At 37.0% G+C, this 71,042-nt stretch overlaps 6 protein-coding genes across 11 annotated transcripts; 3 read left to right on the top strand and 3 right to left on the bottom strand.

The window, feature by feature from the left end:
* Window positions 1–11,092: 11,092 nt before the first annotated feature.
* Window positions 11,093–15,882, top strand: LOC110930853 (glycosyltransferase BC10). Its single transcript, XM_022174238.2, has 2 exons — window positions 11,093–12,315; window positions 15,596–15,882. The coding sequence occupies exon 1, from the start codon at window positions 11,208–11,210 to the stop codon at window positions 12,297–12,299; it is 1,092 nt and encodes a 363-aa protein (XP_022029930.1). The 5' UTR covers window positions 11,093–11,207; the 3' UTR covers window positions 12,300–12,315; window positions 15,596–15,882.
* A 1,204-nt stretch (window positions 15,883–17,086) lies between these two features.
* Window positions 17,087–23,727, bottom strand: LOC110930852 (protein IQ-DOMAIN 31). Of its 3 annotated transcripts, none has more exons than XM_022174236.2 (7): window positions 23,559–23,727; window positions 22,007–22,102; window positions 20,887–21,102; window positions 19,566–19,781; window positions 18,712–18,825; window positions 17,745–18,189; window positions 17,087–17,422 (listed from the first exon to the last, which is right to left on the bottom strand). In XM_022174236.2, the coding sequence occupies exons 2-7, from the start codon at window positions 22,079–22,081 to the stop codon at window positions 17,346–17,348; spliced, it is 1,143 nt and encodes a 380-aa protein (XP_022029928.1). In that variant the 5' UTR covers window positions 22,082–22,102; window positions 23,559–23,727; the 3' UTR covers window positions 17,087–17,345. The 3 variants fall into 3 exon arrangements, with proteins under 3 accessions (XP_022029928.1, XP_022029929.1, XP_022029927.1); XM_022174237.2 differs by having other exon boundaries at window positions 23,555–23,724; XM_022174235.2 differs by having other exon boundaries at window positions 23,563–23,724.
* Window positions 23,728–28,472: 4,745 nt separating this feature from the next.
* Window positions 28,473–29,558, top strand: LOC110930851. Its single transcript, XM_022174233.2, has one exon. The coding sequence runs from the start codon at window positions 28,473–28,475 to the stop codon at window positions 29,556–29,558; it is 1,086 nt and encodes a 361-aa protein (XP_022029925.1).
* Window positions 29,559–30,359: 801 nt separating this feature from the next.
* On the bottom strand, window positions 30,360–41,876 carry LOC110930849 (protein SEMI-ROLLED LEAF 2). Of its 3 annotated transcripts, none has more exons than XM_022174230.2 (21): window positions 41,667–41,876; window positions 41,439–41,477; window positions 41,166–41,348; window positions 40,085–40,159; window positions 39,834–39,949; window positions 39,179–39,293; window positions 38,348–38,476; window positions 38,164–38,211; window positions 37,917–38,062; window positions 37,641–37,837; window positions 36,747–37,042; window positions 35,981–36,130; window positions 35,720–35,890; window positions 35,470–35,619; window positions 34,878–34,953; window positions 34,673–34,800; window positions 32,811–33,005; window positions 32,000–32,140; window positions 31,784–31,912; window positions 31,184–31,390; window positions 30,360–30,752 (listed from the first exon to the last, which is right to left on the bottom strand). In XM_022174230.2, the coding sequence occupies exons 3-21, from the start codon at window positions 41,298–41,300 to the stop codon at window positions 30,600–30,602; spliced, it is 2,757 nt and encodes a 918-aa protein (XP_022029922.1). In that variant the 5' UTR covers window positions 41,301–41,348; window positions 41,439–41,477; window positions 41,667–41,876; the 3' UTR covers window positions 30,360–30,599. The 3 variants fall into 3 exon arrangements, with proteins under 3 accessions (XP_022029922.1, XP_022029924.1, XP_022029923.1); XM_022174232.2 differs by having other exon boundaries at window positions 30,411–30,752; window positions 36,747–37,039; window positions 41,667–41,836; XM_022174231.2 differs by lacking the exon at window positions 41,439–41,477 and having other exon boundaries at window positions 30,411–30,752; window positions 41,667–41,836.
* An 8,508-nt stretch (window positions 41,877–50,384) lies between these two features.
* LOC110930848 (eIF-2-alpha kinase GCN2) lies at window positions 50,385–66,059 on the top strand. 2 transcript variants are annotated; one of them, XR_002588105.2, is made up of 29 exons: window positions 50,385–50,673; window positions 51,424–51,492; window positions 51,578–51,637; window positions 51,729–51,834; window positions 52,046–52,144; window positions 52,253–52,594; window positions 52,982–53,110; window positions 53,189–53,275; window positions 53,591–53,677; window positions 53,769–53,883; window positions 53,991–54,108; window positions 54,356–54,410; window positions 55,006–55,172; window positions 55,260–55,444; window positions 56,295–56,440; window positions 56,992–57,241; window positions 58,085–58,367; window positions 60,193–60,286; window positions 60,397–60,477; window positions 60,562–60,618; window positions 61,415–61,546; window positions 61,651–61,734; window positions 62,570–62,678; window positions 62,758–62,899; window positions 63,543–63,650; window positions 64,212–64,300; window positions 64,386–64,488; window positions 65,142–65,264; window positions 65,738–66,059. XR_002588105.2 is itself a non-coding variant. In XM_022174229.2 (29 exons), exons 1-29 carry the CDS (start codon window positions 50,552–50,554, stop codon window positions 65,846–65,848), a joined length of 3,648 nt encoding a protein of 1,215 aa, XP_022029921.1. In that variant the 5' UTR covers window positions 50,390–50,551; the 3' UTR covers window positions 65,849–66,059. The 2 variants fall into 2 exon arrangements, 1 of the variants encoding a protein (XP_022029921.1); XM_022174229.2 differs by having other exon boundaries at window positions 50,390–50,673; window positions 62,763–62,899.
* Window positions 66,060–67,276: 1,217 nt separating this feature from the next.
* LOC110930847 lies at window positions 67,277–68,651 on the bottom strand. Its single transcript, XM_022174228.2, has one exon. It carries the CDS (start codon window positions 68,576–68,578, stop codon window positions 67,472–67,474), a length of 1,107 nt encoding a protein of 368 aa, XP_022029920.1. The 5' UTR covers window positions 68,579–68,651; the 3' UTR covers window positions 67,277–67,471.
* Window positions 68,652–71,042: the final 2,391 nt, after the last annotated feature.

Genomic DNA, 71,042 nt, shown 5'->3' with positions numbered 1-71,042 from the left:
ACAGTAAGTATGATATTTTGAACTCAGGTTTCCAGTTTTGGCATTTTTAGCCCTTGTGAAATTACTAAAATACCCCTACGGTGCATAGTTTGATTTTAAATGATATATTTGATATATGGGTCATACCCTACTGATATAATATGTTATATTAAGTATATTTACTGTATGAACCAGACCCGAAACTCAGATTTCTGATTTTACCCTTTTATTATCTTTTAAATGACCAAAATGCCCTTCTAAGGCATGAATTGAGTTTAAAATTATCCCGGGCAATATAGGACATAACTTACTGATATAATATCATATTTTAAGCATATTATCTCAGGGAACTTGCATTTGAATCATTTGGCTACCCGTATCGCCCTTTTCGCGTTCGGTTCGGTTTACGTAACTAGTTTGCGTAAATTGACCGAAACGGGTCAAACGATATCATTTTTACTTCAAAATCCAGAATGTATTTAGTATACCCATATTATACGAGTATTCAAACTTGTCGGGTCTAAATCACATTCTATCCGGTCTTTCGTTTAATCGTGCGTAAACCGTATCATTCCTAAAACTAACCGGTCAAAGCTTAAGCTTAAATAAAAGGCCGTTAGGAATCTAATAGGTTAATTATAAACCTTTGTTCCAGATTAGGAAGCCCGGTAAAAGCTATCAACACTTATCGTTTGTGACTTATACTTGCTCAGGTAAATACATTTTGACTTATTTTCCCTATACGGGCTTGGGGTACGGTATTTAAAATACCGCTTGATCGGGCGCACGAGTCCTGCGCCCTATGGGTGTACAGTCTTGAATAGCTTGTGTGATTTCGTTTAAACAGTCTTGTCTTACTTAAAGGCTTTGGGGGGTTATTGACCATGTCCCGGATATCCTTGGCATTATCTTACGAGATGGCCACGACCAGAGCACGGGGTGTAGGCGTACACCCGTCGTGTATAACTCTTTGATGTGGTGTGTCAATTAAATCTCTAGCCCGGACAGTAGATCCCGGGCCACCAGAGATATAAGTGCATGTAATTCGTTCACAAGATTATATTATATAATTATCCCAAGTTAATAAAAATATTTATGCCTTGTGCATTTAAATAAATTTTCAATCATTTTCAAAATGAGTCAGTCGATTTGTATTTACCAGTGTAAACTGACGTATTTTTCCAAAAGATTAAGTGCAGGTACTATACGGAAATAGGCTGGCTGTTTCCTAGAGAGCGTCCACAATAGTCTCGCAAACTCGGACGACATTTATCTGTTGAACTATTTATATATCTATTTTTATTGATCCGCCTGTGGATACATTTCAACTACCGTGATATTTATTATTACACTTTATTTAAAAGTTGAAATGTTTCTATTCTGCTTCCGCTGTGCATTATTATATTGTGTTGATTGTCTATGACGATGCCAACTACGTCACTGTACCCCATACCGGGCCCACCGGTGACACGTGGAAATTCGGGGTGTGACACAAGCCATTCACCGGCAATGATGGGGTGACCGCTATGCTCGAGTGGTTTGACAGCATAGAGGTCACATTCATCAATAGCGATTGCCCTGACGAACTCAAGACACGTAGCGCAACCGGGGTATTCCAAGCCCGCGCTCTTGACTGGTGGTCGAATGAAAGAAACATCCGTTCGAATGAGTTGGCTTATGCGTTGACCTGGGAGGAGACTAAGGCCCTAATGATGGATGAGTTTTGTCCTCCGCATGAGCAAAGAAAGTTGGAAGAAGAATTTTGGGTTTTAAAGCAAGTTGGTGATGACAACCTAGCTTACACCACCCATTTCAAACAACTTAGCTTCATTGTCACTCACCTTGTTTCAACCCCTGATCGCAAGAATAGCAAGTACATCAATGGTTTGCCACCTACCATGCGAGACACCATCGAGGCAGCCAAACTCGATAGCATTGAAGCCATTTACCGATTAGCCGCGTCCTTGAACAACAATCGCGTTCGCGATAAGCAAGCCGCAAACCCCGTTTCTTCTAAGCAAGCCCATCAAATTACCCAACAAGCGAATAACAATAGGGGAAAGAAGCGAAAGCAATCCAACCCCGTTTGTAACGCGATTGTGCCGCTTGTTAACCCAAATCCTATCGCTCCTGTTTATGCCCCCAAGTCGTACACTGGGATTCACCCCAAGTGTACCACTTGTAACTTCCATCATCCCGCTAATGCTAGGTGTCGTCGTTGTGAAAATTGCAACCGTTATGTTCATACCATCAACTATTGTCGCCAAGGGCAGCCACCTCAACCAGTTCAGCAAGCTCAGCCTGTTCAGCAAGCTCAGCCAGCTCAGCAAGCTCAGCCAGCTCAGCAAGCTCAGCCAGCTCAGCCTGCTCCTCAAAACGCAAGACCCGCTAGGGCATGTTTCAAATGTGGGGATGTTAATCATCTTCGTCCCCAATGCCCTCAATGGATCCAAGAGCAGCAGCAGCCTCCTCGTGGACGCGTCTTCAACCTAAACGCAAATCAAGCACGCAACGACAATGATGTCGTTAACGGTACGTTTCTTGTTAACCATCTTTATGCTTCGATACTATTTGATACTGGTGCGGACAAAAGCTTTGTGTCCTTAGAATTCGAATCATTGTTAAAATGTGCACGCTCTAAGCTACCTAAGTCGTTTTCCGTTGAAGTCGCCAATGGCAAGTCTATCCTAGTCAATTCCATTCTCCTCGATTGTCGCCTCATTCTTAACGAGCACGTTTTCTCTATCGATCTCATACCCATGCAACTGGGTAGTTTCGACATCATCATAGGCATGGATTGGCTTCAAAAGAATCATGCCGAAATCGCTTGTCACGAGAAATTCGTTCGCTTACCTCTTCCCTCTGGTGATGTTTTACACGTTTATGGAGACCGACCTTCAAGGGGACTAAAACTGATGTCCTGCACACAAGCAAACAAGTACTTACGCAAACAGTACTTTGCCTTTTTAGCCCACGTTGTGGAAGAAAAAGGCAAGGGAAAGAGCCTAAGTGATGTTTCAGTGGTGCGTGATTTCCCTGACGTCTTCCCTGAAGAATTGCCTGGTCCTCCTCCTCCTCGATCCGTTGATTTTCGTATTGACCTCGTACCTGGTGCAACTCCTGTTGCCTAGGCTCCTTATCGTCTTGCACCTTCTGAGATGCAAGAATTATCCTCGCAACTCCAAGAACTCCTCGAGAAGGGTTTCATTCGTCCAAGTACCTCTCCTTGGGGTGCTCCCGTGCTCTTCGTTAAAAAGAAAGATGGTTCCTTTCGCATGTGTATCGATTATCGTGAGCTCAACAAACTCACCGTCAAGAATCGTTACCCTCTTCCGCGTGTCGACGATCTCTTTGATCAACTCCAAGGCGCTACCTGTTTCTCCAAAATCGATCTTCGTTCTGGTTATCACCAACTTCGAGTCCTCGAAGAGGACGTTCCCAAAACCGCTTTTCGTACTCGCTATGGACATTACGAGTTCGTGGTTATGCCTTTTGGCTTAACCAATGCACCCGCTGTGTTCATGGACCTCATGAATCGTGTTTGTAAACCTTACTTGGATCGCTTCGTGATCGTCTTTATTGACGATATCCTCATTTATTCTAAGTCTCGAGCCGATCATGAGCGCCATCTTCGCCTTATCCTTGAACTCTTGCGTACTGAACGTTTATATGCTAAGTTTTCAAAATGCGAGTTTTGGATCAAAGAAGTTCAATTCCTTGGGCACGTTGTTAGTGAAAAAGGAATCCATGTCGACCCTTCAAAAATCGAAGCTGTGAAGAATTGGACCGCGCCTAAATCTCCTTCTGAAATCCGTTCTTTCTTAGGATTGGCGGGTTATTACCGTCGATTCATCTCGAATTTTTCTAAAATCGCCGTTCCTCTCACTTCGTTGACTCAAAAAGAGAAACCTTTTGCTTGGGGTCCTGAGCAAGAGGAATCTTTTCAAACTCTCAAGGACTTGCTTTGCAACGCTCCTATCCTCGCTCTTCCTGATGGGAATGATGATTTCGTGGTGTATTGTGATGCCTCAAATCGTGGTCTTGGTTGTGTGCTTATGCAACGAGACAAAGTCATCGCTTACGCCTCTCGTCAACTCAAAATACATGAGAAAAATTATACTACTCACGACCTCGAGCTTGGCGCAGTTGTTTTTGCGTTAAAGATTTGGCGACACTACCTATATGGTACTAAGTGTGTGGTTTTCACTGACCATAAGAGCCTGCAACACATCTTTGACCAAAAAGAACTCAACATGCGACAGCGACGTTGGGTGGAATTACTCAACGACTACGACTGCGAGATTCGCTACCATCCTGGTAAGGCGAATGTCGTGGCCGATGCACTTAGTCGTAAGACTCATGTAGATGGCATTCGTTGTTTTCATATCTCGAGCGATCTTCACAATCGCATTCGTGAAGCGCAGTACTCCTCTATCAATGAAGGTTCCATGGCTGTAGAAATACGTGGAGCATCTGAAAGTCAACTCGTTTCAAAACCTGATGGTCTCCTCTATTGTTGCGATCGCGTTTGGGTACCAGATCGTGACAATCTTCGTGACCTTATCATGAACGAAGCACACAAATCTAGGTACTCAATTCACCCTGGCGCTGACAAGATGTACCATAATCTACGTGCATCCTATTGGTGGCCCGGTATGAAAAGAGACATTGCTGTGTACGTTTCCAAATGTCTTACCTGTTCAAAAGTCAAAGCCGAGCATCAACGACCTTCTGGTCTACTCGAACAACCTGAAATCCCCGTTTGGAAATGGGATAGCATTGCGATGGACTTCATAACTAAACTTCCTCGTACACCTGCTGGTTACGATAGTATTTGGGTGGTCATTGATCGTTTGACCAAGTCCGCTCAATTCATTCCCATTCGTGAGGATTTCAAGGTTGAACGACTTGCTCGTGTCTATACCAATGAAGTCATACGCCATCATGGTGTTCCCCTCGATATCATTTCTAATCGTGATGGTCGATTCACTTCGCGTCTCTGGCAAACTTTTCAGTCCGCTATGGGTACTCATTTGAATTTTAGTACGGCTTTTCATCCTCAAACGGATGGACAGACTAAACGTACTATCCAAACCCTAGAGGACATGCTCCGTTCTTGTGTCATCGACTTTGGTGGTAGTTGGGATGTGCATTTACCTTTGATCGAGTTCTCGTATAACAATAGCTACCACTCCAGTATTCAAAGGGCTCCTTTCGAGGCATTGTATGGTCGCAAATGCCGATCTCCTTTAAGCTGGCACGAGATTGGTGACAAACATTTTACTGGCCCTGAGATCATACAAGAAGCAACGGATAAGATCCTCCAAATCCGCGACAATCTACTCAAGGCTCGAAATCGTCAAAAGAGCTACGCAGACAAGGGACGCAAACCTATGGAATTCGACGTTGGGGACCATGTCCTACTCAAGGTGTCTCCTTGGAAAGGAGTGGTTCGTTTTGGTAAAAAGGGAAAACTTGCCCCTCGCTATGTCAGTCCTTTCAAGATACTCGAAAGGATTGGTAAGGTGGCTTATCGACTCGACTTACCTCAAGAGCTCAGCAATGTTCATCCAACGTTCCACGTCTCTAACCTCAAGAAATGTCTCGCTGATGAAGGACTTCAAGTTCCTCTCGAAGATCTTCAAATCAACGATACTATGCATTTCGTGGAAAAACCGGTAGAAATCGTGGACCAGCAAGTCAAGTTACTAAGGCGCAGTAAAATTCCTATCGTCAAGGTTAGATGGGAAGGGAAACGTGGCGCTGAATTTACTTGGGAACTCAAAAAAGATATGAAGTCAAAGTATCCTCATCTTTTCCCTACGTCTTCCTAAATTTCGGGACGAAATTTCCTAAAGGAGGGGAAACTGTAACGCCCGGCTCTTTTGTACTTTCCATTTATAGCAAGTCTTGTTCGCATTTCTATTTTTGGAAGCTTGTTCCTTTTGTATTTCGTATTTCATTTCAAACCGTTGTAAAACCGAGACTTCGATCATAATGAAATTCTAGTTTTTTTTTTCTCATGCTTATACGTGTTGCAATACTCGGGTTATGCGTTACCAATTTCAAATGCATACGCACAACCGATACTCGACATACTCGTACTCACAACTTATATATGCTTGTTGACTATTAAATACATTGTTAAATAATAACAATAACAATAATAATAATAATAATAATAATAATAATAATAATAATAATAATAATAATAATCAACTTTACGTTGATATAGTTGTTACTAGTAAACAAAAAAATATATATATAATCAAGGCTATATAGCCCCCCTCATGCGAACAGCCTTTTAGTTGTATTCATTTAATTTCTTTGAATGTTAAAATACCACACATGGTCACTTCTAATTAAATGGAAATATTGTTTGATTATTTTAGCCTACCAAATCAATGGATTAATCTAAAATGTCACACCAAAATAGACGAGTATTGGCTGTGAACAGCCTCTTCGGCCGCAAAGTTCAAGGATAGCAACAACTCCTTTCTTTAGTTCAACCCTCAACTAACTATATTTAATGCCACCCAACTTAAACCCTAATCCTTCCCTATAAATACCATTCTAAACCCAACCACTTTTCCACTTTACAAACTCTAATCTCACTCTCAAATCTCTCCAAAATCACTCTCAAGTTCTTGCAAAATTCAGAAATTCGGACAGATTCATCCTACTTCACAAAAGTGAGCATATCTCACTCGTTTCTTGTCCGTTTTTGCTCATTCTTTTTCCTACTTGCTTGGTTAATCATGTAGTTTGATTCCTTGACTTCTCCTTGGAGAAATCAGACCTGGAATTGCTCCGAAATTGACCAAAAACTTTCTGTTTTGTTACAAACTTATGCAAACTTCATCCAACTTGTGTGAAACACATCTCAAACCAATGTCCTAATGCTTACAACCTCTCTTATGGTTGGTTAGGCTTAAAAACATGGTTGAGACATTTAAATCAGAGGTTAAAACCTCACAAATATTCTGTTTTAGTTAGGGTTTTACCCACAAGTAGTGTTCAAGCATGAAGCTTGATGAATGTGTGATGGTTGGACTAGCTTGGGCTATCCTTCATAGAAATCCACTAACTACTTGATGTTTTTCCATAGATTAGTTGTTGTTATTACATTATTACTTGTAAGTTCATGACCCTCCTTGTTGTTTATAACAACAAGTGTAGTGGTGAACAATAGAGGTACCTAAATGGAAGCTTGTTCTTCCTACCTCATGTATGAATTCTATGACACAAAGAGGTCCCTAAATGGAGACATTAATCTCCTACCTCATGCTTGAACCATAAGACTTTGTAATCTTTTTATTATCTAAATTATTCCATATGTATACCTAAGTAACTAAACTTGATGATAACTTAATAGTTACTTGTCAAGAATATGTTACATCATCTATGACCATGCCCTTGTTACGACTCTAATGGATCTTTGAATCCATGAAATCATACTAACTCTTTTGAGTTTTAATAGTGTCAAGAACAAGAGTTATGCATACAAGATGATTATTTTCACTTATGTTATTTTCCATACATTTTAGACTCCAAATCTATAATCTTCCGTTTTCCCCAAACTCACACACCTATGTTTTCCTTGTGTAGAAGGACAAGGTGCTCCGAACTAATTCATCTACAAACTTGCTCTCGGAACTTCAAGTCACCACTTGTAAACCGTGAGTATACTCGAACCCATTTTTACTTTTAACACTTTGGGTGCAACATGTATTCTATATTAAACGCACATGACACTTGAAACTTATTTGAAACTTACTCTATCCATTTAAACATGAAACTTGAAAAAAAATGGAAACTTATCATCAAGATAGGGGTGATTCTCAAACCTTGATGATTAGCTCCACTCACTTTCTAACTTCACCAACGAGCTAGAGGTGATTCTCTTACCTCGGAGGTAGTTACCAACTTTTCTTCGTTCTCAATGAAATTTTATGATTGAACGTTCCTTTTCAAAAATTTTGGAATTTATTTCACGTGCATGCTAATACGTTATACTGGATTCGTGTTACTTGGGTGAAACTTTATGTGATAAACTTGTCATTAACTTCGTAAGAAGCCACACCTTAACATACTCGATGGGTTGACCTGTGTATTCACATGCCAGGGATACGTTAATCTTGTTAACTAAGTATGGCATGTGGATTGTTCTAAATTTTTATGAAAATACGTTAATCTTAGATTTCGAGGACGAAATCTCCTAAAGTAGGGGAGACTGTAACATCCGCCAATTTTAGAGCTATAGGAGTAATGCACCTCCCCGTTAGTCTTTGGGGTATTGTTAGGAGGAGACATATCAACCTCCCGTGAAACTTTGGGTTAGGTACTTTAACGCATTGGGAAACTTGGGCTATCACTTGGACTACGTGAACTAGCATGGTTGAAACTATTTTGTTATGTTCATGTTGGATATGAGTTTTATTCTAATATGCTATGTAAACAAACTTGTATACTCGCTCTTTGCTTTTGCATTGAACTCTATTTTAATACATGTGGCAGGTTGATTATTGAAGTATGGATGAATGATGAAACAAGATTTAGGGTGGACTAGATACACACCTAGATTAATCTATCATTTTGTTTGTTATGTTATATTATGAAACAAAGTTGTTATTTCCTTTTGAATTATGTATGACATTTAGTTTTGAAATGAAATTTGAATTTAATTAAATATTGTCACATAGTGTTATGACGTCTCTAGCAATCTATACACACTTCGTCTCATCCCGATGTTTCCGCCATCGGTTGGGGTGTGACAGTTTGGCTTAAAGGACAAAACGTGCAAGATTTTGAAAGGTTAAGGACATCGCCTATAAACTTTTGGCCAAAAGGACAGCGCCTGCAATTTGATGTATACATAAAGGACAAAACTTATAATTTACTCTAGTTTTTATTAAAGTTTAGCTTAATTTTATGTAACTGGTATTGTAATTGGTTTTGGGAAGATTCAATGTCTTGGAGAGAAAGTTTAGTAAATGGTTTAGAAAATGTTTAATATATTGGAGAGCAAGTTTAGTAGTACTATAAACAGGGGTCTAGGTTATTGTTTTTATTTGACCATTTTCTTTGTAAGTTCGTTTGATTGAATAGAAAGAGTCGCGAGTTTGTCCCACCAAAATATCTTGTGTTCGTGTTTGATACGATTGTTTGAACTGTCTAGGCCAACAACCGGATTGGAGTGTTGCAAGTCAAATAACTAAAAAACGAACTAAAATAATCAAACAAGTAGAAACCGATAGTCCAAACATAATTATTTGTTACAACTAAGTTTCATGAATATAGTTGACTGTGTTTGTTTTCCTTTGCCTTATGTAAGTTCTGTCTAGGGACGGATGTATAGTGTATCAAGGGGTAGCCTCCGCTACCGCTTGGTCGGAAAATTTTTGACATTTTTAGTGTAAATTTTGGAAAATTTTGACGTTTTTTCGATTTCGTTACCGCTTATTTATAAAACGTTCCCGCTTGGTCGGAATCCTAGATCCGCCACTGGTTCTGTCTTTTTCTATTTTTGTACCCAACACTCGCTCACCGGAAGGCTTTCTGCCTTTTTTTTAAAGATATTGTCGTTCTAAAAAAACTTTCATAGTTTGATTATGATTACACATATTCACGATTAATAAGATTCATAATCACATCTATCATATTAAGTAATAATAATGCTATCAGTAATTAGTAAGTAAATAAAATTTTAAATCAATTTAAAATACATATTCAAAAGATTTTAATTACTTATAACAAATTCGGACATATCACGTTTTTACTCCATTTTAAGTTATGAATATAACATTACAATCTTTTCTTTATCTGTAATAAATAACTTGACAGATAAAATCAAGCTATCACGAATCACAGTCGCAACGCACAAGATCTTTACAATAATCCAAGCCGTCACAAATCACCGTCACAACACATGATCTTTACCGCTAATCCAAGCCCGTTATCATAAATCTCTGTCGCAACGCACGTGATCTTTACCAATAATAAATAATAAATAAACTAATAATCTTTACTATATAATAAAAGAAACCACTTTAGGGACACTTGTCATCATATTATGGCATCTCTTATAGATAATTATTATTTTAGTTTAATCTTTCCTAATTAATTATAGATAACCCTTCTACTAAATATTATTTGGTTTAATATCTTATAGATAATTATTATTTAGTTTAATCTTCTTCTCATTTATAATATTATTTATTTGAATTAATTATTACTTTTATATTTATCTATTTACTTCAAACTCAAACTTAGTTATCTAATTTTATATTAACTATAAATTTGAACATTTTGTTTTGTTTGGTATCAAATAGATTTTACGAAACTTAAAATAAAATTAACTAACATTATATATCATTTATACATTTACGGAGTTTTAAATAAAGGGTTAAATTTATTGAGACTTCGTTAACAAATTTTGCAACAACAGAATAATTTATTTTTATCACGAAAACCAAACTTTGTGTTAATATATTAAATATTTTTATTTTCACTATACAAAATTACATTTACTCGACCCAAGTAATACATAAGGTTTTTTAAGATATAACTTTTTAATTTTTGATGTATAAAATTAGATTTATTCAATTCGTACAATATACGGGGTTTTTAAGGATATATATAATTTTTTATTATTTAGTACACTTAATTACTTTTATTCAAACCGTGTAATACACATATTTTTTAAAATGTACTTTTTTTGTTATTTGGTATATAAAATTACATTTATTCAACCTGTGTAATAAATGAGGTTTTTAAAGATATATTGTATTATTATTTAGTGTATAAAATTTAATTATTCAACCCGTGTAATACACGTAGTTTTAAAGATATAACTTTTTTATTTCGTATATAAAATTACATTTATTCAACCCGTACAATATTGTTCGTAAAGATATAACTTTGTACTGTTTAATAAATAAAATTATATTTATTCAATCCGTGCAATAAATGAGGTTTTTAAAAATATATTGTTTTATTATTTACTATATAAAATTTATTTATTCAACCCGTGTAATACACGGGGTTATAACCTAGTATTATAATATATTAAAAAAGATTTGCTTGAAATTGCATATTACATCCATCACCATCGCTCTCACCATCACAATCATCTCATTCAAAACCCCTCAACTTCAATGACAACCCCTTCACAAACCCTAATCCACCATGTCTAATCCCATCACCATCACAAACCGCTCACAATCACCATGATTTCATCACCATCTCCATGGATCCCCACACTCACCCTTCTCCTCTTATCCCTCCCAATAATCTTCTTCTTCACTTCCCACATCCTCCCCCCACCCCCACCCCCAATACTCTCCCTCCCTGACGAACTCGACGATCTCACCCTCTTCCGCCGTGCTGCCGCCGTCGATTCCCACCCGACCCACAAACCCATTTCACGTCTCGGATCCACCAACCGAAAACCCAAAATCGCCTTCCTCTTTTTAACAAACACCCCTCTCCACTTTGCCCCTTTATGGGAAAGATTCTTTAACCCCAACAATTCTGTTCAAATCAAGAATCTTTACAATGTTTATGTTCATTCTGACCCTACTGTTAAACCCTATGTTAAACCCCCAGGTGGGGTTTTTTCACAAGATCGGTTTATTCCCGCGAAACAAACGTTTCGGGGTACTGCAACCCTAATCGCCGCCGCACGCCGCCTCATCGCCGCCGCGATTATTGACGACCCGGATAACATGTTTTTCACCTTGGTGTCTCAACATTGCATACCCCTTTATTCGTTTCAGTTTGTGTATAATTCTTTGTTTGAGATTAATGATCATCAAGTGGCTGAGTTAAAGGGTTTGAAATATAAAAGCTTTATTGAAATAATTGATCAAGATGTTAACTTGTGGGATAGGTATACTGCTAGAGGGAATAATGTGATGACCCCTGAAGTAAAGTTCGAAAATTTTCGTGTGGGTTCGCAGTTTTTTACGCTTACGAGGCGGCATGGGTTGATGGTGGTTAAGGAGAGGAGGTTGTGGAAGAAGTTTAGGCTGCCGTGTTTGAGACCGCAGTCTTGTTATCCGGAAGAGCATTATTTTCCGACGTTTTTGTCCAATGTGGATCCGGATGGGTGTGCTGGGTATACGTTGACTCGGGTTAATTGGACGGATAGTGTTAATGGACACCCGCATACTTATTATCCGTCTGAGTTGTCGCCGGAGTTGATTTTTAATCTTAGGAGGTCTAGTTTTGCTTTGCCTTATATGTTTGCGCGGAAGTTTTCGCCGGATTGCTTGAAGCCGTTGATGGAGATGGCTGATGAAGTCATTTTCCGGGACTGAGTTCTTATGATTTCTGGTATTTTTTTTTTCTAATCGAAGCTGCATATTTAGTGTTGCTATTGCTAGGTTAATTGTGGTTACTTACCTGATTTGTATGTGAATTAATGTGGGTCTTGATTGATTTGCTAATTGATTAAGTAGCTTCTATTAAAAGGCTTAAATTTGACTCAGTTGATCATGTTGCACATGTTGTGTTTGCTCTATTGCTTGATGGAATCGGTAGTATGACTTGATGAATGTGGCAATTATTCGTTGATTGGGTATTTGGGTGTGTATCTTTCTTGTAAGAGTAAATTACAAAAATCGTCTTTTATGTATGTCACTTATTGCAAACTGTGTCCTTTATCTTCAATAATTACAAAAAAACGTACTCGATGTTTGCAAATCCTTGCAAGTTATGTCCTTTATCCCTAAGGGCATGTGTAGTCATAAAGCCCCCAAAGGGGCGTTATGCGCCATGTGGCATGCCACGTCACCCCGGGGCTTTATGGGGCTTGAGGCCGTAGTCATAAAGCCCTACCTCATCATAACCAAAGTGTAAAATGCAGGGACCAAAGTGTAAAATGCAGGGACCAAAGTGTTTTAATACAGGGACCAAAGTGTAAAATGCAGGGACCAAAGTGGAAAATGGAAACAACCCTTCCTCCTTCTCGCGCCGCGATATATTTCACGCCGGTTCTTTTTTTTTTGCTCATGGCGCCCCTGGGGGCGGTGTGGGGGGCTCCATCCCGGCGCTATGGCCTTCACCGCGCCCCAGTACATGTAGTCTAAGGCCATGTGTAGTCATAAAGCCCCCAAATGGGCGTTATGCGCCATGTGGCATGCCACGTCACCCCGGGGCTTTATGGGGCTTGAGGCCGTAGTCATAAAGCCCTACCTCATCATAACCAAAGTGTAAAATGCAGGGACCAAAGTGTAAAATGCAGGGACCAAAGTGTTTTAATGCAGGGACCAAATTGTAAAATGCAGGGACCAAAGTGGAAATCTCCTTCTTCCTCGCGCCGCGAAATTTTTCACGGGGGTTTTCTTTTTTTTGCTCATGGCGCCCCTGGGGGCGGTGTGGGGGGCTCCATATGGGCGCTATGCCCTTGTTCGCGCTCCACTACAGGCTGCCTAACTCAATTAATTTTTTGTGGTTAAATCTGACCAAATGGACCCCACATGAGGGTATTTTGGTCATTTTACTCTCATGTGGAGTCCATTTGGTCAGATTTAACCACAAAAATACCCTCATGTGGGGTCCATTTGGTCAGATTTAACCACAAAAACTAATTGAGTTAGGGCTAAAGGACATAACTTGCAAGGGTTTGCAAACATCAAGTACGTTTTCTGCAATTATTGAAAATAAAGGACACAGTTTGCAATAAGTGACATACATAAAGGACGATTTTGTAATTTACTCTTCTTTTAAGGTAAATGTGTCAAGGCTTTTTGGTTATGCTTGTTAATCTAGGGATGCAATACTATTACAATTTCGATGTATATTTTAATTTCAATTTTATGTTAGAAGTATATTATGCCTTGCACGTGCACACTCACTCGACAATGGCTATAAATTCATATTCACCCATTTTCTTTTTTTTTCGGGAGAACTGAGAAGTTTTGTACACGTTTTATATTCTTGTATTCGGTTTTAAGTGATGCATATACCATATCTGTATTTCAATTCATAGATGCTTATCTGGGTCCTAATAGTAATGTATGTATTTATATTGTGTTGTCTTTATTGAAGTTTTTATTTTTTTATAGATATGTGAAAGAGTCGGCAATCTTTAAAATTGCATGTCGTTTGTCAAGTCCAACGTTGTTGTTTAGTATTATCTTGATGTACCAATAGGGCGTGTGAATACATAGGAAGGTAAGGCCATAAGAATGTGTAATACAATCTTTTTACCATCTTGAAGAAAAAAATCGGTTCTTTTTTGATATAAAAATGAGTAATAAAAAAACCATAACATAGACGAACAAATATGGTATTGTGCGTTATCTGAGTAACGGGTTCTTGGTCAACACGACTTTCCTAACCAATTTAATTGTTTGATCTTTTGTAGAATTCTAGAGTAGTTTTTAGGTAATTTCAATGCATTCTTGACTGGGATGAGCAAATCCCAATCCCGTCTCGATACCGAAAATCCCAATCCCGAAGTTCGCCAAAACTGGGTACCGATACTGAAATATGTCGGTACGGTATCGACTTGGTTTAAAAAAGCGCGCTTGAAGCGCGCTTGAGGCGATGAAGCGATCGGAAAAACGCTTTTTTGGCTCTGAAGCGATGCATTACATGAAGCGACCTGAAGCGAGCTTTAAGCGGTGAAGCGTTGAAGCTGTGAAGCGACGCTCCAGCCAATCAGGTCACCATTTGGGCCATTTTTTAAGCCCAACAGTCTTTACAAGGTACATATCGACCTTATAGCGACTTCCTATGTGAAATCCGGCGACAAATTCCGGCGACGGAGTTGCTTTCAGCCGGAAACCAGGAAGAAGGGGGAAGAAGAAGAGAGATGCTGACGGTGACGGCTGCGTATATGTATTTTAGGTTTTTAGGCTTTTTATAAGTTAAGGTTTTTAAACATTTAACCCCTCTTATCTTTCATTAGTTTACATTCAGTCCCTAAAACTTCTAACTTTTTACTTAAAAAGTGTAAAGATAGTTTGTCTATTTAAACATTTAACCCCCTCTATCTTCAGTAGTTTACATTTGGTCCTTAAACTTTTTAATTTATGCATAAAAGTACAAATTTAACATTATAAAATACATATATATAATATGGATAGCTATTTTTTATACATATATATAAAATTAACATTATATATAATTATATATAATATGGAGCGCTTCGTATACGTGAAGCTCTCGCTTCGCGCTTGAAGCTTCGCTTAAAGCTTTTGGAACCAAAACGCTTCGGAGCGCTTCGCGCTTTTTTAAACCAAGGGTATCGATACGGTAGCGGTATTTGAAGGTAAAATTATTTTACCGGTACCATACCGAACTGGTACCGATCCCGAAAATACCGATACCGAAAATGCCAAAAAGTGGATACCGTTTCCGGTACCGAAAAAATTCGTACGGTATTTTCGGGATCAGGACGGGATCGGGATTTGATACCAAATGCTCAATGTTCTACAAGAACTATATGGTTGATTTATTTTAAAAATGGATTATTGATTTGCTGTAATTGTATTAATTACTGATAACTTTTCATGAAAATTACTTGTTTTCAGTAGAGCCTAATTGACCTGCAAATATTACGTGGAACCCGTTTTAACCCATTTGACATTGCTTCAATAATCAACAGGTGAGCCGAAACCAGCTCAGCTGGAATTTCTTTCAACATAACTGTACATACAGATGCTAGAAGAGTACAATGAGCCAAATGCAGACACAATGCGAGGATGAACGATTCGACAAAGCTCAATTGATGAAGGGTTATATAATACTTGCAAAAACAGAAGCCAAATAGTCTGCTTTTGGGAATTGTAACCTCAACTTTTATGATAGAGTCTTTTGTTGTTCATCACTCTTTTGCTTTGTGTTGTTTGTATAGCTTTTCTGCTGTAGGTAATGCATATTTTTTTGAGTAAATCTTGGGTAAATGCATTGATAATCTTCGTAAATGCTTGTTTGTTTTAATACTTTGCAAAAATTGGATTAAAAAATTCAAAACATGATTCTTGTTTTTTTAAAAACAGTTATTTTGGTAAGAGAAAAATGCTCTGATAGTCCTTGTGGTTTGCTCCATTTTCACCTTTAGTCCCTAACTTTTTAAAATTACACATATAGTCCCCAACTTCTGCAATTTCGTTCCCGAATGGTCCTAACGTAGATGGGGGTTAGTTTTTGGTGTTAAGTAGGTGTGAATGTCTATAATGCTCTTATTGGTTAAAAAAAAGTGGGCCCACCTTTATCCTACCCTTACCCCACTCCCCTTTCTCTCTTCCTCTTTCTCTTTTTTTTGTCTGCAAGAATCAAACCACCACCACTTCATCTTCCCCATCGTCCACCACCCTTCACCAGCATCCTCACATTTCACCACCACCACTATCCAAAACAACTCGCAGATCAACACGTTGGGCATCTGGAAGGGTCTCAGATCGGTCGTCGGCCGGTTCATCAAGATCTGGAACGAAAACCAGTTGTCGAGTTGCCGGATCGGGTTTGCAGAGAGACGATAAGTCGGGTTCTTACCGGTTTCATCAAGTTTGTTCTTGATTCTGTTGTTTATGATCCTAAACTTTAACAGAATCAAACCCACTGGAGACTCGAGTTCAGCCGCATTGTATAGAGACAACAGAATGGGTCCGTTGATCTGCCGGCGTCGTTAGGAAACTATTGTTTCTGATCATCAACTGTGAGGTTAATTTTGGTAACTGTTGTTTCTGATCATCGAACAGTTTCAGTTTTGTGATTAAATTATTGCAACATGTAAATGATGTTACTTGTTTATGATCATCAACTGTGAGGTTGATTTTGGTTGCCTCCGAGTGGTGGTGGCTGTTATCTGGCGGTTATCTCGTTTACACTAAGGCTCGACAAGCCTAACGAGCTTCACATGTGAGGCTCGAGCTTGGGCTCGATAAACAGACGAGCTTTATTTTAGACTCAAGCTCGGCTCGGGCTCGATAAGGCTCGGCTCGTTTCGAGCTTTTTCTCGAGCCGATCTCGAGTAGCTCGCGAGCCGCTCGGCTCGTTTGCACCCCTAGTTTTGGGTCAAATATACATGATACATCTGATAAATATTTACACTTTGGTATGAACATATATACATACAAGATATGCAAGAAACAAAAAGCATAAAAGAGAACATATTTTAACTTTTCAAAGTTGTACAACAAGATCAGTTCAAGACACCTACATTTCCCACTATGTACCTCAATATATAATAACAATTGATTATTGCTAGCACAAATATATTCACAGGCAATAATTACAAAAATTCCAATAAATCCAATGATATTTCTTCACCTTTCTGATCATACTATGTATATAAACACATGAAACTGCAGCAATTGTTGATCCAAAGAGGCTATGCATAGTTGAGAGGCTAGTCAAATGCTCAATGTTCTTGCGGCAGATTTACCGTGTTGACCTGCCATTTGACCCCCGAGTCCTTGCCCCGTTTTGCCTGTTCAAATATACATAATGATCCACAAACACTTTTTTGTCCATTTTTGTATATAACTAATTCGTGAATTATGCTTATATAAACAATATTAATCTTTATGTTTGAATAAAACGATATGGTACTGTTGCATACAAAAATAGCCTCTTGGCGAATTTCTTGTTTTTAACCCGTTCAACCCATTTGACCGGTTCTTCTTTTGGCGCTTTCTTTTATCTGACCCGTTTGAGATAAAAACACAACAAAATCAACCCATTCATAAGTAAACGAATTCTTCCCAATGCTGGTGTGTATGTGTGAGAGAGAGAGAGAGAGAGAGACTAACCACTACTAGGCAAAGAACTTTGCTTCTTTCCCTGATTACTGTGGAGTCTGGATCCGACACGAGGTCTCAAGCTCGGCTCATTGACCGAGTCAACAAATGAGTTTGACTTTGGATTGACACACACCATGTCAGGTGATTCCAGCATGCTAGTTGACTTTACAGGGAAAGAGTCAACTCCATCAAACTGAGATTGCCCGATTTTCTCCATTGGAAATTCTGATTGACGATTTGAAGTAACGAATAACGGGTTTTTGATGTGGTGTAATTGCTCTTGTTTAGCATATCCTTTTTCCTGAATCTTGATTTCATCCCTTCTATTAATGTCAAGAGAACGGTTTTCCCATGGACGGACCGCCATCCATCGTTCCAGCCAGTTCCAACCCCAGTTACTTTTATCCGGTTCAAATCCAGATTGAGTTGTCTGTTGTCTTGATCTTGCCTGCCACTGCAACAATTAACAAACGAGTAAAGTACACGGATAGTCCCTATGGTTTTCCAAAATTTTGAATTTGGTCCATAGCTTTTTGAAAGTACACAGATGGTCCTATGGTCCTGGACTCCTGGTGGTTTGCACTTTGTAACGTATTTAGTCCCCAACTTTTGCTATAAGTACATGGTTGGTCCCTGTGGTTTGCACTTAGTAATGCATATAGTCCCTAACTTGAACCTCCTGAAACCTTTAGGTTTGTTGGCTGGTGACTAAATGCGTTACAAAGTGCAAACCACAGGGACCATCCGTGTACTTTTAAAAAGCTATGGACCAAATCCAAAATTTTGGAAAACCGCAGGGACTATCCATGTACTTTACTCTTGATCAAACATTATCATTTGAACTCGACTAAGTAGGTCCATGTCCTCTGGCGCCAGAAAACCAAAAGTATCAAAAGCAAACGGGATAAACACGTGCTGGTTGTCAAGGCATGCTTTCTCGTGTTTGGTCATTAAAAAATATAATATTTTATTTTACCTGGTGAGCAAGAGCGTACGCCATGGCTCTCTCACGCTTGGCAGCAGCTTCCTGTCTTTTTATCAACTTCGCTTGGATTTCTTCAACTGAACCAACACTATCGCACCATCCTACCTGTCAATAAAATAAAACAAATAGTCGCAAAAGATTGAAAAATATAAATTTTAGTTAAGAGGGTGCAAATTGATAGGACGGACAGTTTGGGTAACGGGTTAAAAAGGGTTCAGGTAAAAACGGTTCACATTTTGTACGGTCGGGTTGGGTTGACCCAAAAGACTTTTCGTCCAGGATTTTTAAATTTTGATAAATAATTAGTTTGAAATAAAAGAGTTAATTGCCCGGATGGTCCCTGTGGTTTCATGTTTTTTCACGTTTAGTCCCCACCTTCTGGAAATAGCAGGTATGTTCCTTATGGTTTGTCATTTTGTTACTCGGATAGTCCCCTGACATTTACTCAGGGGACTATCCGAGTAACAAAATGTCAAACCATAGGGAGCATACCTGCTATTTCCAAACTAACTACATCTACTCAGGGGACTATCCGGGTAACAAAATAACAAACCATAGGGAGCACACCTGCTATTTTCAAAAGGTGGGGACTAAACGTGAAAAAACGTGAAACCACAGCGACCATCCGGGCAATTAACTCGAAATAAAATGATCTGTTATTTTAATAAAATGATTTAGAGGGTCTTATACATTAAATATACAGCTCGTGTGATTTTGATCCATTTGACCCGCTTCCTTTAAAGCTAACCTTTTAGTCTACATAAATGAGTCAAAAGTCAAAACTGCCGCCTTTTATAATGTATATGGAAACTCACATGATTAACTGAATTATGGAATGCTTTTACCTCAGTTTCTTGAACATGGGCCTCGTTTTGAAGCTGTTGTTGATGGCTTGATTGATCTAACGAAAGGCAAACACGCCTAGCCTTAACACGGGCCTGAACCCTGACTAATGCTTGCATACAACGAAGAGTTAGTGCAGCTTGTTTTCTCACAGCATGCCCCCTCACAAGAGCTTGTAGTCTCACCAACCCTTTTAAAGCTCTGAGGGCCCGCCTAGCCTGAAATTTGTACCGAGTTTGAATTTAAATATTAAATTGTAGATATGGTTTAATATGGCACAAACTATCTACACACCACACCAAGTGTGTAGATAGCCACACCCAAAAAGGTGTTTTTTTTATCCTATATGCACACCCTACAGTGTCGAGCTATGGCTAAAACGCGGCGTTTTGGTCCGGTTAACCAGACAAAGACTGACGGGTGTCTGATGGGTCTGTTGACCGAACCAAAACGCCGAGCTTTGGCCGTGTTTTGGTCCTGTCAACCAGACAAAAAACTGACCGGGTGTCAGTCTTTTGTCTGGTTAACACGGCCAAAGCTCGGCGTTTTGGTCCGGTCAACATACCCATCAGACACCCGTCAGTCTTTGTCTGGTTAATCGGACCAAAATGCCGCGCTTTAGCCACAACTCAACACTGCAGGGTGTGCGTATAGGACAAAAAACACCTTTTTGGTGTGCCAATAGGCAAATGGGTGTGTGAATAGGTACACCCTTTTAATATACATTTCAATATATGCTGTTCCAGCTATATTCATCCAGCTGCAAAAAACAGCCATGTCTATTGAAGCAATTAATGTACTAATGGTATAAACAAAGTTCAGCGTGTCGATCAATGCATAGTTTTTTTTTTTTTGGCCAGAAACACGTTTGTGGTTTTATTTTCAAAAATACAAATAACAAATTAGCTAAACAGAATTTTTTTAATAAAAAATTATAAGAAAAATAATAACACAAATAATTGACAAGGAAAGGTTTTTGACCCGAAAAAACTAGAGCTACATATGGGCGCAAAACCGTTATTGGTTAAAATGGGTCATATTTTAGTATGGGTCAAAACGGGTTAGGTTGACCTGCTACCACCTTTTAATTTTTTTCACAAATAATGAATGTGTTAAATATTATTATAAGAAGCATCTAAACCTTTAAATAAAATGATTTAATTGGTTAAAAAGACTTCAAGCGACTTTCAACCTGTTCGACCCATTTGACCAAACTGATCCCGTTTTCACTAAACTTTTTATTTGACCCATTTGCGATTCAAGTTATAAACACCTCTATTTAACTTTTGTGAAAATTTTGCCAGAAATCTATCATATAATTACCAAAATTCCTCGAAAGGCAGTTTGGATTCGTATAGCTGCCCATTCTTCTCTGGTTTGCGATGGATCTTGCATTTTGTTTGAAGTGGAGGGTAAATTGGTAATATATGGATCAGCATTGCTATGCCCACCTTCAACCAATCCAGCACGAAAAATATTGTTATTGATTTCTACAGAATTCCTTCTCCTGTGCCGAAGCTTTCCGAAGCTCAACGTTCTCTGAAAGGTTTTCACAAGTGATATATATATATACATGCATATATGTGCTCAAATATACATTTACAACAAATGTCAAAACAAAAACACAACTGGTATGTTCTATTAGAATATGGGCCCACGGGCTCAGTTAAGTTTCTAAAGTTACTCGTAATCCCTATATATTGTAACCTAATCATTTAATAATGATCATTCAAAAATCAATTTTTTACATGGTATCAGAGCCAGCCTAGGCTCTATACCGCTTCCGCCGCGCCACACACAAATATACAAACCCTAGCCGTCACCACTTGAGAAAAACCCTAGACAAGGCGGCGTGCCGTCACTGCCGCCCTGTCCGGTCTTTGTTCGTTTTTCGTTTTCGTTTTTTTTTTCCAGTTTTGTGTTCAAATAAATCTTCGTCTTCGGTTCTAGATTCACCCGTTTCTTACGGTCTCTTACCACACAGATGATGCTACGGCTCATCCTGTTGATTTCGCATCTCCCTCAAGCCGCCCCTTGTTGCCGCCGCTCATTAGACTACGGTCTTCCGCCGCGCCGCCTGCAGGATTACGATCCGCCGCCACGCCGCTACCAGCCGCCGCTGCACTGCCGTATTGGTTGCCTCTTATAGGATTACGAGATCATTCAAAATAGTGGATCGAAGATTATGGATTGAAGATTGCAAGATTATGGAATTTTGACCGAAATCAAAGACAGTTTTTTAGGGTTTATTATTGTTTTTGTTTTTCAGTCTAAGCTTCTAGTTCCATCCGCTACGACTGCCGGGAAGTATTAGAATATGGGCCCACGGGCTCAGTTAGATTTCTAACAGTTTCATTATCATCTGACTTTTCGGTTTTCTTAATCCCTATATATTGTAACCTAATCTTTCAATAATTAACACAAAGCGGATAGGTATACTAACAGTTTCATTATCATCTGACTTTTCGGTTTTCTTAATACCAAGGAGTGTTTTAATCCACTTTCCAGATACACCCATGTTTGTAGTCTTTATTCAATCCTGCCATGAAAAAAAAATAAAAAAAATGAATAGGCTGTGAATGGTCAATAGTCCGTTATCGATGACATTAGTTATACGTCTGCAAATTTCGCTAACTCATTTCTCACATAGAAACACATGTAAAGTGAAACATATAATTTCACTATAGAAGTATACATAGTAGCTGTTATGAAATTAATATACATATCATTGTAACATATTATGTGCTACATTGTATGGCATAAAATCCCAAAATGTTGAAATTACTTAGAGTAAATTGCCATTTTAGTCCCTGAGTTTTTGTTCAAATTGCCATGTTAGTCCAAATAGTTTTTTTTCTCCTCTGGGTCCCTGACTTTTCCTTTTTCTTGCCATTTTGATCACATTGCCTAACTTAGTCTAAAAACCAGGTTATAATCAGGGGTATTTTTGGCATTAAATTATTATGAGGTTTATAAATTATGTTGTAACTACCCCTGGTTATCACTACACAACAGTTATGCCAAAAATACCCCTGGTTATAACCAGATTTTTAGACTGAGTTAGGCAATGCGATCAAAATGGCAAGAAAATGGAAAAGTCAGGGACTCAGATGAGAAAAAAGAAACTATTTGGACTAAAATGGCGATTTGGACCAAACCTCAGGGACTAAAATGGCAATTTACTCAAATTACTTATGTATCCTTGTTTTATGTATTCATTTCTTGAAAATCTCAAAATTCGCTAAACACTCAAATGCATAAAAGATAATTAGCACAATTTCATAGAACAGAAAATTATGTCTTGATAGTACATTACAACTTTTTTTTGAACGGCAAATTCTTTAGTCCTGTCGTATGTGGGACTCGAACCCAAGACCTCCCCCTCCCAAGGTGTTTAAAGCCATTGCCCTTGCCAATGGACCACACTAATTATCTTATTCTCGTTAGTCAACATCAAATTAAACTCTAAACAGATCCAAACACCACCTAAAGGTCTTCAAACACACCAAATTCCCTCTTCCAAACCTTATAAGCGGTGACATAGTGGTAAGCGTATGACTCTCTCTGCTAGGGGTCTTAGTTTCAAATCTAACTTCCACTTTTTTTTTTGCGTTGCAGGGTACTGGTGGGTCCCGTAAATTTACTGGTAACGAATTCTCACAAAAAAAAAATCCCTCTTTCATTGCATTCTAATCTCTAAACATTTCACATACAACCCGAACGATTTTATTAAAGCTCATGTAGCATCAAACTTTGTAATTTACTAGACTGGAATATACCATCTAACATAAATAAATTACTTTCCAACAATATGGCATGTTCTATGCCGCAACAACCGCATAATGCATTTGTACATATGCTTTACAAAGAGAGAAAGCGAATTAAGTAGGAGCATAACCACCATATGTATCGCAATTAACGCAACGCCACAACATGTACAAATATATTATGCGGGCTGTACCAGAAATGAAAATTAAGTTATCAGACTTACTTACTTACTTGTGCCACATACATAGATGTGTATGAAGATTGAAAGAGAAGGTGAATTATGATCTTAAAATGTTGAGGTCTAGCTTTTGAGTTGATGAAAATTTGGAGTGATAATATGCAGGAGGATTCATATGAATGAGAGAATGAGGAATCACATGCATCCTTACCGACAAGATTATGAGGCATCGTACGTTTTGGATTTTGCTTTATAAGATTTTGTCCGACACAGAAACTCCAGTAACATTGCATGTGACCACATGTGACTATACCGGAATAACAATTTGCCATGTGTATATATAAAGAATTATTATAAAAAAATTAAATACTTTGTTGGTAAAATAAGTTGTATATTAAAGTACTAGGTTACAGACTCGCGTATGACACAGGGTAATATAATATAAATTATAGAAACCCCGTGTATTATACGATTTGAATAAATGTAATTTTATGTAATAAATAATAGAATATTACATCTGTTAAAAACTCATGTATTGCACGGATTGAACAAACACATGTATTACACGAGGTGAATAAATATAATTTAATCGGTTAATACATACAATCGTCAAAATATGCTTTTAATAGAAAAGACCTTTGATGTATGATTTACTTAATAGCATTTTCACTTTGTTTTTGTATTTATTATGAATTAATAAAATTGTGTATTACACGTGTTATAACATTTTACTTTGTTTTTAATATATTATTAGGTTAGAAATTTGTGTATTACACGGGTTTGGGTCAATGAAATACCAAATGGTTATTAATAAGTAGAAAAAAAATTTAAACAATAGTTAAGAAAAGAAATATTAAATAAACAAAAAAGTGAGATATATATTTAATACTAGTATTAAACCCTTGCGTTGCAGCAGTTGACATAAAACTATGTTCAGTAGTAGCAATACTATACCATTGTTAGCGACCACCAACACCGGAAAAGCTCGCAAAAACAAAATAAATAAAAACGGGGAAAAAATAACGCCTAGCGAAAAACAGACGTAAAATCTTTGAATCACGCACGCTTGTTGCTAAGAAATTAAATCGAAACGTAAAACATAGTAAAAATAACTAAGTCCATCCAGGACATGCGTGTTGGACGAACTTGTCAAACGCAGAAAAATAGATGTGACGCGACGGGCCAGTCAAACAGGAAGAAAAACATATGAAAAAGTGTTGAACCCCACGCGCACGTTGCGGTGCGTTAACTCACAAAATTTACAACGAAACGAAAAATTTGGGAAAGATGAAAAGTATGATGGACCAAAATTGAAAATAAAAAAGAGTTGGGATTATATTGCAAAAGATGAAAAACTTTGAGTTGAAAGTAAAAAAAAAAACAAAGGGTCTACATTGTAAAATTGAAGTTATTTATTAATTTTAGATAAAGATAATGATAAAATAAGTGATATCTATATATTATATATTGGTTATTAATTAATATTAATATTAAAAAAATATTAAACAAATATAAATAAAATTTATAAGGTTGAAGGAGATACTACCATGTAGCATTATTTGGAGTCTTTTATTATAAGTTAGATTATTGTTTCATATGAGAAAAAAGCGGGATAATATAATTTAATATGAGAGGAGGGCCGACCCGCCTTTGTATCAAATCAATTTTTGGGTCTAGGGCCTCAAAAACCAAAACAACATTTATATATAACTAGTTGATGCCCCGTTCGTGTTGCGGGGCGATGGCCCAATAATGAGCGAGTGTTAGGCAACTCATTGACACGAAAAAGAATTAAATCGAGTCAACCAATTAAAACATAACACTTTTACAGTTTTGATAAAAAAAACTAAAACAATGGCAATATTATAATTTTTAATTGAGAGAAAATTGTATTTTTTGACTGGGGTAAAATCGCAATTTGCTAAAAGCTAAAGTGATAGCAGTATTGTAATTTTGAACTTGGAGTAACAACGTAATATAAATTTGAACAAAGGGCACAATCGTAATTTTAAGTTGGAGGCAAAACCACAATTTTATTTTGAATCGAGAGCAAAATCGTAATTTTGAGTTGGGGGGCAAAAGCATAATTTTATTTTGAACTAGGGAAAAAACGTAATTTTGAACTTAGTGCGAAATCATAATTTTTTAAACGTGGAAAAATCACATGTTTGAACAGAGGGCCAAATCGTAATTTTTAGCTGGGGGCAAAAACAAAATTTTATTTTCAACTGGGGGCGAAAAGGTAATTCTAAGCTAAGGACAAAACCACAATTTTATTTTGAATCGAGGGAAAAATCGTACTTTTGAGCTGGGGATAAAACCGTAATTTTATCATGAGCTGGGGGCAAAACCGTCATTTTAAAAAGAGGCAAAAACGAAATTTTAAAATGGATATAAAATAATAAACTGGTTGGTCCAATGGGGGAGTGCCAGGCGAAAATCGTAATTTTGAATTGAGAGCAAAATCGTAATTTTGAGATGGGGACAAAAGCGTTATTTATTTTGAGTTGGGGGCAAAACGGTAATTTTAAACAGGAGCAAAAACGTAATTTTAAAATGGATATAAGATAATAAATTGGTTGGTCCAATGGGGAGAGTGCCCGACAACTGCCTAGCACTATTCCCCCATTTGGTAAATGTATGTATAGTAAATATACTATATTTCTTATCGACATCATTAATCATTAATATATGTTTTTGTAGCTTAGGCTACTCGGTACGGGTGAGACTTATCTTTGGAGGATGGCCCTCTACGTTAGCGCCATGTAGATCGGGTGTGAGGATGAGCAAAGAGGATGGAGCTAAGGAAATGGGGGATGAGTCTAATATATATATATATATGTATATGTTGTATGTATATGTGTGTGAGAAGGGAATGCAACAACTTTTGTCCTTTTGTGTCCGTCTCCATCGTCCGATCTCATGTATATGTTTTATGTATATGTGTGTGTGAGAAGGGAATGCAACAACTTTTGTCCTTATGTGCGCGTCTCCATCGTCCGGATCTTGACGAATACGACGACGCCGGGCCTTCGGAATTGGTGTGTTGGGCGGTGCCGGGCCACGACGAGGTTGGGACGGTCCTCATACCGTCTAGCCTTAGTAGAAAGAAAACATCTTTCATTCCGTGCGTAAGTTGTTTCGGATCTCCTGCTCGACGATTTTTATCTAGAGTTAATTATTGTTTTCGTTCCTGTGGTTTGTCAAAAACACTATTTCAGTCCACTAGTTTAAAAATTATGATTTCAGTCCCTGTGGTTTCACTTTCGTAACCATTTAGCACTTAACTTACTGATTTAACACTTAATGGTTCAGACAATTTGTTTCGCGAGCAGATGTCTGATTGGTTTCAGACATTTGGCTCTGAATGGTTAAGCATTATACTAAGTCTGAATGGTTAAGAACTCTAATCTGAATTGGTCAGACATTTGTCTTTGAACGGTTAAGAATACTACTAGCTCTTAATGGTTGAGATCTCTTACTGGGTCAACACTTAACCATTCAAAAGTTGTCAAACAGCCCGTAGGTAAATCATTAAAATAAACTTAAGTAAGTTAAGTGAAATAAAACTTTTATTAGTACACTAACTTGTTACTACTATTTTCCAAAGTTGTTTTTCTGTAGTTTTAGGGGGTGTTTGGATTAACTTATTTTGGAGCTCCTTTTGACTTATTAACTTCTCAGAATTTAAAAGGAATCTCAAACATTCTATGAGAAGGACTTTTAGGGTTAAAAGGAATCCCAAACATCTGCTGAGAAGGACTTTTAAAAAGGAAAAATTGAGAAGTTAGAAATTCTAACTTCTCACTTAAAGATTTTTGATAAGTCAGAAGTAAAAAAGGAATCCCAAACACCCCCTAGTTGAATTTGTTTTGAACTAGTAGATGCCCCGCCCGCGTTGCGGGGCAATGGTCGAATAATTCTCAATCAATTAAAAAAGACTACTATAATTTTGCTATGGAAAAAAAACGATGATAAGACCGTAACTTTGGGCTCAGGGCAAAACTGTAATTTTTAAGGGCTAATGAGCTAGTGTTAGACACGTAGAGTTATGCGCCGCCCGCGTTGCGGGGCGTTAACCGAGTATTTCTTAGGTTAATAACATGTACGTCTTTATGTCGGTTAGTTATACATGCTACCTATAACATGGTATCAAAAAAGATACATCAAGTTAACTAATTAAAGAAAAAAAGTACCATAGTTATGATAAAAAAAAGTAACTAAAACGCTGACAAGCGTGTAATTTAGAGTTGGGGGCAAAACAATAATTTGTCAGGACCAAATAGCGAGTGCTATACAACTGTTTGGCATGAATAAAAACAAAATTAAGCCAACAAAGTAAAATAAAACACTACCATGGTTTTGCCAAAGGGAAAAAAACTATGGCAAGATTGCAATTTTTAGCGGAGGTAAAATCGTAATTTTAAAATGGAGGTAAAATAATATTTTGAACTGAGCGCAAAACCATTTTTTTATTTTGAAATGGGGGCAAAATCGTAATATTTTAGCTGCGGGGAAAATTGTAATTTTTAGCTGGGGCAAAATCGTAATTTTAAACTGGGAACCAAATCGTAATTTGGCAGTACTCTAGCTGAGGGCAAAAGCATATTTTTATTTTTAACTGAGGTGAAAATTGTATTTTTTTAACTAAGGGCAAAATCGTAAATTTAAGCAGGGGACAAAAGGAAAAATTTATTTTGAATCGAGTGCGAAATAATAATTTTACACCTGAGATAAAATTGTAATTTAGCATCACCTATAAATAACAATTATAATGAAAAATAAAAAAAAAAATAAAAGTCAAGTGTGGCCGCCAAAATGGGCAACCACCTAAAAGCACTATTCAATGACGTAATCAAAAACTTGGAAATGTATATGTTTACTAGTGTGATTTGCTGATTAACAAGAAAGAACCATAAACCCTAATCAAAGCTCATCGACCTGCAAGTCCTCTAAACCCACAATGACGACCCTCTTCTATCGATATCTTCACACACTTTCATCCTCACCACCTTCTAAATCCTCCATTATAACCTACCTCACACAAACCCTAGGTTTTCCAAAACCCAGAGCCGTATTCTTCGTCAATCGATTTTCATCCACCCAAACAAACCCTCAATCCGTCATCCTCTTCTTAAAATCTCACGGATTCAACCTCACAGATATCCACAAATGGGTAACCCAATCGCCCCAGATCCTCTTTTCAGACGTTGAAAAAACCCTAAAATCAAGAATCCAATTTTTCCAAGATTTAGGGCTCGCCGGTCCAGATTTGGGTAAGTTTATTTCCAAAAACCCGGTTTATTTATCCAACAGATTTGAAGAAAGATTGAAACCCTGTGTGGATATTGTAAAAAGATTGATGCTTGATGATCATAACAATGAGAATTTGATTAGAACTTTGAGAAGGTGTAATTGGGTTGATATAAAGCAGCCTGTGGTTAGAGTGTCTGCTAATGTCAAGTATTTGGAACAATGTGGGATTGTTGGTGCACAGCTTGCTACTGTTATAACAAGGCAACCTAGGTTGTTGATTATGAGTGAGTCAGATCTTAAAGAGCTTGTATCCAAGGTGTTGGATATGGGGTTTTCGATTGATAATCGGATGTTGGTTCATGCTATTTATACTGTTAGTTGTTTGAGTGATAAGACATTTGAAAGAAAGTTGGATTTGTTTCGGTCGTATGGGTTCACGAAGGATGAGTTTTTGAGTATGTTTAAGAAGGCGCCTGGGTTGCTTAGGGTATCGGAAGCGAAACTGAAAACCGGGATTGATTTTTTTGTGAATACGGTTAAGTTTGAAAGGGAAGTGTTGGTTCGTCGGCCCTCGTGTTTGATGCTTAGTTTGGAGGAAAGAGTGATTCCTCGGTTTAAGGTTTTGGATATTATGATGTCGAAAAAGATTTTGAAGAAAATGCCGAAGTTTCTTAATGTGATGTGGTTGCCTGAAGATGAGTTTTTGGAGAAATTTATATCTAAAGATAGAAATCATGCCGAGGAGTTGTTGTTGGCTTACAAAAGTGGCGATTTGCTTTTGCAGCGTGAATGAAGCACAAGTTTAGGGTGGCCTTTTGATTTGGATCGACAAACAACAAATCAGAAGAGCATAACATATTGATCGGTTTCACGGCGATCTCCAAAGATGTGCAGCTTATTTTTGGTAATAGTTGCAAAATAATTTTGGTTAGGGTTTGAGAGTTTCTTCGGATTGCCTGCATGTTTGTAGATTTTAGGTGTTACGCGAATGTACTTGGTAGGGTTTTATCCTACAAATGGAGAATTCGGTTTGTTTTTGGGTTTTTTGCTAACCCTTTTTGTTATAACTTATAAAGATTCAGATCAGTTTTTTTCTTGAACCGGAATTACATCATCCATTAATATGGTTATGACTTTGCAGAGGGGGGGGGGGGGGTTGTTCAGCAATTTTGAAGCCAAAAGGTCAAATATTAGACTCAAAATGTCTTGCACACTAACAACAAACCATAAGACCAGTGGGTATGGGAGGCTCATCCCCGTGAGGATGGGCCGCCACGTCACCGCCACGTAGGAGAGGCTTGGAGAGGATGGACCTAGGGGGTGGGGGATGAATCCCTTTATATATATATGTATGTATAGATGTGTGTGTGTGAGGATATATGTATATGTATGCATAGATGTGTGTGTGAGGAGAGAGGAAGTTGGCCCGTCATCATCGGCTGGGGGAGGACGATTTGGACGGGGCTGGGACGGCGACGGGCATGGGGAGTGGTCTTTTTGGGGCGGCGGCGGGAGGACGGAGCCCATACCCTCCGGTCTAATATCTTACGATCAAACACCTCTTAACTATAGTAACAATCAAACACCTCTGATATTAATCATCCAAACTGAAAATACTTCAAATTTTATCCTCAAACACAACATATGAATATGAAACACACCTCAAGCCAAATCAAAAGAATAATTATCTCGATTCTTCACTATAACATTTTGGCGTCTAACCACAACATTTTGCTCTACAGCTCTTTTTCTACTTTCGAAAAAGAACAAGAAAACCTGGAGAAAACATATATATATTTATACAGCACGAAGAATTATAATATAAAACTGTTTATTAACATCCAGCTGCCTTTAAAAACTTGTCATATGGGCTCGAAGGTGGAAGTCTAAAAGACTGTTGTTGACCGTACTCTTTTGTACAAGAAATGAGTTGATCATGCACAACGCCATTCGTTAATAATTTAACATCTTCTGGAAACTCTGTTTTCTATAGAAACATAAAAAGAAACATAGAAAATAGCTATTAATAAAATGGTGACAAGAGTACTAAGTAAACGATTCAAGAACTGAATTAAGGGGCTGTTTGGCAACATCTGAATGGTTAAGTGCTGAACCAGTAAGAGGTCTGAACCAGTAAGAGGTCTGAACCATTAAGTGCTGAATCAGTAAGAGGTCTGAACCATTAAGAGCTTGTATAATGCTTAACCGTTCAGAGGCAAATGTCTGACCAATGCAGATTAGAGGTCTTAACCATTCAGACTCTGTATAAATCTTAACCATTCAGAGGCAAATGTCTGAACCATTCAGACATCTGCTCGTGAAACAAACAGTCTGAAACATTAAGTGCTGAACCGGTAAGAGGCCTGAACCATTAAGAGTCTCGTTAAGAGGTAAACAAACAACTCCTAAGATTCTTACGGTGTTCGATGTAATTAGGCTGTTATTTTCTTGTTCACCGGATATGATAATTGCCATGCATTCTTGTTGCTTCTTGAAACTCTGAAGCACAGACATCTTTTGCTGTTTACCCGTTACCAAAGCCTCACATTGATCTTTGACTTGGTTATATGTTACAGGAGTTGAGGAAACGGGCAAGCTTGCAACCTGTCGGGCTGTTTCCAGTACCTGTCAGTGGCACATAATGCAATTCTTTTAAATATTTTATTTATTTTCTGATTAAAAGTTATAGCAAGTTTTGATAGTTTGGGCATAGAAAAAACAAAGAGTTAATTACTGTTTTCGTCCCTGTGATTTGTCAAAAATCACTATTTCAGTCCATTAGTTTAAAAATTGCGATTTCAGTCCCTGTGGTTTCACTTTCCTAACCATTTCAGTCCACCTCGTAACCATTTCAGTCCCTGTACTTACAGATTAAATGGACTGAAATGGTTACGAAAGTGAAACCACAGGGACTGAAATCGTAATTTTTAAACTAATGGACTGAAATAGTGATTTGTGACAAACCACAGGGACGAAAACAGTAATTAACTCAAAAACAAATGTGAAAGCAAAACATACCGATTCTAGTAACTGGTTTACACTCAAAATGTCGAGTGAATTCATTGAAAGAGAATCTTTGCGACCAGATTGGCCTCCATATTGTTCTTGAAATGCATCATCATCCGTTTCATCAGCATGAGGCATAACCTAAACAAAAAACAAATCATTTTAGCAATGTAATAATGGATTTAAGAAATATTAAATAAAAGATTGTACATGAATAATTATAATTACCTCATCAAAAGCCTGAAACTCTGTTTGGGCAACTGGTGAACATGGCAGTGGTGTCTCCATGAATAACGGGCCACCCAACGGATATTCGTCATCAGGAGAAAACTCCTGTGAAAGTTGTGCCTTCATATCCAACTGTTCTTCCTGGAGAACATAGAGATAGTGATTATAATTAGGGGTGCAAACAAGCCAAGCGGCTCGCGAGCTCTCGAGAAAAAGCTCGAAACGAGCCGAGCCTTATCGAGCCCGAGCTGAACTTGAGCCTAAAATAAAGCTCGTTTATTTATCGAGCCCTAGCTCGAGCCTGGCATGTGAAGCTCGTCAGGCTCGTCGAGCCTTAGTGTAATATTAATTTTTATTAATATTTAATAAAATTTACACTTTATTTAAAGTTTTCTAGTAAACGAGCCGAGCCGAGCTTATTTAAACTTGTTTACGAGCCGAGCCCGAACCTAAAAATAAGCTTGTTCAGTACTCGAGCCTGAGCTTCACTTCTCAAGCTCACGAGCCTAAACGAATCTCTTATTTATATTATTTTTATTTAATATATTAAATAATAGATTATCAACGAGCCGAGCTCGAGCTCGAGAAAATACTAAAGAGCCGAGTTCGGGCTTTGAAAAAATGAAAACAAAGCTCGAACCGAGCCAAGCTCGAGCTCTCACCTCGTTTGCATGCCTAATTATAATTACTGGCATATATGGTTAGATTTGATGGTTCCAGATTATATTTTATTATTAGAAAGTAGGGCATGTTATAACTTATAAATGTTACTTTACAAAGAATAATGGATGAGGCAGTAAAGTGTAACTACCTCTGACAAATTTTCAAGCTTTGAAAGCAAGTGGGTCAAAAGCGTGTCTTTTAACTGCTGGTCCTTAAATTCAATGGCAGTGAGTGACCTCAGTGCAGCAGCTTCATCCTTTTGTGATCCGTATGAATTATCGTCACCAGGTTTTGTACAAGCCTGCAGCTTCATACCTTCATCCAATGCAAGATAAGGATCCATCTGCATATCAACTAACTTTAGTAAATATAATTGGCAAATGGGCTGGTAGGTGGACTGGGTAACGGTCAAAATGGGGCCCGTTGACCCCAAAATCTTTTTGTCCGAGAAAGTTTTATACAAGGATCATATTGTTTTTGACCCATTTCTTATAGCTAGGGCTGCAAACGAGCCGAAGGAGCACGAACAGGGCCTTGTACATGTTCGTTCGTTAGGGAAATTATGTGTTCACGAACTGCTCATGAACACTTACCGAACGAGATTTCTTGTTTGTGTGCGTTCATTAAGGAAATGAACATGTTCGTGTTCGTTCGTTAAGTTTAGGTAACGAACGTTCATGCACATAAATGAGCACAAATGAACACAAAGGAACATGTATTAGATATTGAATAAAGTCGGTATCTTTCATCACAAATATTATGTAGATCCACCCATAGTATACTAACCTAATATTTATTAAACAATTCAAAAAAAAAAATACAATACACTAATATATATTAAATATTTTATTAGTGGGAATTTTTTAAAGTGTTTAAATATAAATATAAAAAATTAAAACCCCAATGGACTATCGAACACAAACGAACACGTTACCGAACGTTCACGAACATAAACGAATGAACGCGGCCTCTATTCATGTTCGTACATTTAACTAAACGAACGAAATTTCTTGTTCATGTTTGTTCATTTATTAAACGAACAAACACAAACGAACCTCCCACCGAATGGTTCACGAACTGTTCGCTGAACGTTCTGCAGCCGTACTTATAGTTGTTTAAATATTGTTTCATTTACCAAGAAACCGATAAATATGAAAAGTAGAGTGTTTCTAAAGGGTAAATATGTCATTATCACATTTGGAGAGTTAATACAAGTATTTTAACTTTAAGAAGGCCATATGAACTTGGCCCCTTCTTACAAACCACATGTATAGATTCTAGTTTGTTCGGTGACTTCAGTCACATCTCCTGAATCTTCTTTTTGTTGATCAAGAAATAGGTCCTTATATTAATAGCCCATAAATAATAGCGAAAGCATAGTTCATACTACTATATAGATGAGACCCTTTATCATACTAGTGCAATATTTAGTTCTACGAAAAAATAGGGGAAAGTTCTTGTACAAATAATCTTAACATACTAAACATACAAATTGAAGGAAATCTCAAAAAGACAAGGTGGCATTTTTGTAATTATCAATAACTATCAAAGTTACTCTACAAATATACCTAAAAAAAACCTAACCCCCCCCCCACACCCCACCCCACCCCCACCCAAGCTAAAATGCTAAAAACTAAACCCCCAAAGAACCTAAAAAAATCTTTAAAAAAAAAAACACAAATTATTTTATTTTATTTTTTTAACATTTTTTATTAAAAATCGCTACTTTTAGTAGCAGCAAAAAAATTATTTATTTATTTTTTTGCTAACAAAATGTAGCGATTTTTTAATAAAAAATGTTAAAAAAATTGTGTTTTTTAGGTATTTTTGGTTGAGTTCACATTTGTATAGTAACTTTGATAGTTGGTGGTAATTACAAAAATGCCACCTTGTGTTTTTGAGTTTTCCTTCAATTTGTATGTTTAGTATGTTAATATTATTTGTATTTGATCTTTTGCCCGAAAAAATAAAGGCGAGATAATATACGAGTAGCATGAAACAAAAACCAACCGTTTCTTCTGTCAAAGTTGACCTAACAATAGGAACCAGCTCTGAAATATGGCTCGCCATTGCAGAAGCAATAATCATGCATGATGCCAATGTGAAGAGAGACCTTCTCTGGGATGGTTGCAGACCACCTTCGAAATATGAAAAATTAATATAATAAAATTATGATAAAAGATAATATTATACACTTATTAAATGTAAATCTTACCTTGTTGATCCAAGGAGATGCTTTCTAGAGAAAATGCCAGCTGAAAGCACCGGATTAACGCCATATGATTCGAGTTCTGAAAAAAAGGTCATGTATATAGGATTCAATAAATAGAAGAAAAAAGAACAAAGAGTGAATTTCAAGTATTGTCCTTTATCTTTATACTCATTTTCAGGCGCTGTCTTTTATGTTCAAAATTGACGAGTTTTGTCCTTTATGTTTTCATATCATACACGTTTTGTCCTTTAGGCCTAACCCAGTTAGTTTTTTCAGTTAAATTTGGTCATGTGCTTTGCACATGAGGGCATTTTTGTCAATTCAAAGGTTGCAGAAGCTTTGAGCTGTAAATCTGCCGTTGAACTTACCTTTGAATTGACAAAAATGCCCTCATGTGCAAAGCATATGACCAAATTTAACTGAAAAAACTAACTGGGTTAGGCCTAAAGGACAAAGCGTGTATGATATGAAAACATAAAGGACAAAACTCGTCAATTTTGAACATAAAGGACAGCGGCTGAAAATTGGTATAAAGATAAAGGACAATCCTTGAAAACATAAGATTTCATTTAATTGTTTTATATAAAGATCCCACCTTTGATAAAGTAAAAAATAACGCAAGATTGTATGTCTGTGCCATCGCCTCAAAATTTTCAGGGGTATTTCCTGTCATTGTTGCTTGAACCCAAATTGATGAAAGCACAAGACTCACTTGATGGCGACTCAGTCGCAACGAACTCGAGATCTACAAAAAAAAGGCAAAAATATATGATCAAATATCTACATTAAGAAACATAAAGGGTAAAATACGATCATGTATATTTTATTAAAAAGTTGCATCATACTGTTTTCCCATCTGGCAAAGATTCAACAGCTTGATTTTCATTTGAAACCAGGGGAAGATTGCCAGATGGCATAAGCACATTGACGAACACACGATGCGCAAGAACACGCGTTTCATGATCAGGGTGTGACATTGCTAAAAGCAAGTGATGAAACAGAACATCAGGGAACGCCTGCACAGAAGGAATTTAACTCTTAGAAAATGCAGCGTGTATATATAATTATCCTCGTACGATGCTGATAATAACATTATTTGTACTCACTTTCTTGTAATAGGATACGTTTGGAACGGAACTGATAAGTTGTGCGGTTCGATAAAGAGCAGACATAGTTGTTCTAGCTAAAGAAGCACTTGCCGGAATATTCTCGAGCACTACAGCCATCATATCAAGAATCGGTCCCACATCTCCAACCTACAAACAAATAATAAAGTTATATAGAGCAGGGGAAGGTTCATTGGGGAACACTAAAAAAGTGGGGAACATCGGGGAACCGACTCAAACGAACTCCGATTGGACTCATTCCAGCGGCGTTGGAACCGGCTCGTCGAACCCTAACTAAGATCTCTTAACCCTAAACCCTAAATCCTAAACTCTAAACCCTAAAGCTAAAAAATAAGGCTAAAATCTAAGTTAAACCGTAAAATCTAAACTATAAACCCTAAAAGCTAAACCCTAAAGGCTAAACCTAAAGCTAAACCCTAAAGCTATACCCAAAAGCTAAACCCTAAACCCAAAAGCTAAACCCTAAACACTAAAACTAAACCCTAAAGCTAAACCCTATAGCTAAACCCTAAAAGCCAAACCCTAATATATTTAGGGTTTAGGGGTTATGATTTAGGGTTTAGGGTTAAGAGATCCTAGTTAGGGTTCGACGAGCCGGTTCCAACGCCGCTGGAATGAGTCCAATCGGAGTTCGTTTGAGTCGGTTCCCCACTGTTCCCCACTTTTTTAGTGTTCCCCAATGAACCTCACACAATTAGAGCTTACTAGAAAAAATAAAAAAATATATATTTTTCCAGTTAAGAACCTTATGCGAGAGACTTGAGATACAATTTTCCAAAGCACATTGAAGATCCATATAAGAGCTATCAGATCCCACTTTAGGACTTAATGGTTCAGACAAATTCTGTATGCATTTTCGCACGTGCTTAATAAGATCGTTTATTGCACCAACAATGGCACCTGAGGCCTGCTGCTTTACATGTTGTGACAATTGTGTAGCCACGTTTGCAATGTGCGTTTGCATAACCGGCTGTTTAACAACATCCTTGTGATCCAAGTGTTTGACCAAGGCCGACAAGAGTAGGTGGGACTTGTCATCTTCTGAATTAAAATTAAAAAAAAAGGTTAGTACTTTATAGATGATTGTTTGTAACTGTAAACGGCAAGACAAACAGATCGAACTATATTTATAACCATAGTTACTAAAGGCACTAGACGCACTCAAGGCGCACAGGCCTCGCCTGGGGCCTAGGCGCAAAGCGCAAAAAAAAGCGAGGGCCTGAGAAAAATAAAGCGCATAATGAAAAAAGTTAAAAATATATTATGTATTAGAAAAAGAATACTATTCTTCAAATAAAATAAACAAAGTCTATTATGTAACACTTTATATCATCTAATTTGTACCAAAATATTAGTGTATTAGTGTTATAAAGTAGTTTTCCTTGAATAAAAGTAGAAATATGGCTAGAATCTTGTTGGAATTTAGATAATTTGGCCGGAAGCTCTCCGGAATCTAGGAATCTCGCCGGAATGTGCGCCTGAACAATCACCTGGAGAATTAAAGCGCAATTTCCTCGACTGAAAGCGCAACTGCCTCGCCTCGCCTGAAAAATGGGCCTAGGCGCAAGAGGCGGTAGCTTTTAACAACTATGTTTATAACTAATTACCATACACTTAAGCTGAATGAAAGTAATCTAACCTGATTCCTCTAACACCATCTGCAGATACTTCAAAATAGAAAAGGCCAATCCATTTTCTGGGAACCAATGTTTTTCCGTGTCGAAACTGTGAAAAAGTGGTTCAAGTACGCGCCGTACAGTTGTTCCCTCTTTTGCCAAGTGAGCCATATTATGCAGGCAGACACTGGCCCAATAAGAAGGGCTTTTGTGTACATCCCTGTGAAAATGAGAAAAATATAATATTAATAGTCAAAAATGAGCCATAATTTAAGATCTGTATGTATGAGTGCACTTACCCCATAGGGACGTCTGTTTTAACGTTAACGCCATTCGTGATCATCTTGTTTATATCCAAGAATGACGATCCATGGTCAGCATGTTCTTGTGCATTTTCTTGGTTGTTTGGTGTCTCCCTTAAGTTTTCCAAGGTTACTGATACAATCTGTTAAAAAAATATTGATTAGATTAAAATTAACAAAATTTACAATATATGTGAAGGGATTTTGATCACGAATCGGATATTGAAACCACCATGCATCATACATTGTCAAAGTCCATAGAGATATGAGATTGCTCCCCCATAAACCGCACCTACTCAAATAAAAAAGATCAAAAACAATATGAGATAATGAAGCCGCTTGCAATATCAACCAGATAATTACTAGATTCTTTATGCATATATATAGACAGTATTGAGATGGAGATAATGCAGAACACATATGTTTACCATGCAAGCCAAAACTTGAAGTCCTGCTGACCTCAACCGTAACGCTCTATCATCATCTCCTATTTCTTGAGCCAGTTCACAGAGTTTGGGAATGAGACCTTCTAAGTTGAACATGTATGTACTATCCACCTGTAAATTAGATTGTTATTGTAGTAGTATAATATTTGCAATCATATTTTGACACACTAGTTGTTACCAAAAACAATCATCATCATACTCAGTAAATCCCACCAACAGCAAAGCTAAGGTAGGGTCTGAGAAGGGTAAGATGTAGACAGCCTTACCTCTACCCCGTAGGAATAGAGAGGCTGCTTCCAGTGAGACCCCCGGCTCGAGATACATTTGTGTGACTCTTGCCCTAGGAATCATCCTAATCGTAGTAGTTGTTAAAAGCCATCGCCTCTTGCGCCTAGGCCCAATTTCCTAGCGAGGCAGGGCAATTGCGCCTTAAGTCAAGGCAATTGCGCTTTAATTCTCCATGTGATGGTTTATGCACAGATTCCGGCCTAATTCTCTAAATTCTAGCAAGATTACAGCTAGATTTCTACTTTTATCTAACGGAACTACTTTTCTACACTAATAAACTAGCATTTTATAACTTTTGGTACTACTAGACGACATTAAATGTTATATCATAGCTTTAGTTTATTTTATTTGAAGAATAGTATTAATTTTCTATTATACAAAAATATTTTAATTTTATTTTGTTTGTGCGCTTTTTTTCCTCAGGCCTACGCTTTTTTGCGCCTATGCGCCTTGGGTGCGCCTAACGCCTTTAATAACTATGATCCTAATTATTAATTTATTACCATTCATTAAAGCAAAAGTTACCTGATTATTTATGAAGTTGACAAGAGTCTGGCAACCAAGAATTTGCATGTCATCATGCTGGGTTTGATCTAAAAGGGTCCGAACAACTCCCAACAAACTACTGGCAAAAAGTGGCCTGCAAATGTAAAAAAATAAAAGAGAAGAAGCAGCTATTACAATTAAATCATGAGTAAATTACAAAAATCGTCCTTTATGTATGTCTCTTATTGCAAACTGTGTCCTTTGTCTTCAATAATTACAGAGAACGTACACGATGTTTGCAAACCCTTGCAAGTTATGTCCTTTAGCCCTAACTTAGTTAATTTTTGTGGTTAAATCTGACCAAATTGACCCCACATAAGGGTATTTTTGTGGTTAAATATGAATAAATGGACCCCACATGAGAGTAAAATGACCAAAATACCCTCATGTGAGGTCTATTTGATCAGATTTAACCACAAAAAATTAACCGTGTTAGGGCTAAAGGACATAACTTGCAAGGGTTTGCAAACATCGAATACGTTTTCTGTAATTATTGAAGATAAAGGACATAGTTTGCAATAAGTGACATACATAAAGGACGATTTTTGTAATTTACTCTTAAATCATCAATCATAACCAACGAAAGAAAACCACAAATGGCACAGCTTTTACAGGTATTCCAAGGTGAACTTACATCTGCTCCTTACATGAGGATGGCAATTTCCCGTAAACAAGTGGCACAGCTTTTACAGATATAAAGTTTTTATTACGCAACTCCTTGTAAAACTTCTGTTCTAGGTAATCAGTAATCTGCAAGGAAGAATTCATCGAGAAAAATAAGTAAATTGACATAAACCCTTTTAAGGTGTCGTACCATAACAAAAATATTTTACTAGACAGTGAAAAAAATAACATGTTAGTTCAGATGAGTGATAAAAACTTTGCCTTTGGTATACGTAAGGGATTTTTACAAGCATATTCACAGAGCTTCCCAATCTTCCGATCATTTGGCTCAGCATCCTGCCATTTAAAGTTGATCAATAATTAATCAACCAGAATCCTTTCAAAGAGTACTATTACGAATAAAAGTATATACACCAAAACATATATTACTTTAATAATATTAATACTATAAAACTTATGTTTGCCTTTAAAAATTGAATTTTACAGTTCCTGTAAGACTATGTGTTACGGGGAGGCTTTACTGGGACTCCATTGGGAAGAAAAGCGGAGCCACATAGACGCCACATAAGCAACCACCGTTTACCTTCTTCGAATCCCCCCCTGTTGTGGTTCCAACTTCCACGCCCCCTTCACGCTTCCCTATACAATGAAACGTCTCTATTTCTCCTTGCTCACGCCCGAGACCCGCCCCAAGCCCGCTACGGCGCACACTCGTAGCGGTGTTTGCCCCCCTACCGGCGCTAACGTCGCACCAACGGGGCCCCATAACACATGACCTTAGTGAAGTTAAAAACAACTTTTCTTAGACCATGTGTAGTGGTAATGCCCCTACCCCTGGGCGTTTGCGCCATGTGGCAGCCCAGTCAGCAATGGAGCATTATCTAAAATGGGTGTAGTGGGGATGTGGGGCATCATGTTAAAAGGGGTGTTAAACAATTAAATAAATAAAAAACCATCAAAAAAATCTTATTGGCCAAAAAAAGGAGATTAACTGTGATTGGCCACTTCATCCCCTTCTTCGGCGTGGAAAAAAGGACGCCTTGGAGCAAATATTCGAACAAACGCCCCGGGGGCGGTCAATTGGGCGTTTAGGGGCGTTTTTCAAGGGTAAAACGCCCAAAAACCTTACCACTACACATGGTCTTAAGTCTTAACATGCTTCCCTTGATCCAAGAGCCCGTTATTAACGGAATCAACCATCAAAGGATACATTATAACGTTTATACACAAAACAGAACCCCTAAACACTAGGGTTTCGATCAAATCAAACTAAACCATCACCAAACAAACAAATTCAACTCAATTAAACTAAACCGAAACCACAAAAGTCAAAAACCCTCACCTGAGACCGGGGAAATATATCCGCAAGAAGCTTCTTATACCGTTTCACCGGCTGTCTCGACCTAGCCCTCATAGAAGGGCAAAATATACATAGGTTACTACAGACAGGCAGCACCCGTCTTGACATAACCCCCATTTCCTCAAACCTTCAAAATTCTACTCAACAACAAGCAGCCCTAATTTACTGGATCACACAAATTAAAACCAAAATCACCAACTAAATTCAACATCGAATCTAAACAAGCAACAAATTAATTAATTAAACAGTACTCACCAATGTTGTTCAACAAACTTGATCGCTCAAGATCTCGATCTAAACAAAATTGATATCAAAATCAAAATAAATTTGTTAAAAATTTGTTAAAAATCAAAATTGAACAAGAAGAAAAAGGTGTGATTAAAACTGAAAGCAACGTTACTGGTGCTAATCTGTTGCGAATTAATTAATTAGCCTAAAACTGAAAAGGAAACTGAAAGGATGATTAATGATTGATAATAATACCTAAAGTTGCATAGTGAAGACGTGGGGAGGTGGCGGAATCTTGTAACCTCCTCCCCGGCGCTTTTTAGCATGTAGCGTCGCCAGAATCATACAAGTTTTTGGGAGTGTATTTCGATGCCTTGTGTTAGAGGGAATATGAAGTGTCAGTGTGTGTCTGTCACGATTGTTATGGTTGATTGCAAGCTGTCTTTCTATAAATGTTCGTCGGCCTGTTTCTACTTTCTTTTTTTTTTTTTTTTTAAGAATAACGATTAGTCGATTACCGTCACGGTTCTAGAGGAAACGCATCATCCGAAAGCTCACTATAGCATTGGGGAAGCCAATAGCTTGCCCTTCCAACTAAGAACACCTGTAGTGCGGTTTTTTGTGAGTGGATTGGGCCCAAAACGCCCGGCCTAGTAGCCTATCGCCCCCCATGGGCGCTTGGTTTCATTTTTTACTTGGGCGTGGCCATTAATACGCGGGATGAAAAAGTGGTGGACCAATAAGAAATTTCCAATTCATTTATGATAATATTATTTGTTTATTTTTCTAAAATGATAACAACTAGAATTGTGTCGTGTTAACTTGCAAAAATTTAGAACGAAACGTAAAAACATTAAACCAAAAACGCACGTTGCGATGTGTTAAGTCACAAAAATTAGAACGAAGCATAAAGCAAAAAAATTGCGGATAATGAAAACTATAAAGGACCAAAGTTGAAAGTAAAAAAAATTTGTGAAGATAGATTGCAAAAGATAAAAAGTTTTTGGTTAAAGGTAAAAAAACAAATAGTTTTGGGTTAAAAGTAATTTATGAAATACTTTTGGGTGAAAAGTAAAAAAAACACATTTTTTTTTGGAAAACACCCAAAGCCAACGTTACGACAACCATATGCATAACCATTTTTTTTTTTTTTTGAAAAAACCCCAAAGCACACCTTGCGTTCCGGCGGGGCGTAAAACGGTGTCAAATACACTGACTCGACGTAAGGTATGCGTGTTGCAACGAACCTGTCAAAATTGGGAAAATAGAGGTAAAAACGTTGAACCAAACATGCACGTTGCGTCGTATTAACTCGAAAAATTTAGAACTATACTTAAAATGAAAATTTACGAAAGATGAAAAGTATAAGTGACAAAAGTTGTGAAGTTAAATAGCAAATAATGAAAAGTTTTAGGTTAAAGTTAATAAAAAAAAATTATGTAGGGTTAAAATTGCAAAAGGTAAAACCTTTGGGTTAAAACAAAAAAATCAAGGTTTTTTTTTTTTTTGAAAAAATGTCCAAAGCACAATGCACAACTCATGATGCACTAAAAAGCTGCTTCTTTAATAATTGGGTAATAATTGGGTAATGGGTAATAATTGGGTAATGGGTAATAATTGTTTGGGACATTATACTCCTACACCCTTTTTACCTTTACCCTCGTAATGCCCCATATGGCTATAGTCACATGTCACTTCATGCCAAATAAAGGGACACATGGTGTAATAACTAGGTTGGATGATTGTTTGACACATTTTCAAATTAAAAGTTTCTCAATTCTTAGAATTTTGGTTTTACTCAATAAATCGTTGTTGTTCTGAAAGAAAAAGAAAAAAACTATTCAAATTTTGGTTTTTGTTAGGTGAGTTACTTTGGATCGAATTTGTTCGATTTGTTTGGACTTCCGATTGGAACTTTTTTGTTACTAGCAAACCGATCAGAATCCACAAGTGTCAAATTGAACCGGACTAAACCTATTTATTCGGTTTAGTTATCTGATTAAACCGGTTATTATCCGGTTTATTCAATTAAATTCAGTTCCGTTATACGGATAAGCAAAATTTGTGAAACTCAATGCTCGTCCAAAATTCAAATTCACAATACGGATACACGTAAGAGCCGAGACTAACCGAAACCAAATGCACAATTCGGATAATTTTTTAGATATTTTGAGATTTTTCACGCTCATGTTTGTTAGTTATGCTTCCAATATGACTACAAATATCGAAGACATAAAGTAGGAAAGTAAAAATAATAGTTCAATATGTAATTCGAGTTGTAATGTAATGTTTTTGAAATTCGCCTTTCAAAAAAAAAAAAGTTATGCTTCCAATATGACTACAAATATCGAAGACATAAAGTAGGAAAGTAAAAATAATAGTTCAATATGTAATTCGAGTTGTAATGTAATGTTTTAAGAGGTAGTTTGGTTCGTTGAATCATTTGGAATTGACTCCGTTGAAATTTCATATTTGATTGACATATGATGGAATTTCAATGTGGACATATTTCATCATTCATTTGAATGTCATATTTACTGCTCTAATGGAATTTCAACTTTTCAATTAAATGTTTACCAAAAATAACCTATAATTCATCGTCTTCATCCACTAATTTATCTAATTTCATTTATAAATTAACCAACCAAAGACAATAGAAATTTAGAATGGAATTAACTTTGATTCCATTAAATTCTAATTCTTAAAAAAAAAAAACTACAAACCATATAATGTAATTAATTCCAATTCCATCAAATTCTATTTATTTTTAGAAATATTATAAGAACGAAATGACTCCTAAATGTTGTCTGTCTTGGCCGCGCTCTTCGGGTTTGGCGTTGTGAATAATATTTACTTAAAAAAAAGATACGAGTCGTTAAAGTTTGTATCAGGGCCGGCCCGTATGGAGTGCGGGGTGGGTGACGGCACAAGGCCCAAACCCTCCTATGGCCCAAATCTTTTTAATTTTGTATACAATTTACGATGTATAAGATAGAATATATATGCACTGAATCGAGGGATAAGACTATGGGGTATGGGGCGTGGGTTGGGTACAAACGCCCAAGTCACCACCCCGGGTGGGCTTGGGTTTCGGCGTGGCCCCGTGGACGGGGGTTTCAGCCCGGGCGTTGGGCATGCCTAGCGGTCCTACGTGGCCGGCTCTTATTGGCTTGTTGGCTAAGCCATAGCGGCTACATTTAAATTCCAAAAAATAACAGTTTGGCCAAGCCAAACGGTTCACCCAACTCGCTATAAAACCCCCAACCCCACCGCCTGTCCACATCGCTACCCCAACCCAAGCCACTCCACCTACCCGAACTCGCTACCCACACACACTTGATTGATGGCCTCTTGGACACACGAGGAAGAGCTATCACTTGTCACGAGCGTCGTTGACGCGATGAAGGGCCGCCAACCCGGTGAGACCCGTTACTGGCCGGAAGCTTTAGCTAGCTTCCGGCACAACGTGGGGAATGACCGGCACAATTTAAACGCGTGCCAACACAAGTGGCGCGAGCTACGACCGAAGCTCCGTTGTTTTAAAGCCTACTACGACAGCGTCCCGAACGGTGATATAAGTCACGAATACCGGGTGGCGGTGGCCAACATCGAGTTCCGGGGCAAGGAGCGGAAACCGTTTGACAAGCTCGCCCCTTTCGAAATCTACCTAACCTTTAGGCTTTTTTTTTATTTTGTAATCTTTTTTTTGTAGAATTTTGTAATGTTTAGGAAATTTTCATAATAATTTTATGTTTTTTTTTTACCTTTGTGTGTATTTTTTAATTTTAGTTTTTTTTTAAATTTTAATAAACCTGGCCAACCCACGCGGGCTAGCCACACCCCGCCATACCCCACGGACACGTCACTCACCAGCGGGGGGCTCGAACTCCACGTGTCAACCCATGCCCCAAACCCTCGCCCGCCCCACCATACCCCACGGTCTAACATAAATGAGCCCTTGTACTAGTGGTTACTACCTTGGTTAACCAACAAGTTGACGCGGGTTCTCATCCCGGTGTCTCCAAATTCTCTTTTTTAGCTTATTTTTTTGTTAGTGACATTTAATTCTTCATTTTGTCAATTGCATCTTTCCCTTTAATTATAAATTACTTCCCTAAACTTAGGCTAGAGGGTATGTGATGGTCCTTCAAGGGAGGATGATCTGCCACGTAGGCGCCACATCATAATCCTCCCAACAATTGTCCATCCCACAAAACTAGAGGTTATGGAGGATGGTTCTCCTTTGTACAAGTAATAATGCCTAATGTACAAATCACTAAGGGGGTGTTTGTTTTTTCTTCAAACATCTTCAAGGGAGCTAATGTCTGCAGGCGCGCAGACGTTACCCTTGAAGACTGTTTGTTTTTTTCTTTTAATCAGATCTGAAAATGGCTTTTATCAGCTTAAAAAAAAGCTACAATACCCTTTCTTCAAACATCTTCACAAAAAACCCTCCTCCCTCATCTACCTTCTGAACTCAACTTTGAAACAAAAGGTCTTTGCCTTGAACTGCAACACGACATCAGATGCCTTGACTCAAATTTGAAACAAAAAACCATCACCACTCTCTTGGCCATTTCATTCTGCATCCCGTTCTTTCTCAACTCCACTTCACTACACACTCTCGCTCACAATCCAGGCTTCGCAACTTCGCATCAACCGTCTCTTCTTTCGCCTGCGGCCACCTTCTTGTTCCGCCCGGCCTTCTCGCTCCGGCCAAGCCCTCGTTCCAATCGCAACGAGCCTCCATCGTCACCTCCTTATAAGGTAATAATTAGGTAGCATGTTCAATTTGGTTTGTAATTAGGTTATTTTTTGTGATGTTGTGCAAGTTTGATGAGCTGATGTGCAGTATTAGGTTAGGTAGCATGTTCAATTTGGTTTGGAATTAGGTTATTTTTTTGACGTTGTGCAAGTTTGATGAATTGATGTGCAGTATTAGGTAGCATGTTCAATTTTTTGCTCTCACTATTTGGTTTGTAATTAGGTTATTTTTGTCTGATGTCGTGAAAGTATGATGTGATTTAAGGGGGTGTTTGGGATTGATTATTTTAGCCAAATTATTGATTTGGAAAATAAAACAAAGTTCATGTAGTTTGTACAGACGGTATCAATTTATAAAAACAATCAGTCTTATATTTTCAGCTTGAAGAGCTTTAGACCACATATTCAGTTGCAGACATGAAAACAGATGAAATCAGCTTGCAGACAATTTATGTCTGCAAAAACAAACAGCACCTAAGATTAATTTTGAAATTCAAACCAAACACAAACAAAGGGGCCCACCAGATTGGATCGTCGAGATCGTCTAGATGACGCCGGAGAGGAGGGGGATGTGGGGGGGGGGGATGGTGTTGATGGCGGCGCCGGACCTCGACGGTATGGGGACGTCCCCCATACCGCATAGCCTTAGCTAAAAATAAATATTTAAATTACATTCACATAAATTTTAGCGATTGATGAGTTTACATTAAATGGAGATTTTCAAATTGGGTCCAGATTTTTTATCTGCACAAGACCAATTTTTTTTTTCTTTTGTGATTTTCGAAGAAGGCAATGGTTTGTATTTTGAGAGGATAAGTTTATTTCGGAAATTATATAATTTAATGCAATTATCATTAACTACTTTATGTCAAGTTTACGTTAGAAATCATCATGCAAGTAACTAACGGTGCTAAACAATTTTATGATGATGATGTGACCTTTCGGAATAGACTTTATTTTTGTTATAACGATAAAAACTAAATCATATAATAAGTTAAATAAAAGTTGATTGTATAATCTTGGGTTATACTCCCCAATCATTAAATTAACCAAAGAACACAATAATTGATGAACAAAAAGTGGAAAAATGTTTCATGATGATTATGCCCCAAATCTGCAAAATAAATTTGGACAGGTACAAAATTGAAGAATACTATTAGGTAGGTACACAGTCAAATTTAGTGTCTACTCAAAATTTACAGGACATGTAGCAACACTACATGTCACATGTGCACGTTTGATGGACCGCACGAACCTAACCGAGCCTACCCATAACCGAGAACCAAAAGTGAATTATTTTGAGAACCGTAACCGAACCCTTTACTACATGTTCGGTTCGAGTATGTAACGGGTTTAGGGTGTTGGCTCTCAAATGGTTTTTATAGAACCAAAAATCTAAAATTTATTCATTAAAAGATGATGAGTATGTGATGATCAATGACATATGATTCTTTTACATATCGTACATTGAATAAAAAACATACATTAGAAGATGATGAACACGTGATGAACAAATGATGAAGATGAAGAGCAACAACTACATTCATGTTGATCAAGAAGATGAAGAGAAAGAGTATATATAATACTTGTGATGATCAAGAAGACGATGTACGAGTGATGATTGATGAACTTAGTTTAATCGATGATGTTTAAGACTTTAAGCAGGGGAGTCAAATATACATGTAATGAACAAAGGGATAACTCAGAAGTCGGATGGCCGTGTACTAGTTTTTTTAACGAACCGACTACCTTTGCTCCTCAAAAAACTAGGTCAAAACATGAAAATGGTTCCGACTGGCTACAAATTTAGGAACCATGAACCACCTCATATTACATTGCACAGCTCGGTTATGGTGAAGTTGTGGTTCGGGTCTACGGTTCTACGAGGTTGGAAGCGTAAGTTGCAGAGTCCTAACGCTCAGTGTCATGGTTCGACCATGGCTCCTTCGTACTACCCTCTATATCTCTTTGATTGGATGTGTAAATATAAAGGGAACTTGAGATATTGATTAGTATGTATTTTAAAGTGTCGTGATCAAAAGGGGTGAGTGAAAAAGGGTGGGGAAGGCTTATATTTGTAAGCAAGACACAAAGAATCAAGAAAACAAACCCCGACTAATCTAAGGTCAATCCCACGAGCTATCCATCAAATGTGGATCTTTTGGTTTTTGTCTTTTAGTTCGTTTTGAATATTGAACATTGTGTAACAACTATAATCTGCCCCAACACCTTTTACACACCTATACTTTTTTTTTTTACTTTTTTAAAGTAACCCTTGACATTAACACAAATGTTTCTTTTCTAAGCATGGTGATGGTTTGGTGAAGCATATTGCTTTCTTTCCATTTATGGAAACTCTGTCTTCCAACATCATTACATCCTTCAAGTGGTAAAAAAACAACTTGAATTTTCAAAATTCAAGGTCCCTCCATTTGATTATTGATTTGTTTAGTTCAATTAGGACTTTTATTAGTAAGTATGTTAGAGAACAGATAATCTGGTATACATTTTATTAAGCTCTAATTAACTTACTATAAAAAGTCATAATTGAACTAAACAAATCAATAATCAAATGGAGGGACCGAATTTGTTTTTTTTTTTTTTAATAAATTGGGTTTTTTATTTGAGCTATAGTTATTTGGGCAATTGGGTTATAAACAATACATTCTTCCAAACATGTTTACAAATACAATTTTTGGGCCTAAATATAATTATTTGGGCTATATAAGTATTTTTTTATAAAACCGGAGGGTCGAAAACGTATATACCTAAAAAATTCTATACGAAATGTACATACATAACACTACTGAGTGAAAAGTTCGGGTGGTCGGGCTCCCCCCGGCCCCTTAAGAGCTGCGCCCCTGCTTGTAAACCATTAAGTTTTAAGTGACACGTATATAGTATATGCACATCCTAAATCAACACTTATTGACACAAGTTATAATTTCAAGACATTATCAAAATAAGACACAATTTGGAATTTTTATCATTTCATACAATTTTCGTAATCCTTATACCCCCAACAAGTTGTTTATTACAAAAGTTTTATAGAATTAAAACAACACATTCACCTTTATCGGTTATTGCAGCAATGTAAAGTGCGAGCCTATCATAACGTAACTAAAATTGCATCTCATAAGAATGAACTTGTATATGTAACTCCTTCGACTGAATTAACTAACTTTGGGTATGTATCCACTAATATTTATCCCGTCAAGACACGTCCAACACTTACCTTATACAAGGGAGGGCACTCTAACACAATCCTACTCCACTCTCTCTCATATACATCACACATGACATATAAACAATTACTATCCATAATAATCACCACAATACTAGCAAGTGAGTTCACGACAAGGTGTGCAACAGCAAAACCAATCCTAATTGGCCCAAACACCTTTGAGTCAGTCCAATTCTCGGGTGTTAGAATGGTTCATTTTGAAATCAAATAAAGTTTGATGAAACAAATTAGACTAGTCTCGTGGAGACATAGGAGAAATTTAAGAGTGGAACGCTTGCAATTCTACTTAACATATCATATTAACAAACGTATCATTCAATCAAATGATACTGCTACAACTGAAACATGATCACTTCCTCCTCTGAAAGTCTATTTATTTATTTTGATTATGATTGTTGCAACTTTTGATAGTTATTGAATCTTTCAAAACATACACATAAAAACACACAAGATTAGCGAATCAAGAAAGTGTATACACAAAGCAACCAACCGAAACCTTCTCATCTAGACACACTTGTAGGCTGAAATGCAACTCAAACGAATGAATCTAGACACATTATTGACTCATGTTACAAAACTATCATTGACTGATTTTATTTATTTATTACAAGTAAAATATTTAATAATGTAAATAAGATCATGGGATGTGATTTGGGTAGTTTATTTGGGAACTATCCGCCACGTAGGTACCACGTCACATGAGGTGGAGGACCATTCCCTTGGGGACTACCCAAGGGTGTGGAGGATAGTCCCAAATCTGAAAATGGTGGCCCACTAGATCAGGTCGTCCCAAACGGATGAAATCGAACGTTGACGACGCGACAGAGGGAGGGAGGCGGTGTGGGACGAGGGGGACGAGCCTGAGGGGGGATCCCCACACCCCATGGTCATAAGTATATAACTTAGATAAAAACACACGTAACATCAAACTCATACACACGTCACGAATTATCTAAAATCACTATTTCCATAAACCCTTTCTTTACACTATAAATACCAAAACAAACAAATCAATTTGAAATCTGTTTATTCATTCGTTAGGTCATACATACATACATACATACCTGATTTGTTTCGATTGGCATGATTCTTCGTTTCCTGCGAGTGAATCAGAAGTCAAAAAGAAGAAAACATGGGGCACAGTTCCAAGAAGAAGAAGAAGCGTGCCGGAACAGGGCGGCGTAGGCCACCGTCCGATCACACTTCCATCGACGGCGTTGGCGGCGAGCTTCTCTCCGATGAGCTTACGGCACTGTGAGTAATTTACAATTAGGTTATGTAATGATTAATAACAATTATAATAATAATAATAATAGTTTTTGATAGTTCATACTACTGTTCTAAGCTGTAACTGTATTTGATTATTATTTGAATTCGTCACATCAAATTATATGATTACAAGTAGTGTTAGGTGCTTAGGTTACCGGTGATACCTCCATTCACCATTGACTTTGAAATTGACATGATTGTGTGTAGTTGAATAAGGATTACTGCTGCATATAAGAACCTTTTGCTGTATAAAAACTAAGTATATAGTCATCACTCTGGATTGGAAACATAATGTGAGTAAATTGTTAAATTGAGAAGCCAGATTTCGTTAAGTGAGAACACATGAGTAATGTCTAGGGTAGTTATCGACTCGTGGATGCATCTTTGAACAAATGTAGCCGTTCGTTTTGGTCAATCAAGTAATCTACAATTTCATTTGGTATAAGTGTTTGGATAATGGAGGTGTGATTGTATGTCTAGCTATTTATGTGATGAGAAAGGAAGTTGGGACTGGGACCACAAATTTGAGAATAGGCTAATGGTATAAATGAACTGAAGTTGTTTTGTGTTAATGGATGGGGACCAATGTTTAGTCAAATAGGAGTAACTGTGCTGGCTACAAAGTCTTTATTGACCACTTTATGAGATACCGACACGTTTTTCTCTTACGTTTTGGAATCAAGGATGTATTACTATTGGTCTTATTGTCGTCTAAACGCATGTTTTGCTTTTTAGGTGTGCTATATTACAAGAAGACTATGATGTTGTTTCAGAATCTCCACCCCAAATCAAGATTAAGCTAAGGTTTGTGAAAGTTAAAAACTAGCTAACCAACTCCGGACCAGTTGTTGTGTTTTTTGTTTTAAGTTTTTACGTTATAAATTTACAGACCGTACTCACAAGATTCAGGCTACGAGGATGTGGATGTTTCTGCTTTTCTTTCAATAAGGTTAATATGTTTGTTCCTATCTTATCATTATCTTGTGATGACATGGACATTCGTTAAACCGATCTTTGTTGTTCGTGATCATGGTTATTAGGTTTTTACCTGGATACCCTTACAAGTATCCGAAGCTTACAATAATTCCAGAAAAAGGGTTATCAAAATCTGATGCAGATAATCTTTTGTCCTTGCTTCATGACCAAGTAAGACTTGATTAGTGTATTTTGAAAGTTCTTTCTATTGCTTTTAGTAACCATACATGAATTTCTTGTTTGATGCTTTTTTTTTTATCCTCATAAATCCGACAAGTGGACATTGTAGTGCACTATATGGATAAAAATATCAATTCATTTGTTTTGTCTCTCGAATTACTTCATTATTGGTTATTAAGAAGTCTGTTGACCGCCTATGCAGGCCAATTTAAACGCACGAGAAGGACGCGTGATGATTTATAACTTGGTAGAGGCCGCACAAGAATTCTTGTCTGAAGTTGTCACAATAGACCAACCACATGTAAGTTTAGTTACTGTTCATCTACACATGTTTTTGTTTATTGAGGCAAAATCACACACACGTTTATATGACTGTTTTGATTAGTTTTTTGTTCCTTTTATATTTCAGTTATCTCGAAAGAATGCTACAGTTTCATGTGACAGGCCTTCAAAGGGGCCTTTCGTATATGGTTTTCTCGATCTTTTTATAGGCTCTGGGGAGTCGTGGCACTGGGGACTTTCAGTTGAAGAGAGCAACAGCACAATCGTTGCCTTAGATAACCTGAACAACGGTGCTCAGCCTTCATGGGAAAAAGTCAACCCAACCTTGAAGATGGGGGTGATTGAGGGTGGTCAACTAAAAGTCAAATCTACTGAAAGACTTGATATTCTGGAAGAAGATGATAGTAAGAGTACTGATTCTCTTGCATCACAATCTGCAGAACCAGTGGAGAATGTTAGCGTTGGTGAGGTAAGATCACACATTCACACCTAGTGTCCTTTTGTTGGTGTAAATTTCTATTTTTCTTGCTATAACTATACGAGTTATCATGCTTTCTTTTATATAATTTATAGAGGGCTGGCTAAACGGGCAGGATGGGTAACGGGTCAAAATGTGTTTGGGTCAATACAAGTTATTTTTGCAGGGTCGGGTTGACCTGAAACACGTTTTGTCTAAAAATGAAAGTTTCTTATGAATAAATAGCATGTTTTGACTTGTTCAACCTCTTCGATTCATGCGTTAAAGTTTTATTTTGAAATTTAAGAATATATATCATGGGTAGTCTGTTGTTATTCTTAAATCATACTTTTCTTTGTAATTAATGATCACTAACACCACTAATGCAAAATTACACAGGATTATCCTCTAGCAGAGGATACAGAAGAAGAAACTGATTACGACGAGACTGAAAGTGATATATTAGAATCAGCATCATCTGTGGATCACCATCAAATTTCACATACTGTTGAGAGAGATTTGATTCTGGTTATATTTTACCTTTTCTGTTACTGATGATAATTATATATAAAACTTATGTAAGAACTAACATTTCAAAACTTGTAGGCTCATTTACTGCGACTTGCTTGTGCTCCTAAAGGTCCACTTGCTGATGCCTTAACCGATGTAACATCGGAGTTGGTTAACCTAGGGGTATGTTGCTTACACTTAATTTTTTTAATACAGGTGGCAAAATGGGCAGGTCTAATATCAGTCAAAATAGGTATATATTTTGGTAAGGGTTAAATTGGGTCCGTTTGACCTGCCAACACATGTTAGTCGAGATTTATTTTTGAATTTGATAAATAACTAGGATGTTAAATAAAGTGATTTAGGATGTTAATATTTGACATATGTGCAGATAATATGTAATCCAAATCGACCCCCTTTTTCATGAACAGGTCAAAATTGGCATTTCTAGTTCTTGTTTCTTCACGTTGACACATATCTGATTAATGGTGTTTTTAGATTGTTTCAGACCGGGTGGCAGATTTAGCTACGGGTTCATCATCACTTTTTGACAGAAGCTTTAACCAAGCCTTTGGAAATCGTATGGTTAGTGCGTTTTAGTTTTTTATTGGTTTTTTCAACATTTTAATGTAATGTAGAGGAACCACTATCTTGAATCTTCTATGTCACCGAATAGGTAGCCTCAAAGATATCGAATTTTTGGAAAACTGCCGCTGATTCCAAAGGGCAGCATACCTCACCTACATTAAGCTCACGGTATTTGAATGATTTTGAGGAGCTTCAACCCATTGGTGAGTGCACACTATGCCATGAATGCAATTTGCTGAAATATGTATTTTCTTACATATTTACGAGTCTACCACTATGTTTTGATGTCTTTTGTTGTGACACGTGTCAGGCCATGGTGGATTTGGTCATGTAGTGCTATGCAAGAATAAGCTGGACGGAAGACAGTATGCTGTTAAGAAGATTCGACTAAAGGACAAAAGTCAACCTTTAGATGACAGAATTTTGAGGTAGCGTTTTCTAATTACCATCTGAAAAAATAACCAAACCAAAAGTACCGAAATTAATCTAGGAACATACATCATGTTCAATTTAGCTTAACATCGTTCTCCAAATATCAAATGTGCATTCGAAACCCGTTACGACTCACGAGTAGCGGAGTAGAATGGTAACATTTCATGAAAAAAGTAAAAAAATTATAAAATTTGATTAATTAATATCTTTATTCTTTATTTGCCACTATTTTGAGGTGCTTAGAGAAGTAGCCACTCTTTCCCGATTGCAGCACCAACATGTTGTACGTTACTATCAGGTAAGTTTCTATGCTTTGTCTTATTAATTCTATTTTTGCAAACAGTAAGTGTGTCGAGTATGATTACGAGAATTATACTATTTCAGTGATAATCGATATTTTTGAATAGAGTAAACTTCCGTTTTGCTCCCTGTGGTTTGGTCACTCTAACGGTTTTGCCCCAAACCTTTAAAAATAGCCATTTTCCTCCAATAGTTTGCTATGGTTTTTCCATTTTGCTCCCCGCCTCTAACAGTCTAACTCCATCCAAATTGTCTGTTTTTCCATTTTGCTCCCCGCAGGGAGCAAAATGGAAAAACCATAGCAAACTATTGGAGGAAAATGGCTATTTTTAAAGGTTTGGGGCAAAACCGTTAAAGTGACCAAACCATAGGGAGCAAAACGGAAGTTTACTCTTTTGAATATAACGATTTAGGTAATTTTATGCATTGAAATAAACTTTAGATAAAACATAACTTGAATTGACACATCCATAAGAAAACTGGGTCGAAAGCAGACTGTTATGTACCATTTTAAGCAAAATAACATTTTGTAAATTATGATCGTGCCACTAGCTTCTGAAAGTGACTCATATTTAATTGATAAAAAATTTCAGGCATGGTTTGAAACAGGAGATGCTGGTTTTTATGATGATGCCACCTGGGGTTCCAGGACTGCAGCTAGTTCTAGTTACAGTTATATAGATCATACTTCAACTGATGTCATAGGGCAAGACAACAAAGTCGGAACATATCTCTATATTCAAATGGAATACTGCCCAAGGTTACCTCCGTTATTTTATTATTTGTTACTAATTTTATAATGTTCTTGTGATTTTATTATTTATATTTTTCTGTTGTGTTTATAAAGGACTCTTCGGCAAATGTTTGAATCTTATAGTCATTTTGATAAGAAGGATGCATGGCACTTGTTTCGTCAAATTGTAGAAGGCCTGGCCCACATACATAGTCAAGGAATTATTCACCGTGACTTGACTCCAAATAATATTTTTTTTGATGCTCGCAGTGATATTAAAATTGGGGATTTTGGTCTTGGTAAGTTACTCTACTTTGAATATCATATGTTGTGACTAATTAGAAGCAGTAAAATGGGCCAGTTGGGTAGTGGGTCAAAGGATAATCTGGTTCGGGTCAAAACACACCGGGTTGATCCAAAACACTTGTTGTTCACAAATCATGATCTCTTTAAATAGAGTATATCCCACAACTGGTCCTCTGGTTTATGTTTATTAGAAGTTACAATGATGGCCTGTAAGTATAACAAACACACAAATGATCACTAAGTTGAAACCTATTGCACCTATGGCCTCTAGATTGGATCCTGTTAGACATCCATTTATTTTAGGAACGATAGGTGACTTTCCGGTAACCTTATACAAACCACCGGGACCATTTGTGTAATTTACTCTTTTAGGTAACTACTAAGTTTGGATCCTGTTAGACATCCATTTAGTAGTACTAACTTTTTTTTTGAACGGCAAATTTCTTTTATTCCTGTCGTCTGTGAGACTTGAACCCAAGACCTCCCTCTCCCAAGGTGTTTAAAGGCTTTTGCCTTTGCCAATGGACCACCACCCCATTGGTAACTCTGCTACTAACTAGTGTGTCAATTTTATTACAACTGTTATATATTTGTAATAATAATTTAGTTTCTCGAGTAAGATGATTTAAGGGGTTATATGCATTAAAAATACACTTTTGGCGACTTTCGCCTCAGTTGACCAGTTCACTCCATTTGGCTTTTCTTTTATTCATTTGTTTGGCCTTTTAGATATAAAAGTATAGCTGGGAGTTGACCCGTTCGTAGGTAAACGGGTCCGTCGAAATTGTCACCTCTATGTCTGATTAGATTAATATAATAATATGTCCCCGTCTTCTATATCAGCTAAGTTCTTGAAGCTGGAGCAGTTGGATCAGGATGTCGATCCTGCTGAAACAACTGGAGTGTCGGTTGATGGTACTGGTCAGATTGGTACTTATTTTTATACTGCACCAGAAATCGAGCAACGATGGCCGAAAATTAACGAGAAAGTAAGTACATATTAGTTTATGCATGTTTTGGGGCCAAAGTAAAAGACTTAAAAGAGACTTTCATTCTCTCCATGGTTCATTATATTGAATATTAGCTGTATTATTATGAGCCCACTGGCCCATTAGCCCATTAGGTATCTAGGTTTTGCATTCTGTTCTCTATATATTTTAATGGGCCCGTGGGCTCATAATGATAAACCTAACATCCAATACATTATTGTATTGATGCTTCAATTTATCCTTTGAATCATTTTGCTAAAAAAAACTAAATTATTGTTCAATTATTATCATCTTTTGTAATCACATTCGTGATTCGCCTACTATATTATACATAATAGAAGTTAAAGATTTTTGACAAAAAGTGATTTGGGTCAACCCAATCCAATCCATACCAACAATTGTCTGTTTTGATCCAAACCTGTTTCTACCAGCTCATTTTACTACCTTTACTTCTAAAGTACAAAAACTTATACTATTATGCTTTAGTTAAAGCCTTTAAATCATTTTGATCAAAAAGTTATATTGTTCATATGTTTTTTCTTGCTCTTCAGGCTGATATGTATAGCTTAGGGATTGTATTTTTTGAGCTCTGGCATCCGTTTAGCACTGGAATGGAAAGACACATTGTTCTTTCTGACTTAAAAAAGAAGGGCGAACTTCCATCAGATTGGGTTGCTGAGTTCCCTGAACAGGCGGCTTTATTGCGCCGCATGATGTCATCAAGCCCATCGGACCGCCCCTCCGCCAATGAACTCCTTCAACATGCTTGTCCTCCAAGAATGGAATCTGAGTTGCTAGACAGTAAGTAATTAGTACAGTAAAACCTTGATAAACGAATACAATCACAACTAGAAATAAATATATAGGATAAAAGTGTAACTGATAAATGAATACAATCACAACCAGAAATAAATATATAGGATAAAAGTGTAGGGTAAAGTTCTTGTACAAATAATCTTAACATACTAAACATACAAATTGAAGGAAAACTCAAAAAGACAAGGTGGCATTTTTGTAATTATCAATAACTATCAAAGTTACTCTACAAATATACCTAAAAAAACCTAACCACTCCCCCCACCCCCCAAAAACCTAAAAAAAACCTACCCCCCCCCCCCCCCCCCACACACACACACACCCAAGCTAAAATGCTAAAAACTAAACCCCCCAAAAAACCTAAAAAAATAAAAAAAAAAACACACAAATTATTTTATTTTATTTTTTTAACATTTTTTATTAAAAAATCGCTACTTTTAGTAGCAGCCAAAAAAAAAATTTTTTTTTTTTTTTTGCTAACGAAATGTAGCGATTTTTTAATAAAAAATGTTAAAAAAAAATTTGTGTTTTTTTAGGTATTTTTGGTTGTAACTTTGATAGTTGGTGGTAATTACAAAAATGCCACCTTGTCTTTTTGGGTTTTCCTTCAATTTGTATGTTTAGTATGTTAAGATTATTTGTATTTGATCTTTTGCCTAAAAGTGTAATGGAAGAATATGTATTCAATTTGATTGTAACGATTTTGTTAATTAAGTTCTGTACATAATACACTTCAGATAAACTTGCCAGTTGCCACTTGTGTCAGTTTACAGTTGTTTTTTCTGTAGGTATTTGTGTAATAATCATAAGCTTGCCATTATTTTGCAGATATTTTACGAACAATGCATAATTCTGAGGACACTAGCATTTATGATAAAGTTGTGAATGCTATTTTCAGTGAAGAGATATTGAGCACTAAAATCCAAGATAACGATACGGAAACACTGAAATTAGGTCGAAATGTTACCTCATCTATACAACATACAGATTTAGACACTGAAATTCGTGATCTGGTTTCGGAGGTATCTGCTGCAGTGTTTAGGTTACATTGTGCAAAGCATTTGGAAACAATTCCAATGCGTTTGCTAGGAGATTCTGTACAGTTTAACAGGTACAATCATATTTGTTGATTTCTCAGTACACGGATGGTCCCCCTGGTTAACCAAAATTTTGGATTTAGTCCCTAGTTTTTCAGAAGTACACGGATAGTCCTTGTGGTTTGCACTTTGTAACGTATTTAGTCCCTGACTTTTGCCAAAAGTACACGGATGCTCCCTGTGGTTTGCACTTTGTAACGCTTTTAGTACCCAGCGTTTAGTGACTAAATGTGTTACAAAGTGTATACCACAGGGACCATCCATGTACTTTTGGAAAAAGTTGGGGAGTGAATACGTTACAAAGTGCAAACCACAGGGACCATCAGCATACTTAAAAAAACGCTAGGGACTAGATCCAAAGTTTTGGTTAACCACAGGGACCATTTGTGTACTTTTCTCTTATTTTTAACTATTTCTAATTCCAAATTTGTTTCATGTATGGCTAGAGGTGGTGGTTATGACCCAAAGTGTATATAAATGCATACATTTTAAATCATTTGTATTAAAAAATTGGATTATTCTGTATGTTAAAAGTTCGACAAAAAGTGATCGTGGGTGAATCTGGCCCATTTTGACTTGCACTGTAGATGATCCATTTTAATGTGAACTCATTTTGACCCGTTACTAGATCCGTCTCTCTTGCCCATGGTTTTAAAAAACAGTTGAGGCGTGCGCCTCGAGGCGCGCCTCAAGGCGAAACGCCCAAAAAACGATTCTGAGGCGCGCCTCAGGGCTAGAAGGGCTGATTTGCTAAAAGGCTGCGCCTCAGGTGCCCCTCAAGGGTTTTTGATATTTGTTTTTGACTTTTTGTGTCAATTTCAAGCAATTTACGTCTTTTCTATGTGTGTTTTTTTTATTATTTTGATGATCAATTTAGTTAGTACTATTATTATTTTTATACGGTATAGAATTTTATATTTATTTTTCAATTCCGCCTCGGTTCACCGAGGCGAAGGGAAAATGCCTCGAAACTCGTTTCCATTTTTTAAACCTTTCTTGCCATCACTAGTATATGCACATAGAGCTGCAAACGAACCGAACGAACACGAACAAGGCCTTGTTAGTGTTCGTTTGCTAAGGAAGTAATGGTGTTCATGAACACTTATCAGACGGGATTTTCTGTTCGTGTTTGTTCATTAAGGTAATGAACTTGTCCGTGTTTGTTCGTTAATTTTAGATAATGAACATAAACAAACACAAACACACAAATGTCATGAACACAAATGGACGTTCATGAACACCAATGTTCATTAACAGAAACAAACATATGTTAAACGTTATGTAATAATGCAATACACTATATTTATTAAATGTTTATTAGTGGGAATATTAAAGTATTTAAATAAAAAAAATTCAAAACCCTAATGAACTATCGACCACAAACGAACATAAAAGAACACGAGCATAAACGAACACGTTACTGAACGTTCACGAACATAAATGTACGCGAATGCAGCCTTTGTTCTAGTTCGTGTTCGTTCATTTACTAAATGAACGGAATTTCTAGTTCGTGTTCGTTCATTTACTAAACAAACGAGCACAAACGAACTTCCCGACGAACGGTTAACTGAAAGTTCGGTTCGTCTGCAGCCCTATATGCACACATTGATGATAACTTTTTGTTGGTTTTGCATTTCACGCAACATTTAGGCTTTAGTCGATTTAGGCTTTAGTCAGACATTCTGGTATTTACTTTTTTTTTTGAACGGCAAATTTCTTTTTATTCCTGTCGTCACCCAAGACCTCCCCATCCCAAGGTGTTTAAAGGCTTTGCCTTTGCCAATGGACCACCACCCCATTGGTAATTCTGGTATTTACTTAATAATTTTTTATGTGAAGGAATAACGTTAAGCTTTTGACAAACGGTGGAGACATGCTAGAACTCTGCCATGAGCTACGTTTGCCCTTTATAAATTGGGTTGTTTTAAACCAGGTATGGATCATCACTTCCATCAACTACTATTTGCACAAGTTCAACATTTGCTGAATATGTGTTGCAAAGGGAATCATGTGTATTTCTTTATATGTTTATTATTGTCACAGAAATCTACTTTCAAACGATTCGAAATTGGTTATGTATATCGTAGATCAATTGGTCATTCCCCACCAAATCGATATCTCCAGGTAAAGTTCTTTTTATTATTGTAATGGTGACACTTAAGATATAAAGGTAGTTCTACAAAGTAATGCAATTCTCTCCATATGCAGGGTGACTTTGATGTTATTGGAGGCGATTCTGCAATCACAGAGGCCGAGGTTATCAAGGTATATTGAGTTCTTTTAGAGACGAATCTTCACAAACTGCAAAATTAGAAATCAAGGATAAATTTAAAGCGAGATGGTAGTTAAGCTTAGTGTAAATTATTCTATGTAGTAAATATCCCGATATATCAACCGATATATCAGTGATATATCGGTTATCGGTCCCCTGCCGAGATAGCGGTACAAAATATTGGTCAGAATATCAGTACCGATAATATCAGCGATATTGTCCGATATTTGACCGATATAGGACCGATATTTGATTGATAAATCACCGATTTTCCCGATATCAGTACCATTCTTCTTATTTCTACTGTTCATTTTTCTTCTTATTGCTGCTATTAGTGTTTTAAGTCTTAATTGTTAGTTGTTACTGTTAAATGTTAGTGTTTTAAGTCTAAGTCAGTTCTTACTTGTTACAATTGTTAGTGTTAAATTGCTATATATATATATATATATATATATATATATATATATATATATATATATAAATTTAGCATGATATTAAAATTACCGATATCCCACCACGATAACCGATATCTCAAATATCGGTCCTTGACCGATATCCGATATTTTACCGCATTAACTACTTAGAAATTATTAGAACTGTTTTGTATGCTTCATGTGCTGATTGATTTTGCAGAAACAAAATGTAATGTGGTTTTTATAAAAAAAAACTGCGCTTTAAGAAACTTAACTAGTTTCATAACCCTTTTTCGCCCTAATTTGATCATATTCTTTCAACTTTTAGATATCATGTACTGATGTGGAATCCGATTCTCCATTGGTTAATATGCAGGCTACAATGGACATTATAACCCGTTTTTTCCATCCGGAATCATGTGACATACATCTGAATCACGGGGATTTATTAGAAGCAATTTGGTCATGGATTGGGATTAAAGCAGACCATAGACAAAAAGTAGCAGAAGTATGTATATTTCTTCTTTTTCTTTCAAACAATGACTAATTTTGTGCTTTTTGATATATAAACTTCAAGTGGTAGATTGAAAATTTATGCTTTTGCGTGTGAAGCTTTTGTCTCTCTTGGGCTCCTTGCGCCCCCAGTCCACTGAAAGGAAAACAAAGTGGGTGGTAATAAGACGGCAACTTAGACAGGTTAGATTTAATTATTTTTCTCTTTGATGTATATTTTTATCTGCTTTAAAAACATCTAACTACCGTTTGGAAATGTTATGGACTTATCAGTTATGGGTTTTAGTTTCTACCTTTATTATTATATCTTCTTCTAGAATATCCAACTACTGCCAATGAGGTGGTGGCGGAGTGGTAAGGGAGAGTCTTGGTGTTCTAAGGGACCCAAGTTCGATTCCTGCCCTCCCCATTATTTTCTGCGGCACCTGGTGATGATGGGAGACTAGGCGAAAAGGTGGAGATCGCTAGTTCGATCCTTGAACTGAGCGGGTTTTACCTCACCGCACTGTCGTGCCTTCGGGTGAGTGTTCACGGGCTTCGGCCCTAGGTGAGGGTTTTCCCCGGTTCAGAGGCGAGTGTATCCCGATGTGGTGAATTTCGCCTGTAGCCCATTTGGAGGATTCGTTGGCCATTCAAAAAAAAAAAAAGAATATCTAACTACTTTTAGGTTTCTAGTCGAATTTATCCCACTAAGATGGTCGAGTGTGTGATGATGTAAGAAGTACGGACGTATGGTAAAAAAGGATGAAAATACATAGTACGTCAGATGAGGCCGACACAGTAAATATAAAGATATTAAATATATAGGATTACTTTTAATGTTTCTCAATTTGAGTATAAATGTCGGTAGTAGTTTTACAATTGCTTAAATCTTATGATCTAGGAAGATTCTAACGTGATACAAATTCTTTGCTTTTTACGTCTTTGTTTTTCCATCACGCAGACGAGGTTTTACTCTATTCGTTCACTTTTTCTTCTGAAATTAACCCCTTAGGTTTTCTCATATTTCTTTTTTCAGGAACTTAATATCACAGAAGGCGCTGTCAATAAGTTGCAGACGGTGGGTTTACGGTTTTGTGGAAGTGCGGATCACGCCCTCCCTAGATTGAGAGGTGCACTTCCCTCTGGTATGTTTCTAAATCAACAATATCTTCTACAAATCTTTTATTTTTTCCACGAGTTTTGATTTAATGCATGTGATGGCAGTGCAGATACACTTACACGAAAGGCGCTTGATGAACTTTCTCAGCTATTTAATTATTTACGGATCTGGAAAATTGATAAACATGTTTTCATTGATCCTCTTATGCCACCCACCGAGGGTTATCACCGGGACTCGTTTTTCCAGGTTAATATTTATTTGTTTCTATATTTTTCTATGCTTTTGGGAATCATCATTCCCGTCTTGTTTTTTAATACTGCATGCAAAAGTTGATTAAACAGTTTTGATAAAATGCCATTTTCGTCCCTGAGGTTTGGCTACTTTTGTGACTTTCGTCCAAAGGTTTGTTTTCCGCATCTGGATCCAGAAGGTTTAAAATCTTGCCATTTTCATCCAACTCGCTAACTCCATCCGTTTTTAACGTTAAGTCGGGTATTTTCGTCCTTTTAGACATTTTTTTTTGTGATGATTAAAGGAGTTGGGTGAGGAGAAAGTCAAAAGAGGTGGATCTTTATTTCTTATAATGTTTTTTATTTTAATATAAATGTCTCAAAAGAGGAAATGCCCCTCATTTAACGGAGAAAAACGGATGGAGTTGACGAGGTGGATGAAAATGGCAAAATTTCAAACCTTTTGGATCCAGATGTGGAAAAACAAACCTTTGGACAAAAGTCGCAAAATTGGCCAGACCTCAGGGACAAAAATGGCATTTTACTCATCAATTTAATTACTTTTCTAAAGTGTAAGACAAACTGTGTTAGCAGGGCACAAATTTATCTTTTTTGTAACTTAAAAACTTATGCTAGTGTATTTTGTGCTTTTGGAGTAGATTTATCTAAGGAAGGATAATACTCTCGGTTCACATACAGAAGGGACATTGCTTGCCGTTGGTGGTCGTTATGATTATCTCCTTCACCGTATGTGGCAATCGGAATATGTAGGCTCTGACTTCCTTTATTACTAATTTTAATTTCTAGTTATAATTATGCCGTAAAGTGCACCATAGTTATAAAATTTGATTCAACTTTTTTTATAGAGTAAAATGCCATTTTCGTCCCTGAGGTTTTGCGACTTTCATTCAAAGGTTTGTTTTACTGCATCTGGATACAAAAGGTTTATAATCTTGCCATTTTCATCCAGCTCGTTAATTCCATCCATTTTTTCGTTAAGTCAAGGGTATTTCAGTTTTTTGTTAACTTAAAGGGCAATTCAGTCTTTTTCAGGGGTATTAGGTCTTTTTACATAGAGTGAAGAAGACCGAATTGCCCTTTAAGTTAACAAAAAAAAGACCATATACCCCTGACTTAACAGAAAAAATGGATGGAGTTAACGAGCCGGATGAAAATGGCAAGATTTCAAACCTTTTGGATCAAGATCCGGCAAAAAAACTTTTGGACGAAAGTCGCAAAATTGGCCAAACCTCAGGGACGAAAATGGCGTTTTACTCTTTTTTATATGTAAATTCTCTTAACTGAAATTCGTGCTTTAATTCTTTTAGAAATCAAATCCTCCAGGAGCAGTTGGGACCAGTCTTGCTTTAGAAACCATTATTCACCATTCTTCTGTTGATGTTTACAGACCCTTTAGGTACATTTGTTTATTTTACATACATGCAGCTTCAGCATCGTTGTCTTTTTTGTTTTAGATTATCATCATCGTACAATTCGTGCAGAAATGATTCCAGCAGAAGTGTTCTTGTTTGTTCAAGAGGGGGAGGGGGTTTACTAGAAAAGCGAATGGAGCTAGTTACCGAATTGAGGGAGGACGATATCAAGGTTTGTAGTACAATTCTTAGAGCTGACAAAATGGGCGGGTTGGTAGGTCCTTGGTTTTAAAAAGCGAGAGGCGCACAAAAGCGACGAGGTCTAAAATTGAGGCGCGAAGCGCAAAAGCGGTGGGCTTTTCGTACTCGAGGCGCAAGATGTTTATATAATTTTTTTATATATCCCATACATATCCCATAGGTTTTTAGCTTCCTTAACCAAAATATAGCTATAAGTAAGGCTTTTATACCATTTTAATTACATGTACAAGTCAAAAAACCCAAGGTACAACAGTTTTATGCAGTAAAACGCCTAAGTTACATGAGGCGCGCGCCTCAGGCCAAAAAGCCCACAAAAAAAACATCAAAAAATGCGCTTTTTGGTCGCTTCCTGTAATTACACAAGGCGAGAAGCAAAAAAGCCCCAAGCCCTGCGCCTTGTTGCGCCTTGCGCCTAGGCGCGCCTAGGGCGCGCTTTTTAAAACCAAGGGTAGGTCAAAACGGGTTGGGCTGACCCGTATACTTTTGATATATTCAATTTTTATAGTTTTTTTAAATTTGCTAATATAAACTAAAACTATATATTAGTGAAGCTTAAGCAGTTTTTTTATTATTGTTTCTAATTAACTAACATTTAAGTGATGTATGTGATTATGTTTTTATCAGGCAGAGTTTGTTCCAACTTTGGATCCAAGCCTCACGGAACAATACGAGTACGCAAACGAGAATGACATTAAATGTCTGATTATCATTTCCGACACCGGTGTTTCTCAAAATGGATCTGTCAAGGTAATTCCTGTTAAGCGTCAATAACTTGTGATGTTTGATAAGGCATATAGCTTATCGAAAGCGTATCAAATGTCTAAACTAGCCTTTAATGCAAATAATAATTACATAAAGTCAACGCTAAGACAACTTTTTATTTGAAAGTGATTGATAATAGTTAGGGGTTAATATTTTCCATTTCAATTGGTTTTGGATGTGTCAACGCCGTGAAATCGTTAAATTTATACAAACATGGGAATTTATTGGTAAATTTGGTTAGTTATATAATTAATTTCCCAGTTTTGTATAAATTTAAGATTGTTGAATATATTAAAGCATACTAGGTTAGATTGACCTTTTGATTTAAAACGAGAAAATATGTTCGTTTTTTATGTTGTTAACCCATTGGTTAATCGTACATTTATCTTATGATGACTAACCCTAACAAAAATGTACGAAAATTGGAAACAAACAATGACTTTTTCGAATACATACAGATTCGTCATCTTGAGCTTAAGAAGGAGAAGGAAGTAAGCCGAGAATCGCTGGCCAATTTTTTATCAGACGCAATGGCGTCTCAGTTTAGAAACCCATCTATATGGAACTAGATGCAGAAGATTATATTTTTTTACACCAAATTTCATAAATGTAACCTTTTAACTCATTCATCAGTTAGTTTTTACAAGTTTTAAGATGTGTACAAAGTTGAGACAGTTACTCTTTGGATATTTTCGGGACCGGGACGGTATCAGGACGGGTTTGGGATTTGCTCATCCCTAGTTAATGACTTCTGAGATATTATTAAGTCTTCATTACAAAGTTGACTTCGGTTTGTTTGTGTTAGTCTAGCCACTAACTTATCTTCTTTTTATACATTTATCATGTAAGAACATTCACATCCCTTTCATCATTTTTTTAACCCTATAATTTAACTAGAAATCATTTTTTTTTTTTTCAAAATTTATCTCTTATTTTAAAAAATGTCTTAGATAACCACATTTTTATCTTTTTATCCTACTCACACACACTTATTTTATTATATTTCTCGTTTTTATAGACTTAACAATAGTTTGATGGATTATGATAGAAACAAGAAATCGAAAGCTTTGAATGCTGATAACGATTACATAAATAGCCAAATTCGAGATAGGCTTGATCTCCAAATACAAGGTATAAACCCTAATTTTGTATAAAAAAACATCGACCCCTAAAAAAGAAAAAGGAAACTGCTATTAATACGAATCTTAATTAACAGTTATAAAATTAACTCCCCCACTATTCTACGGGTTTTGTGGACCATTTAATTTGGGCGGGAATCTAAACCCTGGTTCGTATCAGGTTATGAATAGTAACTTTTTATATATGAAAATTACTATAACAACTTTCTAAAATTTAGGTTTGGGGGGAAAGAAATAGGGGATAGGATGTATAGTGTTTTTAAAAGATTTTTTTTTTTTTTTAAATTTTAAGATTGTGATGGTTTGATGGATGAGATGTGAATGCTCTAAGGCCATAAATATCCGACGAATAAGTTCTCACACCTTAACCTTTTGGATCTATAAGGGAAGTGTATTGATATATACCATAAGGTTAGAGGGTGTGGTATAAAGCCCCTAGGGGCTTTATCACGCCACCTCACACAAGGGGCTTTAAAACCCATTCCTTTAACTTGCAGGGTGGTATAAAGCCCCTCTAAACTATAGCGCCCCTTCCTTTTGACCATTCCATCATCGTTCAACTCAAATTCAGCTCGTTACCGTGCTGGCGAGAGGAGGATGGCGCCCCCTTTAACTCCGGCGGTGTGGACGATGGCGCCCGGGGGCGCTATGGTGGCGTTTAGCCACACCCACCGGCCTAATACAGAAAATTAGCAGTTCTTTCATCTCAAATGGGTCAAGATTTGACGTTTTGAGTCTATTGATTAGACTTCAAAATTGCAAAAACTCAATTCTTTGCAAAGTGACAACCATATTATTAATACATAATATAAATTCTACCCTTCATCAAGAATCAAAAGACCAGCTATCAAACAAATATAAAAAGAACAAACACTACAAACTAAATCCACAAATACCATTTGTGTTTAAAGTTGATTCATTGATACTTCAAGAAGAAAACTGATCTGAATCTATATAAGTTATAACAAAAGGGGTTAGCAAAGACCCAAAATGAATGAAGCTCTCCATTTGTAGGATAAAACCCTTCCAAAAACAGCGGCCGAACACCAAATATTATGAGCTCCGGATTTGTTTTTTGTCACTCTGCAAAAGCAAATCGCCACTCTTGTAAGCCAACAACAACTCCTCAGCATGATTTCTGTCTTTCGATATAAATTTCTCCAAAAACTCATCTTCAGGCAACCGCATCACATTAAGAAAACTCGGCATTTTCTTCAAAATCCTTTTCGACATCAGGATATTCAAAACCTTAAACCGAGGAATCACTCTTTCCTCCAAACTATACATCAAACACGCAGGCCGACGAACCAACACTTCCCTTTCAAACTTAACCGTATCCAGAAAGAAACCAATCCCAGTTTTCAGTTTCGCTTCCGACACCCTAAGCAACCCAGGCGCCTTCTTAAACATACTCAAAAACTCATCCTTGGTGAACCCATACGACCGAAACAATTCCAACTTTCTTTCAAATGTCTGATCACTCAAACATGTACAAGTAAAAATAGCATGAACCAACATCCGATTATCAATCGAAAACCCCATATCCAACACCTTGGATACAAGCTCTTTAAGATCTGATTCACTCATAATCAACAACCTAGGTTGCCTTGTTATAAGTGTAGCAAGCTGTGCACCAACAATCCCACATTGTTCCAAATACTTAACATTAGCAGCCACTTTAACTACAGGTTGGTTTACATTAGCCCAATTGCACCTTCTCAAAGTTCTAATCAAATTCTCATTGTTACGATCATCAAGCATCAATCTTTTTACAATATCCACACAGGGTTTTAATCTTTCTTCAAATCTGTTGGATAAATAAACCGGTTTTTTGGAAATGAACTTACCCAAAGCTGAACCGGTGAGCCCTAAATCTTGAAAAAAATGAATGTTTGGTTTGAGGGTTTTCTCAACGTCTGAAAAGAGGATCTGGGGCGATTGGGTTACCCATTTGTGGATATCTGTGAGGTTGAATCCGTGAGATTTTAAGAAGAGGATGACGGATTGAGGGTTTGTTTGGGTGGATGAAAATCGATTGACGTAGAATACGGCTCTGGGTTTTGGAAAGCCTAGGGTTTGTGTGAGGTAGGTTATAATGGCGGATTTGGAAGGTGGTGAGGATGAAACTGTGTGAAGATATCGATAGAAGAGGGTCGTCATCTCAGACCACACTGCAGATCGATTAAAGCATAGAAAGCATCTGCAGAGAGGGAAAAGGAAACGAGGGGTGGTGAACTGATGTTTTAACACCTAGTTAAACCCGGTTGAACCGTCTAGTAGAACCGGTTAAACTGCCTGAGTACACTCGTACGGCATAAAAATCGGATTTTAAAACATTATGGAAACGAGGTTGAGGTGAATGGTTGGTTGGGTATTTACCGGGTCATGGTTGTGTAGGGATTCGAACACGTATTTTAATAAATTTTAGAGTAAAGTATACCATGATGGTGGTTCTGATTAACCTAAATTTTGGATTTAGTCACTAGTTTTTTAAAAGTACACGGATAGTCCATGTGGTTTGCACTTTGTAACGTATTTAGTTGCTAACGTTTGCCAAAAGTACGAGTGGTCCATGTGGTATGCAGTTTGTAACTCATTTAGTCCCTGACTACGTTTAGTGACTGAATGCGTTAGAAAGTGTAAACCACAGGGACTATCTGTGTACTTTTGGAAAAAAATTGAGGACTAAATACGTTACAAAGTGCAAAATATATGGACCATCCGTGTACTTTTGAAAAGCTATGGATTAAATCTAAAATTTTGATTAGAGTAAACTTCCGTTTTGCTCCCTGTGGTTTGGTCACTTTAACGGTTTTGCTCCAAACCTTTAAAAATAGCCATTTTACTCCCTGATGTTTCGGTTTTTTTGCCAGTTTGCTCCCCGCCTCTAACTCCATCCAAATTGTTTGTTTTTCCATTTTGCTCCCCGCAGGGAGCAAACTGGCAACAAAACCAAAACACCAGGGAGTAAAATGGCTATTTTTAAAGGTTTGGGGCAAAACCGTTAAAGTGACCAAACCACAGGGATCAAAACGGAAGTTTACTCTTTTGATTAACCACAAGGACCATCGATATACTTAACTCTAAAGTTTAATTCATCAAAAACGAATATATACAAACTAATCCAAACCGAAACTTTGGATTACCTACCAAGAGTACAGATACAAACTAAATTGAAACAAAAACAACCTTAACTACAACTCTTTAAATTTTCTTCATTTAATCTAACCACCAAATTATATTCTTTTCATACATTTTGTGCATGACAAATCATACACATTAATCATTCAAGCTCAACGGTGTTTTTGCAAAATAGATGATACTTTTAATACGTTGACAACCGAAGAAACAAAGACCTAAACAAGCTTTAGAACTCCAGGGATATTTTCCGAGTATCAATGGATCCTTGAACAAACCTACAAAACAGAATACGTCGTTAGCCTCGCTACAAGATGGAGGTTCATCTTGTGACCATCCTTCGACGTGAGGATAAATATGGATTTAACCAACTCCCTCGTGACGTGACCTCGTTTTCTATTAAAGGAGAATCATTCAGGAGGGAATTGTGCCAGTGCCACGTCAACTCTTGTGGTCCCCTTGCCACTAAGGCTAAAGGGTATGGTCATAACCCTCATGACCACCATAACTTATCACATCGGCGTCATGTCATCTACCTCTAATCTACCATTCAAAACCATTCTACCCTAAGGGTGTGGTTATGACCCAAACCACTACCCTTCTTAATTATTTAATAAAAATACAAAACATTCAAGTCTTGGAAAATGGAAAAGGTGGACCGTGGTTTAACACGTAAACCATGGTGGATGGATGTGAGGCGTGGTGTGTCAATTCATTAATAGTCTTATATGACAATTGATGACCTAACCATTACCTAGTAACTCAGGACTTTGGGCCTGTAACTCTTCAATTAAAATTGGTTTTGAGCCCTTAACTCTTCAATAACATAGTCGTGTGAGATTGTAAGGGTGTTTATCCCATGTGTGGGGGCAAAATGGCAAATGTTTTTACTTTTTAAGATATTTTTACTAGGCAATAAAGCCACTTCATTTTACAAACAAAAGTAACTAAACTACTAAAGGGTAGAATAAGATTATATGGAGTTAAATGCCATTTTAGTCTATGTGGTTTGATCCATTTTATCAATTTAGTCTAAAAGTTTCATTTTTCTTATGTGGATCTAAAAAGGTTTTACCGTTGCCATTTTAGTCCACTAGGTTAACTTCATTCATTTTTTCTGTTAACAAAAAGGGCAATTTGGTCATTTTATATGCCCAAATTGGTCTTCTAGTTAACAATATTACATATAAAATGACTGAATTTCCCTTCTCGTTACTAGAAGAAAAATGGATAAAGTTAACCCAGTGGACTAAAATGGCAACGGTGAAACCTTTTTGGACCCACATACGAAAAATGAAGCCTTTGAACTAAACTGGCATAATGACCCAAACCATAAGAACTAAAATAGCATTTAACTTTATTATCTACTATAACAAAATACAGGCCGGGCAATAGTTCTTCAATTGGATTGGTGGAGGTGGGCGGCCACCTCCCACCAGTTGATTTTTCTTTTTTCTTTTTTTGCTAAATTACGATTTGTCCCGTT

This window comes from Helianthus annuus, chromosome 3, assembly GCF_002127325.2.
Source record: "Helianthus annuus cultivar XRQ/B chromosome 3, HanXRQr2.0-SUNRISE, whole genome shotgun sequence".
Lineage (NCBI taxonomy): Eukaryota > Viridiplantae > Streptophyta > Magnoliopsida > Asterales > Asteraceae > Helianthus > Helianthus annuus.
This window is presented reverse-complemented; position numbering and strand designations above follow the sequence as displayed.

Excerpts from the sequence above, each read along its gene's own strand:
- LOC110930853 (XM_022174238.2), top strand. The coding sequence starts at position 11,208 with ATGATTTCATCACCATCTCCATGGATCCCCACACTCACCCTTCTCCTC.
- LOC110930852 (XM_022174236.2), bottom strand. The coding sequence starts at position 22,081 with ATGGGTGTATCTGGAAAGTGGATTAAAACACTCCTTGGTATTAAGAAA. Across the intron at positions 18,826-19,565 it reads CCCATGTTCAAGAAACTGAG|GTAGGATGGTGCGATAGTGT; the intron begins GTAAAAGCATTC and ends TTTTATTGACAG. Across the intron at positions 17,423-17,744 it reads AAGTTCTTTGCCTAGTAGTG|GCAAAACGGGGCAAGGACTC; the intron begins GTTAGTCTCTCT and ends ATATTTGAACAG.
- LOC110930851 (XM_022174233.2), top strand. The coding sequence starts at position 28,473 with ATGACGACCCTCTTCTATCGATATCTTCACACACTTTCATCCTCACCA.
- LOC110930849 (XM_022174230.2), bottom strand. The coding sequence starts at position 41,300 with ATGGGGGTTATGTCAAGACGGGTGCTGCCTGTCTGTAGTAACCTATGT. Across the intron at positions 40,160-41,165 it reads ATATATTTCCCCGGTCTCAG|GATGCTGAGCCAAATGATCG; the intron begins GTGAGGGTTTTT and ends TTTAAATGGCAG. Across the intron at positions 35,620-35,719 it reads CTTTGCCAGATGGGAAAACA|ATCTCGAGTTCGTTGCGACT; the intron begins GTATGATGCAAC and ends TTTTTTTTGTAG.
- LOC110930848 (XM_022174229.2), top strand. The coding sequence starts at position 50,552 with ATGGGGCACAGTTCCAAGAAGAAGAAGAAGCGTGCCGGAACAGGGCGG. Across the intron at positions 53,884-53,990 it reads TGAGGAGCTTCAACCCATTG|GCCATGGTGGATTTGGTCAT; the intron begins GTGAGTGCACAC and ends GACACGTGTCAG. Across the intron at positions 60,478-60,561 it reads CACCAAATCGATATCTCCAG|GGTGACTTTGATGTTATTGG; the intron begins GTAAAGTTCTTT and ends CTCCATATGCAG.
- LOC110930847 (XM_022174228.2), bottom strand. The coding sequence starts at position 68,578 with ATGACGACCCTCTTCTATCGATATCTTCACACAGTTTCATCCTCACCA.